This window comes from Carassius carassius, chromosome 20 (genome assembly GCF_963082965.1).
Source record: "Carassius carassius chromosome 20, fCarCar2.1, whole genome shotgun sequence".
In the NCBI taxonomy this organism is placed as follows: Eukaryota; Metazoa; Chordata; class Actinopteri; order Cypriniformes; family Cyprinidae; genus Carassius; species Carassius carassius.
The window spans coordinates 30103611-30175699 of record NC_081774.1 but is presented as its reverse complement, the minus strand read 5'-3'; the positions used below and the strand labels follow the sequence as shown (position 1 = coordinate 30175699).

General features: G+C 37.9%; 6 protein-coding genes across 7 annotated transcripts in view; 1 reads left to right on the top strand and 5 right to left on the bottom strand.

Moving 5' to 3' along the window:
* Positions 1-15626: 15626 nt before the first annotated feature.
* On the bottom strand, positions 15627-26500 carry snap47 (synaptosome associated protein 47). The gene is made up of 6 exons (XM_059502487.1): positions 26259-26500; positions 25472-25989; positions 24302-24804; positions 22023-22138; positions 18321-18489; positions 15627-15952 (listed from the first exon to the last, which is right to left on the bottom strand). Exons 2-5 carry the CDS (start codon positions 25963-25965, stop codon positions 18343-18345), a joined length of 1260 nt encoding a protein of 419 aa, XP_059358470.1. The 5' UTR covers positions 25966-25989; positions 26259-26500; the 3' UTR covers positions 15627-15952; positions 18321-18342.
* Positions 26501-26670: 170 nt separating this feature from the next.
* Positions 26671-29526, top strand: jmjd4 (jumonji domain containing 4). The gene is made up of 6 exons (XM_059502486.1): positions 26671-27295; positions 27659-27824; positions 27965-28090; positions 28479-28746; positions 28856-29002; positions 29161-29526. Exons 1-6 carry the CDS (start codon positions 27043-27045, stop codon positions 29467-29469), a joined length of 1269 nt encoding a protein of 422 aa, XP_059358469.1. The 5' UTR covers positions 26671-27042; the 3' UTR covers positions 29470-29526.
* Positions 29527-30403: 877 nt separating this feature from the next.
* iba57 (iron-sulfur cluster assembly factor IBA57) lies at positions 30404-33325 on the bottom strand. The gene is made up of 3 exons (XM_059502485.1): positions 32863-33325; positions 31385-31737; positions 30404-30943 (listed from the first exon to the last, which is right to left on the bottom strand). The coding sequence occupies exons 1-3, from the start codon at positions 33183-33185 to the stop codon at positions 30555-30557; spliced, it is 1065 nt and encodes a 354-aa protein (XP_059358468.1). The 5' UTR covers positions 33186-33325; the 3' UTR covers positions 30404-30554.
* Positions 33326-38204: 4879 nt separating this feature from the next.
* gjc2 (gap junction protein gamma 2) lies at positions 38205-57677 on the bottom strand. Of its 2 annotated transcripts, none has more exons than XM_059502484.1 (2): positions 57551-57677; positions 38205-40309 (listed from the first exon to the last, which is right to left on the bottom strand). In XM_059502484.1, exon 2 carries the CDS (start codon positions 40278-40280, stop codon positions 39036-39038), a length of 1245 nt encoding a protein of 414 aa, XP_059358467.1. In that variant the 5' UTR covers positions 40281-40309; positions 57551-57677; the 3' UTR covers positions 38205-39035. The 2 variants fall into 2 exon arrangements, with proteins under 2 accessions (XP_059358467.1, XP_059358466.1); XM_059502483.1 differs by lacking the exon at positions 57551-57677 and adding an exon at positions 44140-44642.
* Positions 57678-66251: 8574 nt separating this feature from the next.
* On the bottom strand, positions 66252-68223 carry LOC132096840 (5-beta-cholestane-3-alpha,7-alpha-diol 12-alpha-hydroxylase-like). The gene has a single exon (XM_059502482.1). It carries the CDS (start codon positions 68176-68178, stop codon positions 66643-66645), a length of 1536 nt encoding a protein of 511 aa, XP_059358465.1. The 5' UTR covers positions 68179-68223; the 3' UTR covers positions 66252-66642.
* Positions 68224-71833: 3610 nt separating this feature from the next.
* LOC132096839 (atypical chemokine receptor 2-like) overlaps positions 71834-72089 on the bottom strand; it is a 1439-nt gene continuing 1183 nt past the window's right edge. The window contains exon 1 of the mRNA XM_059502480.1: positions 71834-72089. This exon is cut by the window's right edge and continues 1183 nt beyond it. Coding sequence (XP_059358463.1) covers positions 71952-72089 — 138 coding nt within the window. The 3' untranslated portion in view covers positions 71834-71951.

The window sequence follows — 72089 nt, the reverse complement described above, 5'->3', positions numbered from 1 at the left end:
AGGGTTCAGACACACTCTCTCTGTTTAAATCTAGATTAAAAACGCATCTCTTTCGCCAAGCATTCGAATAATGGATTTTTCTAAAATCCTGTCAAACGTGCACAAACTACTAGCTACTACTAAATATTGTAGAAACATAATTTTCTGTAAAGTTGCTTTGTAACGATTTGTATTGTAAAAAGCGCTATACAAATAAACTTGAATTGAATTGAATTGAATTATTATTATAAATTATTATATTATTAAATGAATAATAAAATGATTACATGTCAAATGATCAATTATTATAAATAAATGAATATAATAGAAAGAAAGTAAAACAAAAAGTATGATTACTCTCTTAGTTGTATGCTGTCATATTACCCTTTTTTATTTTTCAAAAGATCAAAGAACAATTATATCAATTTAATGGTGATATTAGTGCATTTGCAAGTATCCCATAATTAACTATCCAAAGTTTAAAATGAAACTCAGCTAAGAGTCATAACATGGATATGGTTCTAGAGAAATTGCTCTACGCAGGTGTGATACCATATACGCCAACATTACCAATTCATAAGGACATTCTGCTGTATAAACACTGACTGTCCAGCACAAACCCCTTTCCAGATGTAACACATTTTTCATTCAAAGTTAGTTTTTCATTATTATTCAAAGCTTCTACAGTTTTGAACTCTTTAGCGTACTGTTGATCATAAATTGCATTGTGTTTTGGAAGTGATGTGATTTTTAGTAATATTTTTTAACTAAACTGTCTCTTGACAACAGTGAGCATTCCCATTTTGGTAACTTTTCATATTTCTTCCCTTTATAATGTACCCAGAGGGTAATCTTTGAGGACATTTGTTGTCATTCGAACACACTGCTGTAATTGTTTCAACTGTTAGACTCCAAGGTTATGACTTACACTGGAAAAGTCATTGTTCATACCTAACTTACTGAATCCAAGTTATGTCTACAAATCAACTGTTGGGACATATGTTTCAGTGGGTGTGCACTTCAATTCCAGGAAGACATTGTAGTTCTTCTGGCACTAAACGGCAAATTAGTTGTACTATTAAGTCTTACACCTTATTTCCACTGTGGTTCTAAAGCATATTGTAGTGGACTGAATTGCCAAAAATTCTGTCTCCTAATCTGTTTTCCCATGAGCAACTCCAGGAATCTTTTCAGTCTGCTGAGGTGATACCAGCTGGACCGGACAAAAGGCAAATTATTGTGGTACCATTCTAGTTTGAACTGAACAGATGTTTTAGCATTTTGTTTCACCGTTGATTTTGGGGAAAGTTACTTTTAAAGTAATGCATTACAGTATTACATTAAAAAGCAACTAATCGTGTTACCTATTTACATTGTACGAAAAGTAATGCATTACGTTATTTTCGTGTTACTTTTTGTTGCCTGAGCTGGGCGTGTTTATTTATTTGAAATAACAGAAAATCCAAGAGTTATATTTTTGGCAACTGCAAATGCCCTTAATGTCAGTGAATAAATGAGACAACAAAGTAACCTGCATTTGAAAAAGTAACACATATTTTCTTGTAAATTTTAAAGTAAAGTGTTACTTTAATATAGTTACTTGAAAAAAGCAATCAATGCAAATCATGTAATCAGATGACTTTTTTTCAAGTTTTAAAACACGCCTTGGATAAAAACACCACTGGTGTGCATCTTGAGACAAAACAATGAAATTGATATGTTTTAAATCAATCAGTATAAGTTTCTTTTGGTTAAAGCAGCCCAAATGGTTCAATAAAAATAGTGTTCAGTTAAAAATATGTCCTTAGTGTAAGGCGAATCATACATATTTTGGTAAAAAAAATTCTCCAGATAATAAAGTTTAAATATGCATATATAATAAAAAATGTTTTTGAATATCTTGGAAATAATGGCATTCTTGTGTTTTATTATATTTCTCTTACTTTCATGCCACTTGTTTGTAGCAGTCCAACACAACAATCACACATTAAACACAAGTCTCCTCATATGAAGCTCAAAGCACTTTGCGCAATGCCAAGTCTACACTTAAGAGCTCCGTAAGAATACCACCTCCACCCTTGGAGAGGAAGACTTGGCCTGAAACCTTATCTCCACCCTGCCGCTGATAACCATGCAGCCCCCTCCCAGCCACATGCTCCTGAACACTCCTTTATGACTCACCCTGTGGCCCGACAGAGGTGGAGAGCCCTGTGTGCGCTATGGCATCACTGAGGCTGAATAATTTATTGTGGGAGCTAAGTGTTTCCATTCGCAGCCAGGGCCACTAAAAACAAGCAGGATCTGGGTTTCTGGGGGGCCCTCTCATAAAATCACAATCAAAAATGGATGTATAGGTCTATGGAATTTTTTCACTTTTTACCACCCAGCGGGCGAAAATCAATCAGTTTCAAGTTTGATTTAGAATTTTTTTTTTTAAAGTAATAGTCCATGTCTGCTGTGTGGGAGGAGTTACATATCTGCACTGAAAAAGTATTTAAACTAGTGCTGTCAAACGATTAATCACAATTAATCACATCCATTATAAATGTTTTTGTATAGATATTGTATGCTTGTGTACTGTGTATATTTATTATGTATATATAAATACACACACAAATGTATATATATTTAGGGGAAAAAAATTATGTTTATATATTAAATATATTTATATATGATATAATTTATATGAATTTAAATATATACATGTAAATACATGTAAATATTTTCAAAATATATGCTGTATGTGAGTGTCTTTATATATATATACTTAATAAATATACACAACACACACACATATATTATGTAAACAAATACTTCATTTGACAGCATTAATTTAAACAATCATAATTTCTTCATGTGACTTTCACATCATCGAATTAAGTTAAGTAATCATATTAAGTAGCTAGTCTGAAATAGATTTTATACAGATTAATTAATTCAATTTTATATGCACTTTTCATTATAGCACTGAATTGACCCTAAGTAGGGAGTTTGATTGACAGGCAATCTGACCAATTATAACGCTGAATCTGCCATTTTTGTTTGACACAAACCAAAAGAGACAGTAGATTAACATTGATGGACTTGAACTTTTTAAAACGTATTACGGCAGTTGAAATTTGATAGCTTATGATGTTCGTTCCTATTTATTTTGTACTATAACTCGTAAAGAGGAACAGATAATCGGTTCATGTGCTGCTTGAACTGAAGCACTACAGCGATCTGTCACAACACATTAGATAGACACAAAATGGTATTTATTGTTTGAATTTCTTAAAAAATGACCAAATTTGAAGCTTAGACTTTGTTTCATACTGTATCTAAAGTAACCTGCTCTGCTTGTCTATGGGGTCTATGGGAGTAGTCAATTTTCTCTTTGCTCTGCAATGTATTATTCACTGCGTGAGAACATGATGTGTGGTGTGAGAGCAGCTTGTTGGACATAGCAACAGTAATGAAGGGGGGCGGGTCTTGCAAAGGGTCAGTTGTTAAGAGTACTAATTAGTTAACAAACTGTTAGTGAGCAATAGCACATTTTAGCATGATGCTAAATACTAAATCTGCTCCTTAAGTAATGCAGCTTTGGCACATTTTTAATTGCCTTTTGCCTTTTTTATTTTTTATTTTTAAATAACCATATATAAAACGTAATAATCAGTTTAATCTAGCTTGCGCTCACTATTGTACATGGAATCAGTTCCGTGGGAATTAGGTATGAGGACAGCTTTGCGAGTCCATCACTTCTAAGTGGCGAATGCGCAAAGCTGACCTCATACGTGATTCCCCCGAAACTGCTTCTGTAAACACAGCGAAGAGATCAAAACCAAACAATGGCCACTAATTAGAAGTACAAAATGAGGATTTTTAAAGAAGAATGTCTGAGGATTTCGGTGTAAGCCGAGAGGAAACTGGATTTCCTTTGCTAGATTAAGGAAACTTTGCTTCCTTTGCTCCTGTAAACAAACATTGGTTTTCACGACTAACCAGCGCATGTGCAATGCTGACCTCATACATCATGCTCCCTGAGCTGCTTCCATGTACAACTGTTGGTGCAAGCAAGATTAAATCGATCATTAAATTTTGAACATAGATATTTTTCTTCCAAAAATGCATCAATTCGCCACAGGAGGACTTTGTTCACCCCCCGGAGCCGTGTGAGACACTTTTATTGTGGATGGGCACTTTTTATTTCACTTCTTTTGGACTGATGCACTGCAACACCCACTGAGTGCTTTTGAACAGCTTGTAAGATCAAAGACAATTTTTTATATAACTCCGACTGGATTCATCTAAAAGAAGAAAGGCATATACACCTAGGATGCCTTGAGGATGATTAATTTATGGGCTAATTTTTTTTTGGGTGAACTAACCCTTTACATACTCAAAATTCATCCAGTGAAATCAGACATTGCGTTAACATGAAAAATGGTACTTTAAATCCTTTTAGCAGGCTCCTCCTCCTAGTGGGTGGTCTCATCATAATACAAATTTATAATTTATAAACAAAACCTTTTCTAATCTCAACATATCACATTTAGGGAAAGGTCTGAGTCTCAGTGTTCCATATTTGGAGATAAAAGCAATATTGTGACAGTAATTAATAGATTTGTGAAAAATTTCTATTGAGTTTGGGTGTCGCCTGGTGGCTGTTTTTGATATAGCGCCGAAACAAAATCTCACATGAACTTTTGTAATATCAACTTCACATTTGGAACATACCTCATTTTGACATATGACTTAAATTTTATAGAATTTTTTAATTTCTAAATATTAAAAAATAATAATAAATAAATAAATAAAAATTATTGTATATAAACCAATTATAAAAAACAGTATACTTTTCTTTACAGTAAACTTAAACTTCCCTAAATGTTATAAACTTAGACTTTTTAAAAAGCATTTCTGCACTTCAGCAATAATCTGATGATTGTTTTCTTCAAAAAGAGACCAGCATTTAGGTCTGTATTTCAAAGCAGGCTATTTTCACTTTTCACATCTGACAGTACCTGCCTTCACTCTTAGCAAAAGCTCCATTCTTCTCCACAGTTGTAACCCTAAATTCCAAACATTAAACACTTTTAAATCTCCCATTTTTCATCTTTCTCAAACACACACACAAATTAAAAATTACAAATGTACTCTCTGCATTAAGAACCATGCAAAGCATGCTGGAAACCACAGTGTACAGTATACTGTACATTCACTGAAAGCAAAGAAATCAAGTTTAGAAGAGAAACACAATTTTGTTTTAGTGTAGTTTAATACCGAGGGTTAGGGGTTTGTTCATATCACTAACCATGAGCAATAGTAAATATAATTCTTGTCCTTCTAGGTGTTTTGGGGTGATGTTGTTTTGCCTGCCTTTTATTTTTAATACAAATTCATAACATTAAGAATAACACTCAAGTAATTCCACCTAATTATAAGTAACTTTCCGTATGAGCTAAGGTCAAAGAACTCATAAGATTGTGTGTAATATTATGGCTAATAAAAAACTTGGCTACTCTATGGATGGATATTGAGGGAAAAGCATTTTGAGGCAACTGGGACTTTCCTAGATTGATTGCTTCCACTTTCAAAATATATTTCTGGGAAGGTGCTTTAGTGAATGGTCATAGGAGGTGTTCTGGCAGAAATGGATCATAAGTCACGCATGCGAGAATGAGTGAGTATTTCACAAGAGCCATGAATAAGTTGGAAATTAGTTTCCATTGTGAAGACATTCAGTGCGTATTGTATGATAGGTCAATGCTTTGGTATAAAAATAAATGGTCATGACATCTCATGTTGAAGTCTGCTGGACCTACGAAGTATGTATTTGCTCTTAATTTATAGTGAAAGAAAAAATGATTTAAGGTCAGTGTTGCCACCTGCAGAGCAGTGGAGGACTGCTAGAAAGCTACATTATTTTGAATGCATGGTGTGATAATAAAGAGAATTAAACTCCATATTTATCATGTTTTTAATGCATTACCCAGTAAGGAATACATTGCTCCTACACTGTTTTAACTAAACAAATTATGAGCTTCTGTATACTGTATCTGATTTAAAATATTAGTGATGAGCGGCCTTTTCAAGCTTTCTGATGGAGTGAATGCATGGAGGTGAACATGTGTAGATCAGCTAAGATAAAGTGAAGCAAGTATAAAGTATCTCTAAATAAATAAAAAAGCTCTATTCACGACCAAAGGAATAATAACAATAATATTTGCAGGAGGCTGATGATATCAGATTCATCTCTGCATGGATCTTCAGTGTTAAGGCATGTGCTTTACAGTCACATTGAGGACATTCATGCTGAGACAGGGATCTTTGCAAGGTGTTATTTCCCACTGAAGTACTAAAATGGTGTAGTCTGATCAGCTTAAATCAGTCTTTGTTGCCTTTATGTCACATGCCATGGTTTGTGTTTGCATGTTATGAAGTACATGAAAACTATTGCAACATATTGGTGACCGATTGTATTGAAGAAATTCTTTATCAAGTATCTTGATATTGTTTTAACTTAGGTTAACAAACAGAGATCAGAGCAGCTGTTAGGAATGAGGGTGACAAATTCTTGTCTTTTGAATTATACCAATATAAGTAAGTTCATGGTTCATGGTGTGAGATGAGATGCAATGGCCAAAGATATGCCCCATGCATTTTGTACATAAACCAACAATTGTTATTGTTAAATAATTGTTGCTCAATTACATGGAAATAAAACGAATGTCAAAAACCCAGCTGAAGGCCTGCTTGGGCCAATATATGTTTAAATGTAAAATCTCTAATGTAGCTCTGCAAATAAAGGCTTTTTAAAGATTGCACTGACATGGCATTTTGCTTTTTTCATGAGGAAGGATCCACTTATAACTGTGTAAAACAAATGACTAACAATAAATAAATAAATTATTAAAATGACTAAATTTCCATTTTATTAAAGGAATTCAAAGTATAATTATTGTATTTTTTTATCGTTGTTTCTATTATTATTTTTATTATTAACTATAAAGCTTGTGCTGTTATGTATGTGGCCCGTGGGCCGACTGTTGCCCACACACAACACATGAAAATGATTTGAAAAGTGTAAATGGTCCTGAAAATAAAACACTTCAACTGTTCATGGTAAAAAAAAAAAACCACATTGAAAATGCGAGAATAGGAAGCAAATTTCATCTAATAGAAACTTTTGCTACTGCTCGCAAACAAATCCTACTGCAAGCTAATTTTTGAGTTATCAACCTCAAATTTGGAACACAACTTGTTTAGATTTATATAACTTTGCATGGTTTTTTATTTTTTTATTTTATGCAGTTTCAGAGTAAAACATGTTTTGTTAAATATATATTTAATATAACATTTAATTTTTTTTTATTTTTGTTCATTTTTCATAATAATATACAAACTTCTATAACTTCTTAAATAATAGACCAATCTTAAGTCTGTGCACTAAAGCATTCAAGATTTACAAAAATGTAATTACAACCCGAATTCCGGAAAAGTTGGGACGTTTTTTAAATTTTAATAAAATGAAAACTAAAAGACTTTCAAATCACATGAGCCAATATTTTATTCACAATAGAACATAGATAACATAGCAAATGTTTAAACTGAGAAAGTTTACAATTTTATGCACAAAATGAGCTCATTTCAATTTTGATTTCTGCTACAGGTCTCAAAATAGTTGGGACGGGGCATGTTAATCCGTGTATCATTCGTTCTTTCGTTTTTCTAATTGAAACCAAAAATGGAAAAATAAAAAAACGACTTGTTTTTTTTTTTATCCGTTTCCAAAACCAAAATGAAAAAACAGATAAAGCTTCGTTTTCCGATTTTCAAATTTATGCTAATATCAAGATTAAAAAAACGGATATCAAGCGTGTGTGTTTCACGTTGGTGTTTTCGTCTGATGCTAGTTAGTGACGGTCATTCTTGAACGATTCGATCATTTTAAACGAATCTTTAATGTGACTCGGGAAGAACGAGTCGTCTCTGGGAGTGATTCGTTCAGTCGCGCATGCGCAAAAATTCTATAGTTTCTGTACAGGAATAGTCTAGTTCACCTGTTTCAGTCAATGCAGTGGGTGCCGGTGTTAGAGAATTGATTAGTTCATCTCTTGAGTCTTTCGGGGTTTTCGAGTCGCTCCTCACGTGACAGACCCATAAGCTTTGACCATAGACTGGAGTTACCCTGGCAACAAATCTCTGTGTATATTATTATTATTATTTGTCTTTATGATTTTAAGTGTATTGCCTTAATGTTTTAATGTTTGTATTGTTTAATAATAATAATAATAATAATAATAATAATAATAATAATAATAATAAAGACTGTATAAAAGGCTTTATCCTATCATTCGTTCTTTTGTCACGTGACGTGACAGCATTGGATAGATGAATTGACATGCTTCCTTACAAACAGGTGCCTAATCATTATTATTATCATCATCATTATTATAATTATTATTTACTCTTACAGTTACTGCATTTCTGAGCTTTTTACTTCTTACAGTTTATAAATGTACAAATTTCTGTCATAATGGTTATTTTCTATACACTGAATGTTGTAACAAAGGTAATAAAGAGTACTTATTAATGAACACATATGATTATGGTGGGTTTAATTTCCTTGATTTCTCTTCTTTGAACAACACTTTCAAAATTAATTGGATTAGACAGTGTTTGTGTAATCCAAACCCAATATGGATTTTTATCCCCAATGACTACTTTTCCAAATTAGGTGGTCTCCCTTTCCTATTGATCTGTATTTATAATATTGCTAGAATCCCTTACAATTTAACCAAATTTCATAAACAGGCATTACTTGCATGGTCATTCATTTTTAAGCACCTCTCAGCCGTACTTCATTTGGAAATTTGTTTTGGTTGTTTCCTAGTTCTTTAACTTGGAAGGTCTTATTTTAAGTCACAAAAAATTCTTATGTAAATGCAATTTTCCAGTAACTCCCAAAGAATTCTCCATCATCATGGACACTATTCCTAAAGGAGTTGTTACGCTTTCAAGGGACTCATTAGATCATCCAGCACTTTATCTTTATCTTTACACCCATTTGAAATCCCAGTAGGAAAACTATGCTTTTTGTTACATGAAAGTGAAAAAGTGATGTGACATTCAGCCAATATGGTGACCAATACTCAGAATTTGTGCTCTGCATTTAACCCATCCAAAGTGCACACACACAGCAGTGAACACACACACACTGTGAACACACACCCGGAGCAGTGTTCATCATTTATGCTGCGGCACCCGGCGAGCAGTTGGGGTTCAGTGCCTTGCTCAAGGGCACCTCAGTCGCGGTATAGCCAGACCAAGACTCGAACCCACAACCCTAGGGTTAGGAGTCAAACACTCTAACAACTAGGCCAAGACTTTGTCCAGTATCCTTCATCACGTAACTATAAGATTAGATCACTTTTTCAAAAGGAGCGTGTAACGACTCCATATGTGGTGTCTTATTGGAGGAATGTGGTTGATCATATTGATGAGAAAAAAGTATGGACTCTGTCTTTGGAATATATAATAACTAACAAGGTTAGAGAAATCTCATTCAAATTGTTACACAGATTTTACCCAGCTAAAGTGTTTTTGAAAAGGTTTAAATCAGACATAGATACAAGCTGTTGTTTTTGTGGAGACCCTAATGAAACTGATATACATATCGTTTGGGATTGTCCTCACACACAGCTATTTTGGAATGAATTCTCTAATGTTATCTATCGCAGTGTGCTACAGGGTTTCTCTCTGCTTTTTAAGGATACTGATTGGCTTCTTTAATATTCAAAAAGACAAAATTACTGTATATTTCATTATTAACCAATTATGACTTCTTGCAAAATGTCATATTCACCGCAGTAAATTCACTCATCAAAATGCATTATATATTGTTTTTTTTTTTTGTTTTTTGTTTTTTAAAGAGGTTCAACAGTATATCCAAACTAGTTAATCTTCCAAAAATCTTAAGGCTGTCAAAAATGTTTAATCTTTTCAATGCTATTTAATCTTTTTAATTTATTTTGTTAAAGTTTTCGATTAGTATTATTTATTTTTATGTGTACATACGTCTGTTAATGGTGCTTTGCATATAATGCCACTTCTTTGTATGCAATATTGACATTACCTATCTGTACTTTTATCTTTGGTACATTGGCATTAATCAAATAAAAAAAGAACTAATCAATTCTCTTTCCGGCTCCCATTGCATTGACTGAAAAAGGGGAACTAGAACCATATGCGACTGAACAAATCACTCCCAGAGACGACTCGTTCTTCCCGAGTCACATTAAAGATTCGTTTAAAATGACCGAATCGTTCAAGAACGACCGTCACTAACTAGCATCAGACGAAAACACCAAAGTGAAACACACACGCTTGTTATCCGTTTTTTTATTTTTGATATTAGCACAAATTTGAAAATCGGAAAACGAATATTTATCCGTTTTTTCATTTTCGTTTTGGAAACAGATTTTTAAAAAAACAAGTCGTTTTTTTATTTTTCCATTTTTGGTTTCAATTAGAAAAACGAAAGAACGAATGATACACGGATTCATGTTTACCATGGTGTAGCAACTCCTTTTCTTTTCAAAACAGTTTGAAGATGTCTGGGCATTGAGGCTATGAGTTGCTGGAGTTTTGCTGTTGGAATTTGGTCCCATTCTTGCCTTATATAGATTTCCAGCTGCTGAAGAGTTCGTGGTCGTCTTTGACGTATTTTTCGTTTAATGATGCGCCAAATGTTCTCTATAGGTGAAAGATCTGGACTGCAGGCAGGCCAGGTTAGCACCCGGACTCTTCTACGACGAAGCCATGCTGTTGTTATAGCTGCAGTATGTGGTTTTGCATTGTCCTGCTGAAATAAACAAGGCCTTCCCTGAAATAGACGTTGTTTGGAGGGAAGCATATGTTGCTCTAAAACCTTTATATACCTTTCAGCATTCACAGAGCCTTCCAAAACATGCAAGCTGCCCACACCGTATGCACTTATGCACCCCCATACCATCAGAGATGCTGGCTTTTGAACTGAACGCTGATAACATGCTGGAAGGTCTCCCTCCTCTTTAGCCCGGAGGACACGGCGTCCGTGATTTCCAACAAGAATGTCAAATTTGGACTCGTCTGACCATAAAACACTATTCCACTTTGAAATAGTCCATTTTAAATGAGCCTTGGCCCACAGGACACGACGGCGCTTCTGGACCATGTTCACATATGGCTTCCTTTTTGCATGATAGAGCTTTAGTTGGCATCTGCTGATGGCACGGCGGATTGTGTTTACCGACAGTGGTTTCTGAAAGTATTCCTGGGCCCATTTAGTAATGTCATTGACACAATCATGCCGATGAGTGATGCAGTGTCGTCTGAGAGCCCGAAGACCACAGGCATCCAATAAAGGTCTCCGGCCTTGTCCCTTACGCACAGAGATTTCTCCAGTTTCTCTGAATCTTTTGATGATGTTATGCACTGTAGAGGATGAGATTTGCAAAGCCTTTGCAATTTGACGTTGAGGAGCATTGTTTTTAAAGTTTTCCACAATTTTTTTACGCAGTCTTTCACAGATTGGAGAGCCTCTGTCCATCTTTACTTCTGAGAGACTCTGCTTCTCTAAGACAAAGCTTTTATAGCTAATCATGTTACAGACCTGATATCAATTAACTTAATTAATCACTAGATGTTCTCCCAGCTGAATCTTTTCAAAACTGCTTGCTTTTTTAGCCATTTGTTGCCCCCGTGCTAACTTTTTTGAGACCTGTAGCAGGCATTCAATTTTAAATGAGCTAATTAAGTGGATAAAAGTGTAAAATTTCTCAGTTTAAACATTTGCTACTATGTTCTATTGTGAATAAAATATTGGCTCATGTGATTTGAAATTCCTTTAGTTTTCATTTTATTAAAATTTAAAAAACGTCCCAACTTTTCCGGAATTCGGGTTGTAGGAAATATCATTTCCAGATCTATGCTCTATAAAGTGGTTAACAGGTAATAAACTGACTATTGCATAAATATAAATGGGTACCATAAAAACTGGTAAAATTACAAAATATATTTTTACTCAAGGGCAAACCCTCAAACAGCCAAGCTATTTAAACAGCCCTTTAAGGCTATTAGGCCTCAATGGAGTGTAGAAAATTACATTTGTACCAAATGATCTAAACGTCTAAATGACATGTATAGATAAACGTAACAGCTAGCTTCTTAAAGATGTCAAATTGCCAGAAGCAAGATGTAACTAATTAAAGTAGACATTTTAGAAACATGTTTACAGCCAGCTTTATTTCTTTTCCAGAATTCACTGTACGAATGGACCCTTTGGTCTCTTCTTTACTGAGGTCCTACATAAAACAGCAAGGCTGATTTCCTGCAACTCAAACCTCTCACAGCAAATCAGAGTGAAAGGAAGAAAGACCTGCAACAAGCCTGGAGCAGCCAACACATGAGTCAGGTTCCACATTCAGACATATTCTAATTGGGCTGTTTCTCATGTGCAAGCTGTGTATGCATATTTGCATGAGTTAGAGCCACAGACAAAAATACATGTCTCAGACTTTTGAGATCAGTTTTTAGTGGGCCTTAATGGATTTTTACATTTTCTCCAAAAAACAAAACCCACTGCCACAATGCCAGGGTTCCCAAATGTTTTTTTTTTAGCACAGCTCTCCACGATGATCTTCATGAATCGAGTTATCATTCCTGTCTGTTGCATGCTTATGATAATTACAGTCCCATAAATCCTCAACCATATGCCATATAAATGCATATAAATACATGTGTTTTTCTTCAAAGAACAGGATAACAATAATTAAATTAGTTGGCAGTGATATCCAAGATTATTTTGACATGCTTGGTAATAAAAAGCATGTTTGGAGTTCAAAGTAACCTATGTAGAAAAAGCAACCCAACAAGTGCAAATTTATAACCAATAGTACTCAACTTCATAATCATTCTACCCAAACTGTACACTGGGACCGAGCAAAACCACTATACAGAATCAAAGTCCATGCCCTCATCAACCTTTTCCAATAACTGAGTTTGAAACTGATTGATTTACCATCAATAGAGACACCCATCTTCCCAGAGTTGCCCACCCCAAGTCCATCATGTAAACAGACCAGTAAGTCAAGGCCAGTAAAAATCACTAGCGTCTCCACACCATCCGCTGCGAGGCAGAGCCGGATCTCAAGTACAGCGACTGTGGTTGGGCCAGACCGCCGCCACTTCCTCACATTGCATGGCTGCTTCTAACCACACCAGTATGTGTTCATTCTCTCCATGTCTTCAGGCTACCCAATCCATGTAGCTGAAAGGTACGTGTTAAGAGTTTACACAAAAAATCCCAAAAGAGCTTGCTGTTTATCACGCAATGGAGAGCGAGTATCCTTGGGTTTAATGCTTAGGATGGGTCAATGTGCCTAGATTTTCCACAACAGAAGTGAAACACGCAAACAAGCACTGAAATCCTAGCTTATACTGGATATACACTGCAAAATTTTCACTTGCTGACAGGAGATCATTGACAAAAGCCCGAAATCTTAAGCAAATTGGTGCTTGTTCATGTGAATGACGATCACATGAAGCGAATCAAAGATGCGATCTGAGGGGCCATTTAAATGACATTTTCAGCCCAAAACTGGAAACTTTTTATGCGTTTTGCATGTTCGTTTACACAACAACTGTCATGTAAACATAATTTATCGTGTAAACATAATGTCAACATCATTTTTAAAACTGATTTCAAAGTGCAAGTTTTTGAAAACGCCACCATTATCGTTTCCATGCAAACACCCAAAATGGGAATACTGGAAACGGAGATGTCATGCGCGTGCATACTACGTGTCAGGTATGTAGACATGTGCAGTGTCGATTTTAAAGGCAAGCGAGAACAAACTTACACAACAATGGCAGAGTATATGGTACTGTTGTTGCTGCTCAAGAGTTGCTAACGCTTCTTCAGAAAAGTGTGGATTTACTTCACCAACATTACAACCAACAGCAGAGACGCATCATATGCACACGGCAACAGGTACTGTTTACTAACAAGGTGACAGCACCAACTACTGGCCTGGCATATATAATAGAGCGTTTTTGGCCATTTTCGTGGATATGTGTAAACGCAAATCATTTTGTAAACCTTGTGTATATATGAAACTTTTTAAAAACGCAAGGGAAAAACTTTTCCATTTTTGACTACATCGTTGTCATGTAAACGTAGGATGAGAGAAGCTCTAATGCATCACAAATTCCAAAGGAATATTTAAAAGGCTAAACATCTGGTTGCTATTGAAATCGAATACTTCCCTATTATATAGTATGTTGAAAACAGTGTGCTAAAAAAGCAGTATATTTAAATTAATAGTTTTGCAAAAACAGTAAGCAAAAAGTAATTGGATGACCTACTTCTTCAGCTGGGAGTATGAAATACTCATTTGATGGACAGTTTACTTTCTCATGAGGCCACAGAAGTTTAATGAACGGCAGTGAAGCATTATAAAGACTGGTAGGTGATGTGACATTAAAAGCATGGCGGATGCAATAAATCCGAAATTAATTCATAGTATATATCATTCATAGACTTTTTTTTTATAATGTAGTATCTACTCAATACACAATTTTTTGTCATGCAAAAGTATGAAATGTGTTTTAACTAGAAATTACACTGGTGCTGACCTACAGCCAATGAGAGAGCACGATACATGGTACGGCAAATCTCAGACAGAGGAGACATATTATTATGTTATGTATCATTTCTTGTGCATGCAATTTGTACATGAGGCAGAGTTGTCTGAGATTATTCCTAGAGAAATATGTAACATGTGACCCCCAGTCACCGGTCCATTGTGTAATGTGCAATCCACAGAAGCTTCATGATACCAGAAAACTGTGTTGTGTGAAAGCAGATGCTTAACTTCTTGTGCCAACCAAATGCTGTAATAACAAGGTTGTTCCACAAGTGTGTCAGTCTAAGGGGGCACATGACACCATTTTCAACCATTTGGCCATCCATTTATACATTGGCATTTTGGGGGCCTGAAAGCACAGACTTCTGAAAATGTTTTATTAATGGCAAGTTTTGAAATAATATCATCATTGTCTATGATTTGGTAATACAGAAACGTGAATTTGTAAAAACATGCATATAATGTTTTCAGTCTATAGGTATGTGTGCAGTATTTTTCTTTATAAAGTGACATCTTCAACTGCTGGCCTGGCAGGCATGATACAGAGTTTTTAGTTGTTTTCAAGAATCAGTGTGAACAGGGATCGTTTTGACAAGGTTGTTGTCTGTATGTGAAACTTTTCAAAAGTGCAAAAAAAGAAATGTAATTTTTCTGTACATTGTGGTCATGTAAAATGAATCAACGTTGAACCAAATTGAGATAAATAATGGCACTATTGTTGGCAGATATGCTTTATAGCTAAATTGATTTTGTTTCATATTTGATGAACTCTGCAACATTAACACAGTTCACCTCCATCAAACTAATTTATTGTATAATGGCATAATTGTCTTCTGGAGAATTACAGAAGCAACTTTAACACTGCTATGTTTCTGTTTATTACTTTGAATTTGCTTTAAAATAATTTTTGTATTGTTTTACTGTAAATTGAATATCGACAAATCAAAACCCTCACAGAAGAGAGACAACAAATAGTGACAATAAAGAGGTCTGAGTTTATTTTACACTTGATCACAAAAAAACACAGTAAATAAATATAGCATTATCAATTTATGCTTATCAACAAAGTAATAAAAAAAAAAAAAATCACCACACATGAAACAATGACAAAGCAGGATTCTAGTGCATTACTGTTATAGGGGTGATAATGTACAAAAGCTTGTGAAATTTTGAAATTTACACAACAACCGTAAATTGATTACAGCGTTTAAATTCTGCCGTAGTTCACTCATTTGTTTCTTTCCAGTGGGGTGAAGTTGCTAAGCCATGCAAAATGACACTGGTTGCAGATCTATGTGGACCTGAAAAAAAAAGAAAACACATTTTCTATGATCCTCAATAGAGCTCAATCACATTATAATGAATCAAAACTCTACAGCAAAAAAAAAAATAACAAAAACATTAGTATTTTCCTGTAGATAAGGTTTTAACTTGATCCAATGATCAGACGCTGTCAGACATCATGGAAAACAGCAGCAAGTGAAAGTTAACTAGGCAATTATTACATTGTATTATTGCATTTTTAATAATACAAACAATATCACTTTTATTTTGCTTCTCAACTACATGTTTATGCAATGTTTGGGGGGGTTCTGTGGTATCTTTTTTTTTTTTTTTTTACCTAACTACAACATTAGTTTGCATATGAAATATTACATTTTAAAAAACTTTAACAATGATCTAAATTTACACTGTTACACTGTGGGCATCCCGAGTTCGAATCCCAGATTGTGGACTTTTCCCGATCATGCCCCCCCCCCCACCCCCACCACCACTTTGCTTCCTGTCGCTTACTACACTGGCCTATCTAACACAAAAAAAAAAAAAAAAAAAAAAAAGGTTATTAGGAGTTATTTTGGGATATTGAAAATATTAAGGGCAGAATAATGTCATCTGCTGGTTAGAGAAAAACTTACAGTTTTAGAAAATAAGTGTCATTGTAGCGCTTAGGGACTTAGACGTGACAAAGAGAGGATCTAAGTGCAGATGAATTTTAATAAATATTAAAAACTATGATAAACAAAACATAAGAATGGAGTAGAAGAAGTGGAGACGGCAAAAAGGGGCCTGGAGACAAAAGCAGAGCAGGGAACCAGCATGGAGCCAGAGACCGAGATGGAGTCAGTGGAGATGGACAGCACCAGGGTGGTGCCAGAATAGATGACCATCAGGGTGGAGCCGAGTATCCCACGAGATCATGGAACTATCAGGACAGAGCTGGAGACCATGACAGAGACGGAGAAGGTGAAGACCCTAATGGGGCTGGGAGAGCAGGAAGCCAAGGCAAGGCTAGCAGACTCAACACATTCTCACTCCCAAATTGTCACATATTGACGCTTGGTCAGAAACCTCTAGCGTCATTTTGGGAAGACAAAGATTGGGAAGCCATGGCAGAGCAAGGGAACATTACGGCTGAGACAAGGACTTTCATAGCAAAGCCGGTTCAACAGGGCACCATAGCAGAGCCAGAAGACCATTGGGGATCTAGGAGCCATGGTGGAAATTAAACAAGGATCATAGGGATTGTAAGATTGGCTTCCATGGCTGTAGCAGAGCTGTCAGAGAGCACAGAGAGTTCAAGGACAGTCTCTACGGACATGGCCGTGAGCACAGAGTGCGAGGGTAGCCCTGAGAGTTTACAGAGCCAACAGGGGGCACTAAGAGTTCAGAGACAGACTCTGTGCCTGTAACCAAGCAAAGACAGCTTAGGGGATGCTGTAGTCATTACAGGAAGTACAGCTGACAGTGGAGGGACTACCAGACTTGAGGCCTCCGGGATCATCGGACTTGCGAATATAGAGACCACCAGACTTGGAAGCACAAACATTGCAGAGACTTCCACACTTTGGAGAGCTTTGGGACCAGAGGAAGTGTAAGGTGAGAAGCTGAGTCTTAAGGCCAAGTTGAAATGTAGTAAGGACATCAGTAAAACAGTCGAAGTGACATCACTGGTTCAACTGGAATTTTACGAAGCAGCTAAAATGCATATAAGTTTAATAAAGAATAATAACGAAGATAAAAAACAAAAAACAGACCAAGGAACAGAACCAAGTAACCTTAAACATGGAAGGATAAGACCATACAATGAACACCAAAAACATGAGGGTATAAATACACATAGACCCAACAGGATAACAAGACAAAGGAGTGAACAATGAGGGACTAATGAGAGAAACTTATTTTATTGGCTTTTCTATTAATTGCTAATGTGGGGTCCATTTGCACTCTCAATACTGTAGTTCTTGCTAATAGTGTCGATTAATTAATGACCACCAATAAAAGGCATCTATTAGGCATCTTTTAGACTTATGATAAAGCCTAATGTAAAGATCTGATGGCCTTTATGTCCAAGAAGCTTATTTGACTATGAACATGCAGTTGCATAACCAATGGTGTTATTCACAAATACATGTGCTATTCAAAAATTCCCAAATACAAATGTGAGCATTCAAAACTACCTGGCTCCTATCTGACACTTAACTTTTATGAGAATGCTATTGCTATTGTATGTTAACATGATCAGACATCCGTCCTCAACCAAATTTGTGCATTCAGCTCTACAGCTTTCTAAATAGCCAAACCTTACTCATAAAGATCAAATGAATTTTTCAAGTATAAAGAGTGCTCTATTGAGAAACACACCCCTGTATATACCTGTGCATATCTTACCATTAATCTGGTGACATTAAGTTCAAAGTAGTTTCCTCATGCGGCGAGTGTGTCTGTTAATGTTCATGGTTGAGCGGTCAGCAGAACAGCTCAATTCATCCAGAGCCTCGTCTTGACGCTCCAGCTCTGTCTCAGCCTCCAGGGCTAGATTCTTCAGCTGCTGGAGCATCTACACAAACACAGCACAAGATAATCATGTGCATAATGAATTTTTGAAATTGGAGTCCAAAATATAGATATAAGGATATTGGGGGTTGACTTTAAATTTTTTTACTAATTGCTTTGGTACAGTGATTGACTGACAGATCAGTCTGCAGTCTAGATGCTGGTGTTCAGCAGACATCAAGGCGATATAATGGCGATGCATTCACATATATTTCCAACTACCTCAGTGGTTTGAATGATGAGATCATCCAGACGTCTACACTTGCATTTATTGCTGTCCATTTTCTGATCAGATCACCCAATATGGATTTTAATGTGTACATGTGATAAGTGACAATAAACCGATTCTATTTTGCTATTCGCTATTCTTAGACAAAATATATAATTTTAAATGTAACTTATTTTGTCTTCTGAGAAACATGAAACTATCTTCTGTAGCCTCTGAAGGGCAGTACTAAATGAAAAAAAGAAAAGAAAAGAAAGAAGGCAAAATATGAAAAATATAAAATATATGAACCTTCTGTTATAGTAGCATAAGAGTCCCTCAGTTGTCCTCAGTGTGAAACGATGGATCTCAAAATCATACAGTCTCTTTTGGAAAAGGTAAAAATATGCAGAAGATGCCTATAGAATATTAACAGTTTTTATAACAATAAAAAGTTAAAATGTCTTCAGTATGGGCATCATGAGACTGACAATGTTTTCCTTCCTATTGTGGAGAGTGACAGGTTACAGTACTTTTTTATTTACCATTATTATAAACAGTCTGTGCTGAGTCTATGCATTACAGTTTTCTATAAGACAAGCTGCCCTGCCTTACTCCTTTAAAACTTATTTTCCATCTCCTCATGACATTTTAACATGTTTGTTTTTAGTGTTTCTCAACCCCAAAACCATCCTGAAAAGTGATATCTGTGATGGTTGACCAACCATCAATTATCTCTGGTCATAGCAATAATATTGTGTTTTGAAATGGTTCAACACGAAGAGCACCATTCCGCACATCCCCATTATAATGCACTCAATGAAAAACGCTTGACTGTTTTTGCGTCAGTGTTTATGTCTGGTTGCTGCCTACCATGCAGCACCTCGGCTGAGCACTGAAAGGGTTTTACAGCTAGCACTGTGGCCGTCTGACGATGATGGCACTGAGACCTTATATCTTTGTGCGGTGGGGGAATGCCTAGAGTCAGCAGCCCACTCCTGACGCACAAAAAACACAAGCCACAGACACGTCACAATGTAGTTTAAGTATGTTTGCTCTGTTTTTGTGTATTTTTATTTATTTTTTAATTCTGATTTGAACAAGCCCTAAGCCTGTTAAATGTAACTTGTCCCAACCCATTACAACTACGGACATAAATTATACCTAAAATTGTGCAGGTTGTTGAAGAGAGGTGTACTGTTACTTTTCTAATCAATCGAAAATGCCTGAAAATCTAAACCAATCCCATAGACACAAAGGAGGAAACTGAGGCATTGAGGGACCAGAATATCATAGAATAGACTCTTATGGGCCTTTTTGCAACCACTTAGTAATGCTCTAACCTCCAGCCCACCTTATGAACAGCAGAGTAAATCTCTGGCAGCTGCCTAGCAATACTGAAAAAGTTAAAGTTTGGTGGAGAGGTTTGCAAGGCCAAGCGACACTGAATAATAATACACTTTAAACAATCAATTTCTATTCTAATTTACATTCAACATGACTTCCAGTTCAAAAGTTTACGAACAAGTTAAATCTTAAGTGTTTGATTCCAGTTGTCCATTCCTGGATGACCGATGACTGTCTTTAGGTTCTGTGATAGTTGTCCTAAGCAGTTAAACTGCCCACTGTTCCTCAGAAAAAATGTCCATGCCATTCACATTCTTTGCTTTTACCAGGATATATGACTGGGTATATGATTATGAGTTCCTTCATTTAAGACAATTGAGGAATGCTCAACAAGGAAACACACAACACAGAGCCAGGAGTGTAAACTTTTGAACAAGATGACCTTAACTGAATATTGAGACCTAAAGGTGTGGATGCAGCCAAACACAAGTTGCAGTTATCAAGACTGTTAAAAAAAGGGGGGGGGGGGGGGGGGGGTCATCAGAAGCAAATTTCACTTTTAGATGTTGTATGAGCATAAATGTGTGTTGGCAGTGTGTGTACACAACCACCCTGTAATGATAAAAATCCACCCAGTGCTTTTTTTTCTTAATCCCCAATAATAATGATAACTTTTTCAGATCAGACGGTTCTGCACAAGCCCTTCCCACGACTGTTGACTGACACTTCTGTTTTACCTTAGACTCGCCCTGAGTGAGCAGTCATCAGTCTGTCATTATTTTCACGCCAAAGCGGTTGTAGACTCTTCTCAGAGATTGAGGTGTTGTTTTATTGGCTGTAATAATGAACATAGTCATTTACTCCCAACATCTGAGCCGCTGAAGACGCAGTGGATCACATTTATTTTTGAAAGGAATGCGTCCTCTGATCTACCTAAATGCGTTTATGTTCGCGTAAATCATTCGTGATCTAGCCTCACCTATAGAAGAAGTGAGTATAAAGAGTTTTATGTTAGCAAGTTCTGTGGCTACAGTTAACAGATTACAGTTACAAGGCGTTTCTCAATGTTAAGGATACTTCCTTGGCAGGACTGGTCCTTCCAAGTCACTTCCTTCAGAGGCAGAGACTCCTCTTTAGCATTCGGAGAACACGTAAATGGAACAGGCTAGCAAATGCACGTAATTGCGTCATTACTTCAGTGAAAAGGTCAGTATGGTATGGTAGTAATTTGTACTGGCATTTAAACATTAAACTTTACTTATATTTACTACAGTTATAACAAATGTTTGGTAGCGTAAATAAAAACCGCTAACGCTCCGACTCCGATAACGTTCGACATTTTTGAATTTTTGAACAAGATAGCAAAGCTGCGCGCATAGGTTTGTGGGTGATTTGAGAGCGCGAAGAGCACGAAGGCTATACATATGCATCCTTTCCTGTGTATGGGATATTTTTCGAACGAAGGATTCAGTCCTTGGTTGAAATTCCGAGGATCCTCGACATTGGAACAGTTAGCATCCTCGAAATTCTGGCTTCCGAGGATCCTTCCTTGACATTGAGAAACGCCTACAGTCTCAGAGAACAGCTCCTCACACAATGGAAAAAAGGGGCGGGGTGAGCAGAGCCAATTAGCATTTAAAGAAACATGCACCAAAATGGGTTGCTGTGAACAGAGCTGTTCTTGGCAAGGTGAAAAGAGTGTTGTTTTACACTACCACTGAAAACCAAAGTATGTTTTAGACATTTAATTAAGACCCTAAAGAATTATATCAACTTATGGAAAATGAGCATCCGATGACCACTTTAATTTGGGAGTCATTTGTTAAATGGCCAAAAGCGTCCAACAATAAAGGGTTACCAAGATCAGTATTTAACTGATCACGTGAATGCAACATTTCTGCCCCCTTGAGGCCGTATCCTTCTAAAATATTTATCTATTGTTAAAAATTAAGTATGTGTAAAATTAAAACCAACTGATTTCAAACCTGTCTTAGCTCCTGTGCCTCTGCTTCAGTTACAGTGGGCTGAAGCACTTGAAGTTGCAGCTGTGCGAGTTCACCAGCAGACACCTCCACTGGCACCTCCACATCCTGCCCATGACCTGAAGACACACAGAACCAAGTCATATTTCCTTCAGATGTTGATAAGATTAGAATTAAATGTTTGTAAACATTAACTTCTAAGTGTACAGTGGGATCTCTCTCTTTTAATGACCTGAAGTAGATGTTGGAGCGTGACTGCCACCATGTGGTAGAAATACTTCATGGCCAATCCATTGTCAAAATAAAACACAACTTTAAAATGTCAAGGATTAAACTTTGTTTGGTTTATGAACCGGTCATTTCAAATTATATTTATCATGTGTAGTGCTGTCAAATGATTATATTCATTATGTATATATAAATACACACATACATATGTATTTACATTTTTTTATGAAATATACATGAAGAAAGACAAACATAAATAGTGATGAAAGTCAAAGTGTTAAATACTGAATTGTTTACAGAGAAATTTGTTTTGTAGATGGGGGTTAAAATAAAAAAATGTCACCTGAAATTTTGAGCCAAATTACATGGGGTAAAAAATTAAAGATGGCAGCATAACTGTATTTTATTTAATTTTTTGCTAAAGTTTGCATGCCTGTAACTCAACTATATACCTGTAACACGATATCTGCAGTTTTATTTTATTTCATAGATTTCAAAATCCATGTCCAAGATGTTTTGTTTTTTTTGGTTTTTTATTTGTAAATGTCACTATGGTCACATACTGTACACTATGTATGTACACATACTGGGCACTAAAAGGTGAATCAATAACTGAATTTAGCTGCTGTGTGTATAAAGTCTCTGTGGGTCACTTTGCAAACAGCTGATATTTAGTATATTTAAGGGGAATGTCTGATGAACAAGAATAAATATAATGCAGAAAACAACTGATAAAAGCTGGCTTGCTGAATATTAGATCCCTTTCTACAAAAGCACTTTTGGTACACAAAATAATCACAGATCATAAGCTTGATGTGCTCTGTTTGACAGAAACCTGGCTAAAACCAGACAATTACATTACCTGAAGGGCACAAGGAGAGGTGATGCTACTATTTACAGTATTTTTTCAGTATATATATATATATATATATATATATATATATATATATAGGGATTGGCAATTACATGCATTTATTGGGGGTCAAACACTTAATTTATGAAACTTTCTGATTTGTCTGCTTTATCTCCTCGGCGTAAGATATAACTTAGAAGGTGCTGCAATAGAAACTACAGACTCTCTCTTTTCTAGCACATTAGACCAAGTTGTCCTTTGTGCTTTAAGAAGAATAGTCTCAAGCACTGGTATAAAGAGTGTATACATGCACCCCAGAAATTGGAGCACTGCTGGAAGAAAGCAAAAATAGAGCTATTTTTATTGCATGGAAGGATAGTTTTTATACCTACAAGAAAATCCATAAACACTTCAAAAAGGGCATAAAAAGGCTAGAGCTGTTTACTTTATACCTCCCTTAGAATAAAACCCCATTTAAAAACCCAATCAATCCAAGATGATTGGCAGCTGCTCTTGTGTGGATTTATGAATGCTATGTGAAAAGTGTGAAAAGTTTCTATTTACAACGTTTTTCAGACTTTAAACAGTGTAGCCAATCACAGTCACAAACGTTTGTCGACTGCGAGAACACAATGGTCAGTCAGAGGTGTTCAAGTTAGTCAGAATATTCTCAATGTGCCACAGCTTTCTCAGCTTGAGCTCTGCACACAGACTTTTTTTTTAATGGGAGTTTTAACTCAAAATTTCCACTTGTGCTGCGGCTGAACGGTGATGTTGGCTTAATTTATTATGAAGGAAATGCTTGGAAATGTTGTTCTTTTTTGATCCATAATCCATTCATAATTTTGCAAGTCCTATTTTTCATGCTGCTAAGGATATCATGCAAACTTTTGGGAGTGCATTTGGATGGGTTGAGATGGAATGACCCACTTGCATTTCTTGCAAATGGCAAAAAAAAAAAACAAGTGCAAAGAATCAAAGATTTTCTGGTAATCTGCAAATGAAAGATCATTATTTGAAAGCTTGAAGAATGCAACATTAGAATTAAAAAATGTCATATTTTTTTATATATATATTTGATCAGTTTAATCAATGCATCCTTGACTAATAAAAGTATACATTTTGGTGTACTTGAGGACTTTGCAGAGAGTGATTATTTTAAGTCATATGTCCCAAGGTATGTCTGTCTAAATAAGTGTACCTGCACTCCAAGTGTTTCCTCCACCTTCTGGGCTTCCTGGTGTATTGGCCAAAGTTGCCTGAAATGCTGCATAGTCACGTGTGATCTCAACTTTCTTCTTATACTGCATCTCCAGTAAAGATAAAGCTTCAATCATCCTGGCAGAGAGAATTCGGAAACAGATGTCAGGTTTCCCGATGAAGCGTTGCCGAACACTGATCTCGTAGGGGCTGTGCACATATACATCATCAACCTCTTCCTTCTCAAAGCAATGAAGGAGCTGTCCATTTGCATCTCGAAGCTCCAGATAGGAGACCAACACTACAAGGCTACCTGGTATCATGGTTCCAGAGCTTCCAACATGGGAGACAATAGCTGGAATGCTGGTTATGACTTTTTGGCCCTTGGCCGGACCTTTAGCGCAGGCTGCTTTGGCTGCTGCCTCAGACTTGGCCTGCTGGTGGCTCTTCCATGGCAGCTTGCCAAAAGGCCACCAAGAAGGACACTCAAGCTCAGAGAGAAGTCTGTACGAAAGAGAAAAAAAAAAATCATCATTTAATAAAGTCATCATTAATATTATAAAACAACATGTGACTGTAGTGTTTGGTGACAGTGGATGTTCTTGAGCTCCCATTTAACATTAACCAAATGTCTTACACATGAGGAATGCAACAAACTATGAAACTACTAAATTATCACTGTAAAGAAAGACTGCAGTATCAAGAAACTAAAATACATAAATGTAATGAACCAATAACAAACCGTTCCCGATTATTTCCATATGTAAAAATATCTTCACAGCTTCCAGCTAGATGGACTTTTTTAGTTTATTAACAGATTAGAGCATTGATCTCAAACTCAGTTCCTAGAGAGCCACAGCTCTGCACAGTTTAGCTCCAACCCTGATCAAACACACCTGATCCAGATAATCAAGCTCTTCAGGATTACTAGAAACTCCCAAGCAGGTGTGATTTGGAGATGGTCGGAGCTAAACTCTGCAGAGCCGTGGCCTTCTAGAAATTGAGTTTGAGACCACTGCATTAGAGCGATAAAGAAACATTGATGAATGAGAAAATAAAAAAGTGGGATGCTTAACATTAAAATGAGTTATTAGAAGCACAATAAGCCGTGAAAGACCTTAATGTATCATTCATGTCTCTAGTACAAGTTATGCATCTGAGCAAAACCTACTTATCTGCTATGCTCAGGTCTGACTCGATCTTGTCTAGGCCCTGCATCATGTTGTCAAACTGCTCTCCCTGGTGGTTCAGGACTTTCCCAGTGTCCTCCAGTCTCCGCTGGGCTCCAGATATCAGGCTGATCAGCTCCTGGCCCTTACTGAGAGGAGCCTCAGCTCCACGGGGCTCTGTGGGTGACAGCAGCCGCTCCCTCCAGAAGTGCTCTAGCACGTGGTAAACCACAGTACGGCAAGGCTTGAGAGAGCCAAACCAGTGCTTGATGTTTCCCTGCTCCAACACAGTAAGAGCACTGAAAATGAAGCTGGACGACTCCATCTTGATCTCCATGATGCGGGAGAGCCTCAGGCTGATCAGATTCTCCTGATTCGGCTCGGAGTTGAAGCGAAGGGTGGTGCGAGATAAGAAGAGGGTGCCGCTGGCCCAGCGTTTCTCGCTGTTGATGTAATAAGAGCCGGGCCAGCTATGGATGGATGCCTCCTGGCTCATCTTTTTATGATTTAGGAAGCCCACCTGCCAAGTGAGTGGTGTATATAGAAAATTAGTAAGCAGTCATCATCTGTCACTTTTACTGACATGCTTATTTTCAACATGCTTATTTTCTCAACAACACCTGGGCATGGTTTCCCAAAAGCATTGTAAATCTAAGGTGATCCTACAACTGAAGCTCACGATGCTTTTTTTTCTCATGGTTATGTATGCACAGGAGCAGTAGATACAGGTGTGGTTGGCATTACGTGATCTACACAAAACAAACACCATGGAGATCATTTATGTCTTACCTTTTAGGATTATGTTGACTTTAAAGTGACAGCTAAAGCAGCGTGTGACGGATTTCACGCATTAAAGCGATAACATCTATACGCATCGTTGTCAGTTGCGAGACATTTACTGTTCCGCATCAGTGTTTGCCGTTAACGTTTAATACAACGCCCTAAATAAAGAAACGTGAAAACGAGATATCAAACTCTGTTTCCCTGTCGCGTCGTAGCGATGTAAACACAGCTGAACGCAGCGGTGATTGTTTTAGCGCGCTCATGTTTACAGTCCGACGTGCACAAAAACGTAATTAAACGTTCCGCTCAACGTCACACATTTGTATGATGTGGTGGTGATGGCTAATCAGGGGCGTCGACTAAGATTCATTCACAGGTATTTTGTATGGTATTCAAGTAACTTGCTTTTTTGTATTATATAGATAATTTTATACGCACGAAGAAAAGCAAATCATTGGGCTGGTGTTCACACGTTTCTTTTCCGGTGGGAAACTGGGCAGACACGATCCAAGCCATACGCAGAAAAAAACAATTATTTACGATTTAGAAGCATACAGAAAAAGATAATCGCATATCATCGATAAATTAATTACACGTACGCGTGACGTTAAACCGTCGATACATTAGTTGCGCTTCTACAGCCTAAAAATAACCACGCAACGTTGTCATCAGAGAAGCATGAGGTTGAGAAAATGTGTTCTGCAGTGCTATTAAGTCAGCAGTATTGAGTTTTATTTTGAATATCATTACATCAAGCATGAAATAACCTGCGGAAACTTCGTGTTATGTCATGGATAGGGAAACCTTTCATAACTGCAGCAGTTTGGTCAAAATGCCCAGGCAGATCCATCAACAGCACTGCTCCTCTCATTTTATTCAGTACATAGAGAGAGAAATAGCCTACTCCAAATTCTTCAAGAACTACTTGATCCCGAACCAGCCCTGCATGTTTTCCAAAAAATTCACTGAAGACTGGAACTGCAGAAAAAAGTGGGTCACGGCTGATGGCAAACCTAACTTCCAAAGACTTCTGCAGGAATTTGGTGAGCAAAGAATGGCTCTTTTTTTAAAAAAAATATATATATAATTCTTGCATCATTGTGTCATGCAATATATCTTTAGTAATAGTTTTAAACACGTCCTGCTTCATCAATAAAATTTCGATTGAGGAAATATGTGAAAACAGCATATTACAGAACATTTCCTTTCAGCTTATCTAAGGGTGATTTGAAACATGTATCTCACATTGCTAGATTAAAATCTAATTGAATAAATTTTAAGTTTGTAAGATCATTTTGCTGTGTATTGTTGAATACCAATTTTTGGAAAATTGACCAGTTGCTGATAAATGTATAAATGTGTACTCAATGTGTTACATCCACAAATGGCCTCATTTTATTATGCAGATGAGACTCCTGTTCCTGTTGCAAACTGTAGTGCAAAAGAATACAACTCCAACCCAAAGCAGATCATGCCTTGTAGGGAGTTTATCCAGTATTGGAGAGAGTACATTCAGAATGGGCATTCTTCACCCAAAGGATGTCTTTACTTAAAGGACTGGCATATGCAAAGGTACAGCTCTTCAGAAGATTGAAGGATGGGTTATTGTTCAATAGCTTTGAATGTGATGCACAATACTAGTTTGGAAACACTGCATAAAATAAAGAAAGAATAAGTGTGTAAAATGATTTTACTGTTTATGTTCATTTTAGGAACTTTCCTGAACATAATACTTACAAGACGCCAATTTACTTCTCCTCTGATTGGCTGAATGAATATTGGGACACAATTGAAGTGGATGATTATCGGTTTGTCTACATGGGACCTAAGGGGTCATGGTACTGTGTCACTTATTAATCATATACAGTTTTAATGGTGTAAAAGTGTGTTTCCATATTTTGAAGTGTGGCTACATTGGTTCTACACATAATTTTGGGTGAGATTTTGGGTTTTGAAGAAACATAAAAAAGCAATGGAACATTATGATGTCAAATTAAGAAATGATTATTATTCTGCATTATGTAATTTGCACAGAAGGTCAAATTCATTGGAAATCCAATCCGTCGAACATTCTTAAATAGTGCTGTAACTAAAGCAAAAAGAAGACCTACCAAATGCTAAGAGATTTTGGTATACATGTTTTACATTAAACCAGAACTTGAACATATGATCTTCTTGTCACACCTTTGAATGTCATGCATTAGGTGATTTTCTTCTTGCCTCTAGGACCCCTTTCCATGCAGACGTGTTTCGCTCTTACAGTTGGTCTGCCAACATCTGTGGACGTAAAAAATGGCTCCTGTACCCTCCAGGCCAGGAGGAGTTCCTTCGGGACTGTCACGGCAACTTAGCCTATGATGTAACAGCACCCGTGCTTCAAGACAAGGGTCTGTATCCACAGTTTGAAGAGGCCTGTCAGCCTTTAGAGATCATTCAAGAAGCTGGGGAGATCATCTTTGTACCTAGTGGATGGCATCATCAAGTTTACAATTTGGTTAGTAATAGTTGTTTAATGGTGTCCATATATGCTTGATGTCCAGTCCTCTCATCATCTTCCATGACCAACTTGCTAACTGTTTTAATAATGCATCTTTTAATAATAGGAGGATACCATTTCCATCAATCATAACTGGCTGAATGGGTGTAATTTGGATATCATGTGGCAGTTTCTGCAAGAAGAGCTTTCTTCTGTCCAGAGAGAAATCGAGGAATGGCGTGATACTATGGATAGCTGGCATCAGCATTGTCAGGTAACTCTTCATTTTTGACATCAGTCATCACCTTTTCAGGTCCTAAAGGTCCAACCTATGTGGCTAATAAAGACTCACTATGTGCTGCAGTACTACTGAAAAATCATACATCATTTTAACATTCATGTGTATTAATTGATTTATCTTCTTTTTTTCAGGTGATCATGAAATCGTGTACAGGAATCGATTATGGGGAGTTTGCCTCATTCCTTAAGACTATAGCAAATAATCGAATGTCCTTTTTAAATTCATGTCCCAGAAATGCAGATAACAGCCAAGACGGCCTTGCTGAAAGTCTGTTCGCTTTAGGCCCTCAGCATGCGGCCTTTGACCTTCAGAGAGTATTGCATATATTTGAGAGCATGCTTAGTAATGAAGACTTTAAGAGACTTGATCCTTCAGCTCTGAGCTTCAAACCTGAGGAACTGCTTCAGGAGATCAGAGAGGCTGTTCAAACCATTGTATAAAAGCTATACTATATGTGTATGATCAGCTAATAAACAACATGTTATTTAATTGCTGTTTATGCTGTCATTATATTTTTATGGCAAATGGTGTTGGAGAGTTACTTTTAAAAGCAATGCATTACAATATTATGTTATGCCACAAAAATTACTTACTAAAAAACGGTTTTATTTTTGGCAACTGTAAAGGTCCTTTCACACCAAAAGTGAAATGAATAAGCCTCAGGCTGAAGGAAGTGCCTTTGAAGTTCACTCCTAATTGCTCTCAACATGGCAACTTGCTGCTGTAAAGTAATGCTGATATTTTGTTGTAAATTTAAAATTAATGTATTACTTTACTAGTTCCTTGGAAAAAGAAATCTGATTATGTGACTCACGTGACTTGTAATGCATTACCCTCAACACTGATGACAAATTATGAGCACACAAACCTTTCATTAAAGATGTTGACATGCTTCTTCCAGTACATCAAAGATGATAAAACAATGTTTTAGATGTCTTATTTGTTTAAAATGTCAGTAATGTGTTTGCTTTATGCAAATTAAATGTGGACCACAAAACCAGCCATAAGGGTCAATTAAAAAAAAATACTGAGATGTATACATCATCTGAAATCTGAATAAATAATCTTTCCATTTATGTATGGTTATTTAAAATAGGACAATATTTGGTGAGATTTAGCGAATCTGAGTGCAAAAAAATCTAAATATTGAGAAAATCACCTTAAAAGTTATCTAAAAGTGCTTAGCAATGCATAGTGCTAAACAAAAATTAAGTTTTGATATATTTACGGTTGGAAATTTACTAAATATCTTAATGGAACATGATCTTTACTTAATATCCTAAAGATTTTTGGCATAAAAGAAAAACTGATAATTTTGACTGGATACCACATAGGGGAAATGTGGCATCCATTTATTTTTAAACAAAATTACATTTTTTTAAACATTTTATTTCAAGGTGTCAACTAAAACATCATCATCAGATTTCTGTGTGAAAGTTATGGTTTTCATTTTTTTAATTAGCTAAATAAATACGATCACAATTCACTCAAGTGGGCCTTTGATCTTTCTAGTGTTGCGGATTCATTAATCTTTACTGTTTTTTGGCCACCAGTCAGGTACAGTAGCCTTTAAAGTCACCGTCACGCCATCAGAGGATTTCAGTTTTAGTGGCTCTTTGGCATGAGCCAAGCGTACGAGGCTCAGTCCCAGCGTGTCCAGTCCTGCCCTGTGTTTCCCAGCTGGCTTGCCCCTCTCAGTCTCAAGAGCAGCACCTTGGTCCAGGGTCTCGGCCGGAGCAGACATGGTAACAGGTATCAGGCGCTTCCTTATCACACCAGTGTGGTGAGTTCTGGCAGTCAGCTCCTGTCCGATGTAGCATCCCTTTCTGAAGCTAATTCCCTGCATGTAGACAAGGTTAGACTCCAGCGGAAGAGCCTCGCCTGGAGGAAGGTCTTTCACTCCTTCAGGCAGTCCTGTAGAAATGAGTTCAAGATCACAACAAACCATCAGATCATGAAGGATGTGCTGAGTCTGCAATACTACCTTATTTAAATATACAAAATGCTACTATTACCAAACAATATCCATATGCACTTCGATGATGACTATTGCTTATGATGAACGTACTGTATATATGGGTCAATGACGTTAAGACATCCGCATCAAAAGAAATTTACAAAAGTGATTTTAATTGTGCCCATAGAAAGCACATTAAATGTAAGTGAAGTGTCCAGGTAAGTTTTAGGAGAATAAAATGTGTTAAAATTCAGTGTCACACAATATTTATGTAAGTATTCAAACAACATGCTTATTCTGACTTGTACATATTAAAATATATAAAAGAATGAGCGAGCATATTCAATTTTATGGTGTTTTAAATAAGTTAACATTTCTGACTTTTAGTCGTTTAATACCAATTTCATAGCGATGTCTGTGGTATTCTTTAGTGTTGCCCTCTCGACAAGCAGAGACGAGCTCCTGTGGGTTATTCTGACCGCTAGTGATCATCCTCCAACCCATGAGTTCAGTTCTTGGGTCTGGCTCCAGTACTAACACTTTATCTGCTGCAGTAATGTAAGGCTTTGACTGCCCCAGTCCTGCAGCTTTATTTGGAGGTAACAGAGCCCACAGCGAGAGACTGGGACACAAGCTGAAGTTTACTTTGCGACGTATCTTGTAAACCTTCAGAAGCTGCATAACGGAGTCCTGTACAGTTTGGTCACACTCCAGAAGCACACCATTAAATCCATCTGGGTTCCCTTTTAAACTGAATAACACAAAAAAAGCTCCATTAATACATACCTGGAAAAACATGCAGAACTTGTTTGTTTAGCACAGAATCTCTAAAAATGTTTTTCTACTTCAAAATGTAATGTTACTATTTATTTGTGAGGTTTACTAGCAATTCATATTTTCCCTTCGGTTCCTTCGCACAGACGTTAGTGCCATTTGCTGCGACTAAATACATCTCAGTAATGAAATGTAATGATCTCTCCACCGTTTGCGATTGTTGCTGCTGAAAGATGTACTTGTGCAACTTCTGTGTCACAAAGACATCGTTGTTGTTGTTTTAACAGAAAAAGAACAATAAAATGATTTGGTTTGTTCATATTAGAAGGTTAAACTTTTGAGAGAAGCGTTGGTTTTACATATGCAGTTTATGATAGCTAAACATAATAAATCAACCATGCATTAAACCATGCATTTAAGCTGACATTGTCTTGATTTGCACTTGTGTGAAAGTGCAATAATTCTTATTGAAATTCATCAAATGACAATAATCATGATTAATTGTTGTAATTATCAATTTAACAGTTACCAGGCACCCCTAAAGTAAAATGAACATATGTTCAAATTTGACTTTTTCCACTTGAGGACCTTTATTTCAGCCAGATTGGTGTGGTTTTTATCAGCTGTTTGGACTAATTCTGACGGCACCCATTCACTGCAGAGGAACCATTAGTCAACACGGCTCAACAATGCTACATTTCTCCAACTCTGTTCCCAAGAAGAAACAAGCTCATCCACATCTTGGATTGCCTGAAAACAAGTACATTTTCAGCAAGTTTTCATTTTTGGGTGAATGCATTTGATGACATGTAACAATATGATTCTCATTTGTAAGCGCTTTACATATCAACTCATGATGTTCATGGCCTGCTAAACCATGCTGGCTTTACTGACACGTAGAAGAACAGAGCAGAAGAACAACTTCTCAATCATATATCAGTAAGTTAACCGCCCAGGGCGGGACAGAGAGATAAAGCTGAGGTCACGCCCACATCTTACGAACCTTATTTACAAAACTCCTAAAAATCACATTAATATGACATTCCGTATCTACTTTACAATTCAAACAAGCTAGAAATATTCAAACAATGCAGTATATTACCTGTAAAGGATGATGTCGTACAGTGTCCTGCCTTGAACATTGAGGATGTGAGCATACATCGCGCGCACTGCGTCCTCTTCCAGGAGAAACATGTCATTGGTTATTATTCCTTGAAGAAATGAGCTCGTGTCTTGTCCGGACACATTGATTAGAGTCCTGTGCGGTAAGCTGTAACAGCTAAAGTGTACTCGACTATCGCTGGGTTGATCTTGAGAGTGTTTTCTAAGCTGAGTCCAGCACGCATTCTCATGTCTCGAGCAGCGAAAACAGCGCACGTGAAGTCCGCCTCTGAACGCACTGCTAAACAAAATCACCCTCTGCATTGTGTTGGTTTCCTCAGCGAAACTATTAAAGCTCACAATTCCTCAGGACGACACAAGTTTGTGTTGTGTTGTCTCCCACCTTCCATTTTAATTCCCATGCTGCACTGCGTGTGCGTTTGAAACGATACGAATCCTACTATGGTGAAGGTTTACCTCATGAATATTGATTTCTAATCGCGTACGTCCTTCCTGGCCCGTCCAATCAGATACGTATTTTATTAATATGCATGACACATTGCTCGTTCGCGGAAAGGGTTAATATTTGAGTGTTTTCTATCGCCCCATTAAACTTTGAAACACCGCTTTCTAAACTTTATGCTATTCTAAAATAACATAGCACTGTTTGGTTCCTGAAATTTGGTGGCACTGATCATAATATTTCCCTTTTGTGGGCGTGTCCTTAAAACAACGTGCAACGAACGGAATCTCCGCATCTCAAATCGCAACTGATTTTATTGGATTATTTCGAAAATCTAATACATTTTCATACAAATTTTTCGCCGTTTTAGCTCCCTGTTTTGTAAGCCTTTCCCTGGTCCTTATTCTAGTAAACCTAAAACTAAACTTCCCAATGGTGTGTGGGGGGAAAAAAGTGAAAATACTCAAGTATGATTACGCATACGTTTTTTTCCCCTGATGACTTTATCCGTAGTTTTTCTCCTCTCTGTGTCTGTGTGGGAATGTATAGCCTGCCCTATACTACTTTTTGGGAGTGATTGGAGTATACCTCCTATCCCAGCAAACCCTGATGGAAACTATTCAAGAACAACATACTATTAAGAGTTTTTCATAGTGTGCTATCAAAACCTTTACTTATTTCAATCTGAATACATACCTAGTTCATCAAGAAAATGGACTGCCTGAAAATAATAACTAGAAGTAGTTGCTGACATGCATGGTTTAATTTTTTTTCCATGACCATAGTCATGGGAGATGAGTCTGTAGTGCTTTCCTTCAGGTTGTGTTATGATTTATCTGATATCCATTTGCTTATCCACATTCATGTTATCAATTTACAATTAACATGTATGCATTTAGCAGATGCTTTTATCCAAATCTTGATAAATAAACCCTACAGTTATTATTTGTACAACCCGAATTCCGGAAAAGTTGGGACGTTTTTTAAACTTTAATAAAATGAAAACTAAAGGAATTTCAAATCACATGAGCCAATATTTTATTCACAATAGAACATAGACAACGTAGCAAATGTTTAAACTGAGAAATTTTACACTTTTATCCACTTAATTAGCTCATTTAAAATTTAATGCCTGCTACAGGTCTCAAAAAAGTTGGCACGGGGGCAACAAATGGCTAAAAGGCAAGCAGTTTTGAAAAGATTCAGCTGGGAGAACATCTAGTGATTAATTAAGTTAATTGATATCAGGTCTGTAACATGATTAGCTATAAAAGCTTTGTCTTAGAGAAGCAGAGTCTCTCAGAAGTAAAGATGGACAGAGGCTCTCCAATCTGTGAAAGACTGCGTAAAAAAATTGTGGAAAACTTTAAAAACAATGTTCCTCAACGTCAAATTGCAAAGGCTTTGCAAATCTCATCATCTACAGTGCATAACATCATCAAAAGATTCAGAGAAACTGGAGAAATCTCTGTGCGTAAGGGACAAGGCCGGAGACCTTTATTGGATGCCCGTGGTCTTTGGGCTCTCAGACGACACTGCATCACTCATCGGCATGATTGTGTCAATGACATTACTAAATGGGCCCAGGAATACTTTCAGAAACCACTGTCGGTAAACACAATACGCCGTGCCATCAGCAGATGCCAACTAAAGCTCTATTATCCAAAAAGGAAGCCATATGTGAACATGGTCCAGAAGCGCCATCGTGTCCTGTGGGCCAAGGCTCATTTAAAATGGACTATTTCAAAGTGGAATAGTGTTTTATGGTCAGACGAGTCCAAATTTGACATTCTTGTTGGAAATCACAGACACCGTGTCCTCCGGGCTAAAGAGGAGGGAGACCTTCAAGCATGTTATCAGCGTTCAGTTCAAAAGCCAGCATCTCTGATGGTATGGGGGTGCATAAGTGCATACGGTATGGGCAGCTTGCATGTTTTGGAAGGCTCTGTGAATGCTGAAAGGTATATAAAGGTTTTAGAGCAACATATGCTTCCCTCCAAACAACGTCTATTTCAGGGAAGGCCTTGTTTATTTCAGCAGGACAATGCAAAACCACATACTGCAGCTAAAACAACAGCATGGCTTCGTCGTAGAAGAGTCCGGGTGCTAACCTGGCCTGCCTGCAGTCCAGATCTTTCACCTATAGAGAACATTTGGCGCATCATTAAACGAAAAATACGTCAAAGATGACCACAAACTCTTCAGCAGCTGGAAATCTATATAAGGCAAGAATGGGACCAAATTCCAACAGCAAAACTCCAGGAACTCATAGCCTCAATGCCCAGACGTCTTCAGACTGTTTTGAAAAGAAAAGGAGATGCTACACCATGGTAAACATGCCCCGTCCCAACTATTTTGAGACCTGTAGCAGAAATCAAAATTGAAATGAGCTCATTTTGTGCATAAAATTGTAAACTTTCTCAGTTTAAACATTTGCTATGTTATCTATGTTCTATTGTGAATAAAATATTGGCTCATGTGATTTGAAAGTCTTTTAGTTTTCATTTTATTAAAATTTAAAAAACGTCCCAACTTTTCCGGAATTCGGGTTGTAATTGGCAAAGGCACATTTTGGAATAGTGATTCTAAAGAAAACAGCTTTGAAATCTTGCTTCACAAAAGTCTTATCCAAGAATGCTTACAAAATAATACTCACTTTTTTGTTGTTTGTTTTCGTAAGAATCAAATCATAAAAATTCAACTTAATTTGCCACCAACACACCAAAACCTAGTTATATTTATTCATAGTTGGTACACCACACAGAGGTAAATTGCACGCAAAATTTTCTTGGAAACCATGGAAAATAAGTTCAATCAGAATCAAAGAAATGCTGTTTTAAGTCACCTTTGTTTTGACAGCCGTGATGGAGTTCACAGAATTTACTGAGCCTCATTCCTGATGAATGTGTTCAGTGATTGAGATGCTCTGACCTGACCATCTTTATGAGGATAGTCAGGCTTTTCTGTATTTTTATTTGATGCATAATTTAATCAGTACCACCCTCTTTGACAAGGAACAAGAACATGGCAAATCATTTAAACTCTTTGTTAATTTTATATGTAATAAAAAAGATTTTAAGTGAATAATGATCTAAATTCACAGAACTGTTGTATTGCTTTAGAAGACTTGGACTATAACACACAAGTCATATGGATCAATTTTTGAGTCCTATTGAAGCTTGAAAGCCTTAGTCCTCATTTACTATAAATAAATTTCCTTCTTACGTTTTTTAAAATATGCCTTCATAAGACAATGGTACAACTTATACCATTGCAGGCTCAATCCATCATTTTAGTGCCATATAACATAAATGCAAAAATAATCTATAAATGCACATTAATATATGCACATCCATGTTTTTTTTTATAAAGAAGGAACCAAGAAAATCTGCATAATCTTTTTTTTAGACTAATTAAAGGCATCCCCCACCCAAAAATGCTCTCATCATTTACTTCCCCTTGTGTCGTCCTAGATGCAAAGATTTCTTTCAACTGTGGAACACAAACAGAGATTTTTAGAGAAATAATTTATCTCTGTAAGTCCATATAATGCAAGTAGATAGCTCTCTCAAAGTTGACACGTTGTAAAAACCTATATGACCCAAATAGATGAACCAATGTCTTCTGAAAGAAAACAATGAACTATAAACCATAGATTCTGGCCAACTCTCAAATGCAGGTTTATAAGTTAACACTTGATGTGAAACTTGCACAAGAAGTGACACAGAAGCACAGAGGACGCCACTTCTCATGCAATTTTCATAACAAAATAAAATTTCCCTTATCTTTTGATGTCTAAGAGGTGCTTGTACTATAAAAACATACTGCAAGTTTTGTCAGTCCAAAAAAAACTGTTTTTATTGAAACTACGCTGCCAAAACAACTTGCTGAAAAATTACAGATTTTTATTACATAATAGAGATGAATACATCAACACAAGGCTGCTTGCACAGACTCTCAAATTCAGTCCTGGAGGGTCGTCACTTCTCACGCAATTATCACAACAGGCTTACATCATGCTTCACAACATGCTGATGTTCACAGTAGGGTGACCGTTAGAAAGCAATGGTTTTATAGTCTATTAGTATTTTTTTATCATTCTACTTCTGAAGACATTGATTCATCAATTTGGGAAGTGTGGATCAACATTGTTATGTTTTGCATGGTTAAAAGTGCATTAAAAGTCTCTGCTTGCATAAGGACTCACCAAGAAGGAAATTTTCTCTAAAATCTCTGTCCGTGTTCCGCAGAAGAAAGAAAGTCATCTAGGATGGCATGAAAGTGATTAAATGATGAGAGGTATCCCTGTACCTCAAGCTGCCTCACTTTCTACTGTCTTTTAAGCATCATAAGATACATAGGTACTAAGCAACAATATTAAATGTCACTGATCAGCACAAATAACTCACAATTGACACTGACAATTGATTCCAATTGCATTTGGCAAGATGTGATGTTATGAAAAATACATAAGCACATTCACTTGTGTCTTGTGAAAGTGCATTTTTAATAAGATATTTTGATTAATACATTTTTTATAATATATACAGCAAGTATATTTATAGAAGGGTTTCTCTTCATCTGCCATTTGTGATCACATTTTCGTCACAATGCATTCTGGGATTGCTTTATCCATAAGATATACTGTACAGTGATAGTGACTTTGGTTTGGAACAGAGCCATAGGTTAAGGGGCCGTTTACACAACAATGTTTTTAGCCAAAAACTTTTCATGTGTTTTGCCTGTTCGTTTACACGACAATGACATTTTGGGGACTGAAAACGCATATTTTTGAAAATGGGTTTCAAAGTGCAAGTAAAAAAAAAAGCCACTGTTATCGTTTCCGTATAAACACCCAATATGGAAATCTTTGAAAACTGTGACGTCATACATGTGTGTAATACATGTAAGGTATTTAGACATGTGCAGTACGTGCCGATTTTAAAGGCAAGCGCGAACAAACATACACAACAATGGCGGAGTATATGGGACTGTTGTTGCTGCTCAAGAGTTTGTTAACGCTTCTTTAGAAAAGCGTGGATTTACTACACCAACATTACAACCAACAGCAGAGACACAACAAATACAACATATAATCGGCATTTCCTTACAGGTACTGTTTATTAACAAGGTGACAGCGCCAACTACTGGACTGGCATTCGTAATACAACAATTTTGGCCGCTTTCGCATATATGTTTGACACGAATCATTTTTAAAACGTTGTTGTGTATACGTGAAACTTTTTAACAACGCAAGAGAAAAAATGGTCCGTTTTTGACTACATCATTGTCGTGTAAATGTAACCTAAGAATAGTAAGAGAACATAAAGAGGAGAACTTATAGGTCTCACAGTAGATACATGGGGTTGTTCTTATATAGTCAAATTAAATCAATGATCCATTAAAGACTAAATTGTTTGACAGACTTCCAATATGGTCAATACACTTGCATGCATTGGAATTTAGAGAAAAGTCACACTTAATATATGTAACATATCTATAGAAGCACATAAGTAATTATTCAGAGGAAGGGAGAACACAGTAAAGCAATGTAAAGAGTTTCATAAATGAATACTACCCTTCTACAATATATTTATTGTTCAGTTTTGTTTAATGTTCAACAGAACTTGGGTACATAATGTTCAGTCATGCCCTCACTAACTAAACAATATGTTTTGGAGGATAATGCATCATGACTAGTCAGATAAGAGTTAAATCCACACAGAAGTCTTTCCGTTTTTTGCTATTGTCCCTGCCCTCTCAGTGCTGGCTTTAGGTCGTGCACCCTGTTTCTCCTGAGCTGTATTGACCCGGTTCTGCTCTGTCATTGTGCCACCAAACACAGGGCTGCTAGCTCTGGAGATATGAGCGTTTTTTGTATTATATGTCTGAAACGCCATGTCAAGTTGTTCCTGAGCTATTTGTAAATGATGGTGCAGTGTAGCCAGGTCAGAGGGAATATTCTCATCAGGACTTGTGCAATGCTGTTCAGGAATCACTCTGGGCATGTTCTGGTCCTGTAGGATGATGCTGTTGGGAATGCGTCCCGGTTTGTCAGATTTAACCACCAGGTTGTATCCAGGCGGAGAACTAGAAATGTTCCTGGAGTAAGGGTAGCCGTATGGAGGTTGTTGACCATTTCTTCGACGTTTACGAAGAGTGTCACGGAAGGCACCAATCCCCAAGTGGAACATCTCACAAACATTGAGCAGCAGACAAAGACAGCTCACCACATACATGATGAGTAAAAAGATGGTCTTCTCAGTGGGTCGAGAGACGAAGCAGTCTACTCTGTGCGGGCATGGGATCTTGTTGCAGACATACGAAGGGTTAACACGGAAGCCGTAAAGGAGATATTGACCCATGAGGAACCCCACCTCAAAGATGGCACGGGATAAAAGCTGAAGCACATACATCCTCATCAAGCCTTCTTGCATGATCCTACGGCGGCCATCATGCTTCGCTGGATCTTGGCATTTGCCCTTGTCTGTCTCTGGTGTGACCTCCTGCTCATCCAACATGTCTTCTTCATAGATCATTGGCTCGGCATCGTCTTCCTCCAAGACCTCCTCTAGGTGGTGTCCATTTCTCCACCGACTGTGGCAGTTCCTCTTTTGATAAATCTTGTTCTTGCACCGTTCCTCCTCTGAGTCACGGGCGATCTTATGGATGGCGTAACCCAGATACATGACGGAGGGGGTGGATATCATGATGATCTGGAACACCCAGAACCGGACGTGTGACAGCGGGGCGAAGGAATCGTAGCATACGTTGTCACAGCCGGGCTGCTTAGTGTTGCAGGTGAACTTTGTCTGCTCATCGGAGTAGATTGACTCACCTCCCACTGCGGTCAGAACGATCCGGAAAATAATTAACACAGTCAGCCAAACTTTCCCCACAAACGTGGAGTGGTTGTGGATTTCCTCCAACAGTCGAGTGAGAAAGCTCCAACTCATGTTGGTGACAGTAGCTCTTTACTTATGTTCTGCAGATAAAGGAAAATGAGAAATGTAAGCCAAAAAAATTAAAAATTTGACATGCATTCATATATAAAAGATACAAAAAATAAATTAAACAAAAGACTTGTTTGCCATGACCGGTATTATGCAGCTTCATTAACAAAGCAAGAAAGCAAGGAAGAAAGTGGAGGGTAATTAAATGATGACAGAATTTTACATAAAGGCCTACTCTCTTTAGACTAGCATACACATAACACATAATCACATTTGCTTAAGTCAAACTTTAGCATTTTGCTTAGCTTATCTTGTTGCGTAATTAAATATCCTTGCCTCAACTTCACTCTTTTCTGGACCAACCCATGACTGGTGTAACTGTAAGTACACCTCTACTTTCCTTTAAAAGCTGATTGATGTCTGGTGTGTTTGAGGTACTGGAGAATAAACATAATGGGCTGTGCTTTTACATGCAAAATCCTTAAAATAGTCTATCGTAAGTTAAATATATGTAAGAGGTAGAATATTCTTTGTAATAATCAAATTTACTCTGCAAAGGACGACTGTGAATAATGCACATTACAAACACCTTATACTCATAATCAATGCCCTTCTCAGAGATCTTTTTATTCCGGAGAACACTTCTTGGATTTTTTGCCAATAGTTTCCTATGGATGAACTTCCTATTGAGTGATTTTTCTGCAGGTAAGGTAACAGGATGCGCAGTTCTTTGATATCGTCTGTCACACAATGAAGCATTATTCGCTCTCACTACACACAAATCAAGTCATTTCCGGACTCCGGTTTATTTCAGGTCACAGATGAATTGTTCCTAAACAAGACCCTAAGGACGAAACTCAGCCACAAAATTGCAGTCAGAGCTCAGCCCATGGGTCTGTCTGACAAAGATTATTCAGAACATGATCCGACACATGATCCGAGTCTTTAGCTCTTTTAAAAACAAAGCGATATCATAGTAAACATTACACAATCATATTAAATAAACAAAAAACAAATATATAAAGACTTTTTATAATAGACATTCTACTATTTCAAAAATTATTTACAGCACGTGTATTAAACATTTATTTAATTAAAAAAACTATTTTTGACAGAAAACATTCAGTTATTTGTTAAATCAAAAGCATATTCTGAACATTAAATGCACAAAAAGGCACTAAAACACTGGGAGGTGCTGCATTATTTATTTATTTACTTATTTTGGAAGGTAAGATAAGTTTATGATATTTTATACTATTACATATACTATTAAATTCTATATTTGAAGAGTTCATATACAAAATCCTCTATACTATCTGAAAATGCTAACTTCAGAAGAAAATTTCAGATGGTACTTTTTTCATCGGAACTCTTCATTTGTAATGTTTATATTTTTATATTTTAAAGGAATTATTAAATATTTTATTTGAATTTAATTAATATATTTTCCTAACCAATCCTTAACCCTAAACATTACCAGAATTCCTCTTGAAATTTTTAACCTGATTTGTTTCGTGTTCCAGTTATTCCCTATATTCTGGTTTCACATTGAGTTTTCTTGTTCCTAGTTTTTCAACGCTAAAGTAAGCTATTTTCTGTTTTCTGCTAGACTTCTTTTTTTAATATGTCTGGTGTGCAACCATCTTAATAAAGTGCAGCAAGCAGTAAAATTGTTTGCACTACAAATTAGTGTGTTTATAATTATGATAATAAATTCAGACAATGATAACAAATTACAGTTTGCAACATCAACCAGCATAATGAACTGCTTTTGTACTGCCAAAATAACTGGAAGATGCTGACAGCAAAAGTCCTAAATACTTGATCATTTGGAATCTATGGATCTGATTTATTATTTACTCTCTTTTTTTCCTGTTGCTTGGGCGAATGGAGAAAATATTGCACAAACAAATTAAAAAGCAATGCAATCATTTATGACTGTGTAACAAACAGCTTAAGGTAGCAACAAGTATTATGCAGCTTCATTTCAAAATAACTTGTTTATCATTGTGTTGCATGGGGGTAACTTCACACAATCTGCACCGTGACGTCACAATCATATTGCATTGTGGTATATAGAGATGTCTGACATGTGTAGACTCACTCCCGCGATCAAAATCAAGGGATCGATAAGGATCCAGTTCATTAAAATCTCAAATTCATTCCTAACAGAGCGAGCAAGATCAACCCCAAGGGAAGGAGCTTAGAAAACAGTCAATTAGAACATAGATTTACGTGTTTTGGAAAGGTTTGCAAAAGAAAAATCTGTTTCTCCCTGGAGTATACGAACTGGCCCCTGTTCGTGTTTTCAACATGCCATTCCCTAATGTGGGATTTGCCTTCTCCCATACCATCTGAACCGGCAGGAATGGCTGCCACAGGCTCACATTGTGTATCTTAGAGGAAAGCAAGGATAACTGGACACAGATGGTACTCACTATTTGTGGAACCTCATAGCCTGAGACACCTCAGGGAAAATAGGTGTTTGGTTGAGTGGATCCTTTCAAAGGAACATGTAAAAAAAAGTGTGTAATCTTTAAATGCAGCTGCTAAAACCTCAGCAGTGATTTGAGTCTGAAATGAAATATTTCGAATTTCCCATTGTAATTGGCAATATGTTCTCAGTTATCAGGTTGTGTACATGGGGTAAAGAGTAAAGAGGTTGTCATTTATCCAGGTCAGTTAAGGTAAGGTCATGTCGAGTTCAGTTATGGTTATGCATTTCTCTTAGTCACTTTTTTGCCACTCAAATCATTATCAGTCAATGAGAAATAAGTCCCATTGTTACCACTGCATATTATTTTCCATTCAACATTGTTTATGACCTTATTACTTCAGTCTCATTCCTGGAATCAAATTCTCTTTTCCAGAAGTTAACAACACAGATGAGATTTGAAAAAGAGATTAGATGATTCAGTTGTAAATGTTTGAATATTTCTTAGCACATGGGGCTAAATCTTCAGTTACAGTACTGTGTGCATCTGTTATTTGTTCTGTCCATAAAACTGCGAAACACAGACAAAACTGAAGAAAATCTGCAACGGAAACTTACACAATGTGCAATTAAACACGAATACTGTCACGGCCAATTCAGTGAGGTAAAACACGTGCTAACTGTGTTTGATTTACCATAGAGTTAAGGAAGGCAAAATGTCTTAAAACATGCCCAATGAACAAAATCTGTTGGCATAGTCTTGTTGATTTGAGCCGTTTTCAAGAAATCAACTTGTATTTTTTATACAGTACAGAGAATGTGTATAAAAACGAATTTAAAGGGGTAAGCATCTTGTGATAAAAGCAACATTTATTTTACAAAATGTTGGTAATCTACATTTGTATGTTAATGGTCTGTAGTTATGATACTATTCACACATTGTTCATATACATTCGAATATGATTGAAATTAAGTCACTTACAACACATACATATTCTGCATGGACATCCAAATGTATCAAAGTCTGAAAGCATGTCGTTTCTTTTACTGTAAACCATATATATATATATATATATATATATATATATATATATATATATATATATATATATATATATATATATATATATATATATATATGATTTTGTATCTGTATTTTGTACCTTTTATTGCATTGACCTGTGGTTTAGAGTTAAAGGAGGTGTCCTTAATATTAATAGTTAAATTACCAGTAGCCTATATAACGTTTTATTTATTTATGTTTTGTTTTTGTTTTATTTATTTATTTTTGACATAAAGAAATTCTAAATACTAAGAGCTACTGTATTATAAAATAAATACGTTTAACAGACGAATAATGTTCGTGGGATTTTTAGATCGCTGATATCTTTCGTCTGTCACGCGTGTTATTATGATGAAACTACAGACCTTGGGAAGTTGCGCCGAGGAAACACCTCCAGAAGACGCGCGCTCCATCCGGTCAGAACTTCCCGCCAAACTGCGGCGAGCCCTCAGCGTTCCATCTCAGGTGCGCGCAGTGAAGCAGTCAAAGAAATCGTGATCCATCATCATCATCATCATCATCATCTAACAGCCGCAGAGATCGCTCCGCATCCCGTGAGCCCATTGTAGACCGCCAGTCAGTCTCATTGACGCCTCACACTCATCACTGACTCTCGCTTGCTCCGTCGGGAGAGGAAGTATAAAGAGAACGAAAAAAACCGCGAGAGGAAGAATTCCTCGGGCTAATGGCCCTGAATCAAGAGTTTAAACTCCTAGACTGACCGCTGGTGTGTTCCACTTCCAGAACACTTGCCATGGCGCCCTCGCGTGCTGTAATCATAACAGAACCACTTAAATATGCTACAAGAGAAAAGATCAAATGTGTTTATAAAAGCGTGACTGGCTCAGTGTTCTACATGGAGGTTCATTTACAGAGGAACAAAACCTAAACATACTGAGCACGAGCAGCTTAATCGCCTACTTTCAGCAAGATTGACTAAATATAAAGCATCTGTGTGCCTGGCATTTGATGCTTTCGTGTCATAATATTTAGATGTTATGCCCATGCGAGGAGTAGGAGATAGGATGGAAAGACAAGATCTTCAATGCACCACACTGTGTCTTATCCAACATGTTGCTTGGATGTTCTCCAAGGAACACTCAACCAACTCTGTGTCCAAGTGTATTCTGGCTTTCAAAAATACAATTTAAACAGTTTCCACCAATAATATCTATAAAATATGTTAAGTACTGTGTCATGAGAGTTTTTAAGAGGTCATCTTGTTCAAATATTAGAAGATCATTGCAATCTGGAGTACCGCCAACAAGACAAACATTGACTCTTTATTGGGCTTGATGGCTTCTTTTTTGACCAGTTTGATTTCACTTTCTTTTACTGTCCAGGCACCAAGAAGTAGCTTTTCTCCAGACAATATTCTTTCTATTCTAGGGAGGTTATTGTGTGTCCACCATCATTCATGCATCTCAGATTGTTGAACTTTTTCATTAAGATGCAATACTTGCATAATCTAATTGATTTCCATGCATGGGCATTTATACATATTTTAATTTATTTAAGGTAATTAATTACCTTATTAAATGCATTTGTGTTGTATTTTAGGTCAAATGTTTATTTGATTATTTATTCAATCAGTCAGAATACTGTAGGCTGTTACCAATACAATTGGTACACTGCAAAGGTGGTAATGAAAGTAATGAAATCATTACTGTCAGTTATTTCCTCAGATATTGTAATAATGATTTTTAATGTTGATTAATAGAACACATTAAAATTTGCCACATCTGTGAGGAAACTGCATGTCATATTCCTGTTGACTGGATAGACAAAATAAACTGAGAACTGTTTATGATGTAGTTTATTGCTTTTATGTATTAAAATAGCAAGACTTCACGTATCCTGTAATCTTAGTAGTATGAAGAACAAAACAATTATTCTAACTGGGAATAATATTAGCAATGAACATTTCCATTCCCTGAAGCAGTCAATGACTTTAATCATGACTTGTGTGGGCATATTTTGGTGCCATTATTTCCCCATTCCCTGCTTATTTCCAACCCTGCAGAGAACTAAAATTGTATATATTCTGTGTATATCTGACTATACTTGAAAAATATATATATATGATAATGTGAATATATAATAGTTGTACTTTAGAGCACAACAGAAATTATGCAGTATTAATGATCTGAATAAACATGTAACTTAAAAAATATTATTCAGAACTTGAATGCAGAAAGATGGAGATGAACCTTAATATATTTGTGTTATATAATGGTTTTAATTTGTTCCGCTCATCACAGCTCTGCAGAAGAAAGGCTGTTGTCTAGAGGGAGTGCCTTATTCGTGATTTTATTCGCTGTATACGTGCCATGATAGAGCACTGTATGTTCAGTGAGCAGAAAACTATCAGTGGACTTCCATGGACGTGTGTGTTTTGAAGCCTGATGTGCAGGACTCATTCAGATGGGCTCTTGGACTCCGTCCTCCAGAGGCAATGCCTGTGGTTCCCTGCCAAGGGAACTTTGAACTGCGTCCTCTGATGGGACACTATGGGGAACACCTCGTCGTGACCCGTGTCTGAAGCATACTTTGAAAAACGCCAACGCCCATTCTGACACTGAAGTTAGTGCTCTGCTGGGTTTTACCCAGAAAGAGCAGGAGATGTCTGAGAGTGGCAAAGAAGCTGAGGCTGAGGCTGAGCCTTCTCAATCCTTCTTCCCTGCGTATGGGGAGCTGTTAGAGGTTATGGATCGCGTCACGGCAAAATTAGACTTGCCATGGAAGCGTGCCAGAAAAGTAACGTCGCGAGGTCGCCTCGATGAGCGTTATTTGACTGACCATAGCCCTCCAGCCCAGGTGATCCTTCCATTCTTGCCTGACTTACATGCAGAAGTCGAAAAGGAATGGAAGAGGCCATTTTCCTCTCGCATCCATCGGTTTCAGCATACGAGTTATGCTAATATCGAAGGCATGCACGAAAACGGCTATGAGAGGATGCCCCCTGTAGGAGAGATGCTGTCTAGCTATCTCTCTGTGGGGGAAAACATCCTCTCTTAAATCTCCCTCTTTGCCATCTAAGCCCCTCCAGGATACATCCCGCTTAAATGGCAAATCATACGCGGCAGCAGGTCAGGCTGTGGCTTCGTTGCACACGATGGCAGTGCTTCAGGCTTACCAGGCTGACCTGCTGAAGGACCTGGATACAGGCGAGGGCCTTTCAGCTGACCAGGTAGCCGAGCTGCGTCACACCACAGACCTCTCTCTCCGGGCTACCAAGCAGGCCACCTCCGCCATGGGTAGGTCTATGGCAGCCATGGTGGTAACGGAGAGACATCTGTGGGTGAACCTGGCAGAAATAGGGAGGGAAGAAAGGGGGTTTCTTCTCGATGCTCCGGTCTCGCCTTCTGAGCTTTTCGGCTAGTGTCGCGGCTCGCGCTCCTCCTCCGCCTAAGGGCAGGGGCAAGAGGAATCGCGGGTCACGGAGAGGTAAGCAGGGTCTGAGGGAAGTGATTCAGACGAGGCAGCGTCCTCGTCCGGATCGGAGCGATACCTAGTAGCTCTGGATGTTTTAACCTCTGTTTTAACTTCTGTTTTTATCCTCCCCTGCCTAATTCCCCTGTAGTCACCAGCTCTCCACTTGATCGAGGTTAGGTGGAAAGTTTCTCACATAACAGTCTCCTGTCCTGGACCTATGATTTTTTGGTTGGTTCTATGTTCATAGTAACCACCTTACTGACGGTCCGGACCAGAAGGGGGCGCCCCGTAAGCAGGACTCAGGAGGGTGGCTGAGTACGTAACCCTTTCTTTATCTGCTTATGGGTGTTATGTTGCTGGTGGTTATATGTCTACTAACAAACTCTGTGAGTTTCCTTTACAGTGCTCTGTTATTAGGTGGCCAAGATCACAGGCTTTCGGCAGGCGGCCGCACCGCGTGGGTTCCGCCCCCCGCGGGTGGGAGGCAAGCGCTCTGCAGTTGTCCATTCCACACCCCCTCCCGAGGAGCCTGGCTGATCATCAGAACTGGCACAGCACTGTGGGGAATTTCAAGGATGTCCGGCCAGGTCACCCTGAGGGGCCACCTGGCCGCTTGGCGCATCCGGGGAGGTGGTAGTTATGGAATTCTTCTGTGTGTACTGCCTCAGGTGATGCTCCCCTCGCTTGAGGGTTGGAGCTCGCCTCTCCCGTGCGATCCAGCGCCTCTGCGATGCTTAGAAACCTTTTTGTACACACGCTAAGCCTGTGTACTTTCTCAAAACCACATGGTGGTCAGTGTGCACGTGAACACTTTGCGCACTGTCTGAAAACCACGTAAGTGGTAAGTTTGCACGCAAGACTCTGCACACTTTCTGAAATACAGGTAAGTGGTAAGTGTGCACGCAAGATTTTGCGCACTTTCTGAAATCCTGTACGGTAGGGGTTACGCACTCCGCTTTCTTAAGATGATTAGCCCCGGGGTCCCTGGGCTTCATTCAACCGGTGTGTATTTGTTATACACCTCAAGCGTCGCCCCTCAACATGGGGGGCTGTGTGGGCAATTCTCGTGGTAGTTTAGCAGCGCTCCCCTTTTCAAAAAGGGTCGCCTATGAGCATGCTGCTCGGAGCTAGGAGTCCTCCTCTCATGGGAGACTGATTCTCGGTTCTTTCAGAGCGCTCCAGTACTACATACTGTTTTGAGACGCACTGTGAGAGCAGACATCCTGCTGAGGCAGGGGCTGAGGCTCAGGGAATGGCACCTTCGCACCAAGGTGTTGAAGCAGAGTTGGAGAAGTTGGCCAGACTTGGGTGGATCGGTTTTGCGGCTCGAGAGAGCATCGCACTATCCCCTCTGGCTTCCTCTGACTCATCCATCTCCATTGGGGGCATGATGCCATGGTACAGGCGTGGCCGAGGCTTCATCTGTACGTTCCGTCCTCCAATTGCTCTGCTCCCGGGCTATTCCATCTACGAGCTGCTCTATCAGAGTGCCACAAGTGCCCCTCCTTAGAACAGTATTTGTAAATCCATGTTATGGTAAGTGTGCACGTGAAGTCTTTGCACACTTTCTGAAATCCACACTGTGGTAAGTTTGCACGCTAGTACTCTGTGTTCTTTCTAAAATACTATATGGTAAGGGCTTCGCGCGGCCGCTTCGTGCCCTTTCTTGAGTCGGTTAAAGCCCCGTTCATCTTGGGCACCACTCCACCCAGGTATCCTCTGATACCTATCTAGAACAGGGCGCCGCTACTAGAGTACTGTTGGGACAGCTCTTTCGGCAAGTTTTTGCGAAAGCTAGCAGTAGCCCCTGTGTGACAGGCAAGACTTGGTAGAAGAAAGTGCTAAGTTCTTAGCTGTATCCCTTTAAAGGAATCTTTTGTGATTCCAAGGCTTTAGCTCTACCCCGGGCCAGAGACCTACAGGTAAGTTGGGTATGTAGCTTAGGCCTTTGGCCATAAGGGATAATGTCATAGACAGCTGTCGAACCGTCCCAGGGGCGACTCCCGGTGAAATGGTAGAGTTGGTACTTAGTGTTTGCCATGATTCTGGTCTGCACTCCCCTCAGCATGGCGGTGTGGGTATACTGTTCCCCATAGTGTCCCCTCAGAGGACGCAGTTCGAAGTTCCCTTGACAGGGAACGTCTCAGGTTACGAATGTAACCATGGTTCCCTGAGAGGGAACGAGACACTGCGTCCTCTAGCTCCCTGCCATGCTTTGGACGCAAGCTTCACGAAGAAGATAAGTGACGGGTCCTACGGGCGCGTATTTATAGTCGTGCTGGTAGTGACGTCAGAGGCTGTTGCCGGCCAACACGTTGGCGTTTTTCAAAGTATGCTTCAGACACGGGTCACGACAAGGTGTTCCCCATAGTGTCCCCTCAGAGGACGCAGTGTCTCGTTCCCTCTCAGGGAACCATGGTTACATTCGTAACCTGAGACGTTTATCATGATCAGAGGAGACATGTGCTAGATATCCTGGTCAATCTGTAACTATAAAAAACTAAATGAACTCTTATTCCTAAATAAATAGAAATCTGGGAAAACTCTCTAAATTACAAACTCTCTAAACCTGATTGACTTTCTCTCTCTAGACTTTCTTTTTGAAGTTGATCTCACTTGCTCTGTTCCATGTAATGAAATGGAGACTGGAGCTGTCAAGCTTCAAAATGACTAAGCAAGCACCATTAAAACAGCATAAAAGTGGTCCATCAATGACACAGTGTGCACTGATTCACCATTTTCATCTGGAATCTATAATGAACTACATTACATTACTTGACACATTAACTGTCAAGTATACATCCATGACATGATCTTTATGTATTGTAAAAGTGGTGCTCAACAGCTCTTAATAGACACAGTCTCCGATAAATGGTGGTGAATGTAATGATTCATTAAATTTGAAATATATGTAATGAAACATTAATTTAAAGTGATCTACTGTCTTACAACATTATGGTTAGTATTACTGTATTTGTCAGGGACATCATTTCATGCATGAAAACCAAATTTAAATGGTCACTTTAACTAGTTTCAATAGTGGGTTGGCAACATCGTCTGTCCTCAAAGCTTTGGTTGCTTTCTTCAATCTGAATGATGCAGATGGACTGACAGGTGAAGTGAGCAACCAGTATTTCCTCTTTCTAACGTCAACTTTAGTTTCTCAAAAAATCTTAAATTCATGGGGATGGTCCCAGGTCAAAGATGTCAGGGTTTATATAATAAATCAACTTCAACTGAGAAGTGGCCTCAGAGAAACACTGACAGAAACCCCCATCTAAACAACAACATGTTTCTCCAAAGCCTGTCCAAAGAACCGCTATCATATACTGACTCTCCCTCTGTCACAGACACACACACACACACACACACACACTGGGAGGACCCATCAGCTAGTGTGGCAGGCTAACCTATAGGCAGTTTCTGTTGTGGCAGTCTCATTTGGTTACATCTCATCATTGAGCCATGCTTAGGGCTGCCTTTGGGTCAATGCCACTTACAGAGAGTTTGATGAAAACATGAATCTACTGAGGGGACTTAGAACAACTGCCCAAAGGTTCATGCCAACATTGCCAAAGAAACTTCCCTCAGAAGTCTGAAGTCTCTCTTGCGGCTAGCCCTATAATCAAGTGCAGAAGGACTTTGCTGGAACATCACACAAATGACAAGATCATGTATATCTACTGCTGCATGCTGTGAAGAGGCTGAACAGAGTTACAAACACATGCTCATATCCAAGATCAGTGGGCTCACACTTAAACCGGTCAGTTGTTTGAAGACAAAACTGTAAAAATTACAGATCAAGCTTAAATACACTAACGTTTGTTTCCTGTACTTAAGAACTTTGATAAATCTGTAATCTGCAAAATCAGTAATTCTCCTTTAAAGCGTAGCTGCTGAAAGAATTAACTTTTCTGTCTGTTCAGTGATTCATGAAGTGCTTCACTGTTCTTGCAGAGAAGAGTATAAATTGTCATCTTTTCTGGATTGAAATGGTGTTTTCCTGGATCAGAATCTTTTTTCCATTTCCTTCAGTCCAGCTGAAGTTGAAAACAATATTTCACAAACAGCAGTTTGACAGACAGACTGTTCTGTTTTCCATTGCTAGGTCACAGATAAATACATGCATTGAATAATAAAAACAAAAATAAATATTAGCTTTAATAGATAAAAACTTTTACATATTCTGAAGAAAAACCTCTCAGGAAAAACTCACTGGCACAGGTTTACCGTGTTATAAGCCATTTATATTCAGTTTCTTATTTTTTTCTGAGTGTTTTTAGCATGTCTGTATTTAATATTTTGGTCTCTAGTAATTGGCTTTGGTTTTTCATTCATTATAAGTCCATGGATTTGAAATCGGACCCAGACACCAAAACATGTGGAGCTTACAGCTGTTGCATGCATGCCAACACAATCATAGACACTGCGCTCGTCGTATGGAATAGTTTTTAACACTCCACTTCAGCAAGCCTGGGGTTTATTTCTCATTCACATGATCTTGTCAAAATTTTCCATGTCATGCAGGGTGTGAGGCGAAGTCTAAGGACTCTTCTTCACTCCCGGGGTCGCCAGGGTTGTAATAGCAACGGAGAGCCAGATCTCTTCCTCAGAGGCCCAGCAGAGCTGCAGTTTTCTGGGCGAACTCAGCCAACTCACACACCCCAGGCCTCCTCACTTCAGCTCTGACAGCAATAATTACTCTCACGAGTGATATCTCAGGCGATCATATATGTCATTACTGACATGAGAAGAAGATATGCCCATAATATATGCAGTGATACTGCATCATGCTGATAGTGGCTGTTATCCTGTAATCAGATGTTTTGTGCTCTGGAAAGTAGCCTACATGTATCTGTTTTGGAATGGAATTAAGAGGATGACATCATGTCACAGGTAACATTCCCCTGATTCCATTAAAGTATTCTATTATCAATTAAAAGGGTTAGTTCACCCCAAAATGAAAATTCTGTCATTAATTACTCAACCTCATGTTGTTTCAAACCCGTAAGTTCATCTTCGGAGCACAAATTAAGATATTTTTAGGTTAGAGCTAGATGTATGGAAGCATATGAGTAGCAATATTCAATTTGGAATGTAATATGCAAAAGGACAATGCAATATGAAAAATGGCAATGCATTTCTGTATTTACATTTACATTTTCCAATACATTTGTGCAACATTTGGTGCAAAATGAAAATGAAAATTAAATACATACAATATACATAATTTTCATTTGCCATTTCATACACTAGTTTTAATATGTAAAATGAATACTAATTTTAATGCTTTATAAGTTGCAAAATTAAAATGAAAATGTATTACAGAAATGATTAGATATGTATAACATGTTCAAGCAAACTGTGGCAAAATGATCATTTAAATGCTATCTTTCTTAACTGCATTAACACTCACAGTCAAGACACTTCGATTGCATTTTCATTCAATGTCCCGCAATGAATGTAGCAAAATTCAATGTGCACATTGAAAATGCATTCCGAGCCGATCACGTCTCTGCCCCCTCCCGCCATGTCAATCACTGCTTGAACAAGGCGGGGCTTGCAGAAGGTCAAGAGACTCAAGACTCAAGAAGAGGATTCAAGTGAGAGAACATGGACAAGACAGTTGGCCCGTGTACGTTTTGATCATTTCGGTTTATGGCTTCAATATTTCATTCGCACTTGTGGGCAGAGCTGAAACGCTGCTTTGATCTGATTGGTCGAATCGCTCCAGCTTCAGCTTGGTCTTTTCATTCTTTCAGGCAGAATAAGAGTCAGTGCGAGTGCGGCACTGTAATGTATGAACCTACACTCACTGTTAATTAGCATAATATTTGAATCAGATGTAGCTGGGCACATAATTCGTGCTGCTGCGACCTGCAAATTATTTCTAGGTTGAAGTATTGTATGAATATTGTCCCACTGATAAATACAGTGCAAATAGTTCTGTCTCTTTGGATAACAGTGAAGTGGAAATAAATATAGTTAAATTTATAAAATAAAATTAAATAGGAGTTTTTGGGAAGGTAAGTCTGGCCAGTTATACAGCAACGCGAGTCAGATTAGTCTGAGGATCTGAGCTGAATTTGGTGAAACATTAAAGTTCTAGTCTGTGTCAATTACTCTCATAATAAATAATAATAATAATGTTACCCATATTTTTCGGACTATAAGTCGCACATAAGTCGCATAAGTATAAGTTGCATCAGTCCAAAAATACGTCTTGACGAGGAAAAAACATATATAAGTCGCACTGGACTATAAATCGCATTTATTCAGAACCAAGAGAAAACATCTACCGTCTCCAGCCGCGAGAGGGCGCTCTGGGGTAGGCTACAGGAGCACTGAGCAGCCTAGAGCGCCCTCTCGTGGCTGTAGACGGTAATTTTTTATCTTGATTAATTTCTCTTGGTTCATGTCAAATTAATTTTGATAAATAAGTCGCACCTGACTATAAGTCGCAGGACCAGCCAAACAATGAAAAGAAGTGACTTATAGTCCGGAAAATACGATAAATATATGTTGTCTTTCTCAAGCCCAACAAAGAAGACTAAAAAGAGAAAAATCATTCAATTTAGTATGTAATAAAACTAATTGTACTAATTTATTTCAGAAATGTAACTATATTAATTTTCACAATTATTTATTAATGTCACACACACACATACCTAGTGCCTTATTACTTAAAAGATGAGAGTGGTAAATGTTACCGACATGGAACTGTTCAGTCTATTATTGATTTTTATTTCCACTTCACTTTTATCCAAAGAGACAGAACTATTTGCACTGTATTTATCAGTGGGACAATATTCATACAATACTACAATAATTTGCAGGTCTCGGCAGCACGAATTATGTGCCCAGCCACATCTGTTTCAAATATTATGCTAATTAACAGTGAGCAGTGGTTTCAGACATTACAGTGCTTCACTCGCACTGACTCTTATTATTCTGTCTGAAAGAATGAAAAGACCGAGCTGAAGGTGGAGCGATTCGACCAATCAGATCAAAGCAGCGTTTCAGCACCGCCCACAAGTGCGAATGAAATATTGAAGCCATAAAACGAAATGATCAAAACATACACGGGCCAACTGTCTTGTCGATGTTCTCTCACTTGAATCCTCTTCTTGAGATTTGATCTTCTGCAAGCCCCGCCTTGTTCACGCAGTGATTTACATATTGCATTGTCATTTTGCATATTACATTCCAAATTGAATATTTCTACCCATATGCTTCCATAGATTTGTTGTCTTTCATCACATACTTCAATAGTATCAGAATTTGCTGCTGTGGTATTTTTTGAGACCACTAGATGGCAGGACTGTGAAATGTAGTGTACCCCTGCCGACACCATTAGCTTAGAATGACTTTGCTTTTTATCCATTTAAATAAGTGTTCATGTAGAAAGATCCATAACCCCCCAAAAATAAAAAAGTATTCAGTTGTAATGATTTAGTTAAATGAAGACAAAATGTGTGTGCGAAGAACAGTGTGACCTGTGCAGTAGAATGTCTCATCAACAAATTATATATAATTAAATATATTAATTTTGCACTCATAAGAAAATTCAAATTTTGGACCCTCAAGAAGTGTTATGGCATTATGTCAGTGGTATCAAAAGATCATTGGCTTTTGATTGCTTCATCACTAGTTGCAGCCCGATTATGGATTGTGACCATAAGACTCATGTCCTAAATATTTTTTTAATTATAAAATCTAGACTAATGAAATATCTAAATTACAAATGCATTTACAATTATGATTTATTTAAACAGAGTCTCAGCCTTTTGAGATCTAATTTGAATTATAGTCTAATTAAATTTATAATTGGGTTCAAATGTATTTGATTAGATTTTAATTATTTTAAAATGCCGCTTCCAAAAGCACAATATTTACGTGCAGGAAACCTTCACCCAATCTGTAGGTGGTGGTTGTATGTAAACAAGAAATGCTGATATAAACCTTCTCTTGCAGATGTAGGAGCTAACCCAAATAAAGTTTAGCATTTTAACTTGTTTCCTTTAAAACGGTCAGAAGCCTAATTTCCTAGTTTATATTGTTAAATGTTATATCTATGTAAATAAAGCTTATAGAATATACAGTAAATTCCTCATGTGTACAGTGTCCCTAAATATTAGGGTTTAGGCTACACTCAATGATCTATGAATGTTATTGCATGAGATACAAAATATAGTATTGGTTTTAAAACAGGCACATTTTCAAGCAAACATATCTGATAATTAATAGTTTTCGGTTTACATATGATTGCCTGTCAGGAAATGTGAGGCTTTAAATAACTGATGGTCAATAACTGATGCAATGCCATGAAACCAGCAGCGGCTCCCGACCGTAAATTTAGATGGGGCAGATTCTGGGTCGTAGCGATAATATGAAAAACATTTTGTAAGCTTTATCTCTGAACACATGGGGACAATATTTCAACAGAGATGTCCTTGCTTTATCAAATATATATGCTGTGGTGAAAATAAATGCATGGGATTGGAACATATATACTGCTTACTTTACGACTTAAAATAGTCTAGAATAGTAAAAAAAAAAGTGTGTGTGTGTATATATATATACTGAATCCCCAGGACAGTGATCCTGATTAAGCTTGCATTCAACATTACACTTAAAAGCATAGAGCCATCTAATAGAGGGGGCTCTTGCATGCAAAATGGTTTTGGCAAGCAAATAAGCAGGACTTTGGCCATAAATGAGCCAGAATGCCTATCCCCAGAGTCAAAAACAACTGGGTGAGAACAACGAATGAGAGACATAAAGATATAAATAGTTAGCATTCCCAACCCCAATAAAACAACAGTAAAAGCTCTGTTGTGTTGCCAATGATATTAAGTGCTCATTAGACATCCAAACAGTGAGAATGATTATGCTCTGTTGGAATGTTTGGTTGAATATCTGTTTTGCAATTTGGTCACAGTGAAGTCCATGACCCTCATGTTTGTGCCTGGCACTGTATAGATCCAGACCACACAGGAAGCAGAAGAGAACCGCTGCTGTTACAGTATGGTCTCCGTTTTGGGGTACATTTGCACAATGTACTAAAAATAGTACATTGAAGTGTTTCCTTTGCATTTTTAAAGTGTTGCGTACAGAGAACAGCACTGTCAAAACCATTCCCGTTCACAAGGAAATGCAAAACGACTACAAATGCTTTATTGTGCATGCCAGGCCAGTAGTTGGCGATGTCCCTTTTTTAACGAAACACTACACGCATACACACATGCTGAACCTATATACTGAACATGTAATAAGAAATGCATATGACATCATTTTCAAAAAATACATGAGACACATTTTCAAAAGTTTGCATTTTCAGGTCCCCAAAATGCTGTTGCTGTGTAAATAAATGGCCAAAACGCATAAAAAGTTTTAAATAAAAAATGCTGCTGTGTAAACACACCCTTAGTTACTTGTAGAATCCCAGTAAGACAATGCTGACTAAACTGTGCTTTTGATATTCTTTTTAGAATAGGCAAAAAGGCACAGAATAACACTGGATAGTTACCTTTGTGCCCCACATGAGTAAATGACTCTTTGGTCAGTCAGTTCACAGAACGAAATCACCGATGTAGGTCAAAGATTTGGCTGCAACAGTAAAGAGCCCTTAAAAAGCACTTGCTGCACACAGTAGAGATTTACACTCAAGTGAACTTCCACAATCGGGGTTACTTTAGGTAAAAATGTGGCATTAACCACAGGCATTTAAATGAACTGAATTACATGACATGCACTTATTTTTATAAGGCTGTCAACAATGTGAAATTGTATTGTGCAGTATTACTGTAAATGGTTGAAATGTTGTCTTGCCATAGGTTTTGCCATATTTTATTTCATTTTTTTTTTTTGTCTGTTAACATTATTTTGTTTTGAGTAATGAATTTTTTTTTACAGTTTGATTTTCAGCAAATTATAATAGCAACATGCACTTTTTTTCCAACTTCTGCACAGTTAAAAGACTTTTGCAATGGCCTCTGCTTACACCATTTTGATAACATAATTTAGATTGCAGATTTTACATAAATTGCAGATTGCAGTGACTTGTAACACTGCTTATACAACTTTTTGTTTGGAAGACAGATTGTGATCTGAGAAACATCCATTGCAATGTAGCAACAAATATGAGATTTTTGCATAAAAGGAAAGAAATTGTGCTGATTATTTGACACTGTTTACAGGTAAATCGTGTTCACTTAAAATTATTCAGCAATGTTACAAATAAAAACAATAATACACTTCCAAGAGCATTTTCCCATAGTGCGTGCAGATAAAACCACCCAAACACTAACAAACGACAAACACACTGAAGAGATCACCTACCACTCCATAGCAGATCTCTTCACCAAGTCTTTGAAGAATTAGCTGGAACTGATCACGAACCCACAACCTTTGACACTATCACACCAGTGAGAAGTAAAGAGACACAATGGGTCATTTTCCCTCAAAGCCATTCACCACCAAGTACAGGCAGTGACACTCAGGAGCAACACTACACGCCAATAGAGCCATTGTTCTCCCTTCTGTTTGTATGTCTCTTTTATTGTGGTTTCCGACGTGATTCAGTCAGAGAGATCTCATAGTCAACTCTTTCTAAGTCTAACCCATTTTTATTTTTTCTAGATTTTAAAATATAAAACTGCTGCCCAGGCAATGGAGATATACAGTACAAGATATCAAATCTAAATATGATAGTGTTTCAGTGGCATTAGAAAGTCTCCTATCACAGCTGTTCATAAGCATAAGGTGAGTTTTTCCACACTGGAACCTTGTTTTGTTTATGCAATAAGCATGTTAAAGGAAAACACCACCGTTTTTTCCATATTCCACTATGTTCTTCCCTCAACTTAGACAAGTTGATACATTCCTCTCCCATCTCAGGGAGAGGGGGAGAGGGAGGGGAGTTTTCAGAAGTGATGATATTACTGAGCCGAGGTCGAAGTGATGCAACATGCTCTTCCTCCATACATTATAGTTATAATTTTTTATCCGCTTAGGAAATCGCCACTGTTTATTTTGCATCACCATACTTACTCGTGTTATTACTCATGTAACAGTCTTTAAATAGGGAAAACATGAAAGTGTTTGGTGGCTTCTAAATGAATCCCTGTTTGGATCCTAAGGAAGGAATGGTGCTAAGCTAAATACTAGCATAGTGCCGTGCGCTACAGCGATTGAGTGCATGCACTGAGACGGGAGAGGTAAATATCAACTCGTCTAATTTAAGGGAAGAACATAGTGGAATATGGAAAAATGGTGTCGATTTCCTTTAAGTGCCCCAAAAGACCCGAAACCTTGTGGAAAAAAAGACTAAGTTCAATTCAATTTTTTTTTCAATTCAAGTTTATTTGTATAGCGCTTTTTACAATACAAATCGTTACAAAGCAACTTTACAGAAAATTATGTTTCTACAATATTTAGTAGTAGCTAGTAGTTTGTGCACGTTTGACAGGATTTTAGAAAAAATAAAAAATAATAATAATAATACAAGACGTAGTCAGCTAGACGATGAACTATCAATATTATTAATTAATAGTAATTATATGATGCAGTCACACATGTAGCAATAATTGTTAGTTCTGTTTGTTGATTCAAGGTTAGGATCATCTGAGGTCCTCTGAGGATCAGCATCATCTCTTCTCAGGTGTTCTGGATCCAGACTGGAGCTTGTGTAAATCCTAGTTACCATGGGATGTAAATCCCGTGGCAAAATATAGAAACAAAATAGAGACATCATTAGCATAGCTGCTGATCCAACAAAGTAAAATTAGTTTAACCCAAGCTAAAGAATAAAAATGCAGATGCAACTACACTCACAATTTAAGAGATACATTATTCGTATGCTTGGCGAAAGAGATGCGTTTTTAATCTGGATTTAAACAGAGAGAGTGTGTCTGAACCCCGAACATTATCAGGAAGGCTATTCCAGAGTTTGGGAGCCAAATGTGAGAAAGCTCTACCTCCTTTAGTGGACTTTGCAATCCTAGGAACTACCAAAAGTCCAGCGTTTTGTGACCTTAGGGTGCGTGATGGGTTGTAGCGTGGTAGAAGGCTAGTTAGGTACGCAGGAGCTAAACCATTTAGGGCCTTATAGGTAAGTAATGATAATTTGTAACTGATACGGAACTTAATAGGTAGCCAGTGCAGAGACTGTAAAATTGGGGTAATATGATCATATTTTCTTGACCTCGTAAGGACTCTAGCTGCTGCATTTTGGACTACCTGTAGCTTGTTTATTGACGAAGCAGGACAACCACCTAGAAGTGCATTACAATAGTCCAGTCTAGAGGTCATGAAAGCATGAACTAGCTTTTCTGCATCAGAAACAGATAACATGTTTCGTAGCTTGGCAATGTTTCTAAGATGGAAGAATGCAGTTTTTGTAACATTGGAAATATGATTTTCAAAAGACAAATTGCTGTCCAATATAACACCCAGATTTCTGACTGTAGAGGAAGTAACAGTACATCCGTGTAGCTGCAGATTGTAATCTACAAGATTCTGTGTGGTGTTTTTTGGTCCAATAATTAATATCTCTGTCTTATCCGAATTTAATTGGAGAAAATTATTTGTCATCCAATCTTTTACATTTTTAACACACTCTGTTAGCTTAGATAATTGGGAAGTTTCATCTGGTCTCGTTGAGATATATAGCTGAGTATCATCAGCATAACAGTGGAAGCTAATTCCGTATTTTCTAATAATATTACCAAGGGGCAACATGTATATTGAAAATAGAAGAGGACCTAGGACGGATCCTTGTGGCACTCCATATTTTACTGATGATAAATGAGATGACACCCCATTTAAGTAAACAAAATGGTAGCGATCGGACAGGTAGGATCTAAACCATCTTAGAGCCTGCCCTTGAATACCTGTATAGTTTTGTAATCAATCTATGAGTATGTCATGATCTATGGTGTCGAACGCAGCACTAAGATCAAGTAAGACTAGAAATGAGATGCAGCCTTGATCTGACGCAAGGAGCAGGTCATTTGTAATTTTAACAAGTGCAGTTTCTGTGCTATGGTGGGGCCTAAAACCTGACTGAAATTCTTCATACAGATCATTTTTATGCAGGAAGGTGCTCAATTGAGCAGACACAACTTTTTCTAAAATTTTAGACATAAATGGAAGATTTGAAATAGGCCTATAATTTGCCAGTACACTAGGATCTAGTTTTGGTTTCTTAATAAGAGGCTTGATAACCGCCAGCTTGAATGGTTTTGGGACGTGACCTAAAGATAACGACGAGTTAATCATATTGAGAAGCGGTTCTTCGGCTACAGGTAACAGCTCTTTTAGTAATTAAGTGGGTACAGGATCTAATAAACATGTTGTTGGTTTAGATACAGTGATAAGTTTATTTAGCTCTTCCTGTCCTATATTTGTAAAGCACTGCAGTTTATCTTTGGGTGCGATGGATGAAACAAAAAGTGTTAGACGCTGTAGAATCTACATTCGCTATTGTATTTCTAATGTTATCTATTTTATCAGTGAAGAAATTCATAGTCATTACTATTTAACGTTGGTGGAATATTTGAATCAGGTGGCGTCTGGTAATTTGTTAATTTAGCTACTGTGCTAAATAAAAACCTTGGATTGTTTTGGTTATTTTCAATGAGTTTGTGGATATGCTCTGCCCTAGCAGTTTTTAGAGCCTGTCTATAGCTGGACATACTGTTTTTCCATGCAATTCTAAAAACTTCCAAGTTAGTTTTTCTCCATTTGCGTTCAAGACTACGAGTTACTTTCTTGAGAGAGTGAGTATTACTGTTATACCATGGCACAGTACGTTTTTCTCTAACCTTTTTCAATTTGATGGGGGCAACAGCTTCTAATGTATTAGAGAAAATAGTGCCCATGTTGTCAGTAATTTCGTCTAATTCATGTGTATTTTTGGGTACAAATAGCAGTTGAGATATATCAGGCAAGATTTTTGTGAATCTGTCTTTGGTGGCTGGAACAATAGTTCTGCCCAGACGGTAACGCTGAGACATATAGTTAATATCAGTTATACGCAGCATGCACGATACAAGGAAATGGTCTGTAATATCATCACTTTGGGGTACAATATCTATAGCAGTAAGATCGATTCCATGCAATATAATTAGATCTAGTGTATGATTAAAACAATGAGTGGGCCCGGTGACATTTTGCTTGACTCCAAAGGAGTTTATTAGGTCAGTAAACGCAAGTCCTAATGTATCATTTGCATTATCAACGTGAATATTAAAATCTCCCATGATTAGCGCCTTATCAACTGTAACTAGAAGGTCTGAGAGGAAATCTGCTAATTCTTTTAGGAATTCTGTATACGGCCCTGGTGGTCTATACACAGTAGCCAGAGCAAGAGATACATTAGATTTCTTTTGCATGTCTGACAGTGTAACATTTAGCAGAAGTATTTCAAAAGAGTTAAACCTGTATCCTGTTTTCTGGGTAACATTGAGAATATCACTATATATTGTTGCAACACCTCCTCCACGACCAGTCTGACGGGGCTTATGCTTATAACAGTAGTTTGGTGGAGTCGACTCATTTAGACCAAAATAATCATTTGGTTTTAGCCAGGTTTCAGTCAAGCAGAGTACATCAAAACTATTTTCTGTGATCATTTCATTTACAATAACTGCTTTGGGTGTGAGTGATCTAATATTTATGAGCCCAAACTTTAAAAATTGTTTTTGTTCATTTACTTTACATTTTTCTGGTTTAATTACGATAAGATTTTTTCTAGATCCTACATTATATTTTGACCTCACTATTCGAAGAACAGACACAGTCTTAATAGTTTTTACAGCGCAAGTACTTTTATCATTTGGGGCTCTCGTCGGCCTTCAGGATCGCGGGTATCTGCGCAGAAACATCGAGAACACGAGCACCAGGCAAACAATGAGTGTGCACTTTACCTTCGGCTAACGTAGCACTTATGTGTCGGACGATGGAGTCTCCGATGATCACAGCGTCGCGTCCTGTCTCGCGGAGGGGAGCGAAGCGGTTCCGGATGGAGATGTCAAAGGCAGGAGGGGAGAAGTTGTCGCCCGGGACCCGGCTCGCGTCCTCCGCTGTGCACCCAGGGTCCGTGGTGTCCCGGCGTCGCAGTGAAGGACATCTGGGAAGATCGCGTCCTGGGTGCACCGGGCCTGTGCAGAGAAACACACGGAGTAGACGTGGTGGGACTGTTAGCAGCACGCTGAATACTTACCCCGGACTTGTGAGCGTCAGCCCGGGATGATTCCAGCGCGGCTCTCCGCTCTCTCAGCTGGGCCTGCCTCACCTCCAGGTCGCGAATCTGCTTTCCCACGGCCTCGAGCTCGAGCTGCACAGAGTGGAGACATTCATCCGCCATTAAAGCAAGTAACAGTGAGTACAGCAGTGGTAATGTGTGTGAATAGAGTATTAGCAATGTAAGCGCAGTTAGCTGCAACCACGCTTGCTGATGCTAATGGGCTAAAAGCTAATAGCGGACCCGGGAGATCAAAATAAAACTAGTGATAGCGAGGCACTCTGATTGTTTTTGTTGTAGAATACAATAGAGGATATATTCACTCGTTATATAAACGGAAACGATGATGTATAAAATTGATTTTTGAGTTAAAAATAGTAAATGAAAAGAATATAGTGACGGAGCTCAAATGCAGTACAGCCGCCAACAACAAACAGGGAGTACAACTTTAAAAGTATTTGCGATGAGTAGGGTGAGGCGGTGCCGTGGGAGCAGAACGAGGCTGGTGGAGTGAAATTGAAAATGAGTGACACATGCACCACTCACTGGTCTCGAGTCTCACAAAGGAGCTCCGGAAGGAAAACGACAAGACGGTGAAAGACAAGAGAGGACCAAGCTTGGATTTTACTTTGTGTTTTGGTTCTGTTTCTGCGCGAAAGTTGTCTGCGAGGGGCTGTCGCACTGTTTTGTGGTTATTTTATTATATTTTATTATATTTATTATATTTTATTATATTAAAGTTTTTTTTATGTTTGGTGGTTCCTGCCTCCTTCTTCCCATACTTCGAACTGTGTAACATTGGTGTCGAAACCCAGAAGGAAGGAGGGACATGCTGCCGAAGATCCCTCACCACTGTGATGAATCCACGGTGCCATCGAGCATGGCGGAGCAGTCTGCTGCCGTGGACGTTCGAGGCGGTGGGCTGAAGTGAGATGCTGGGGGGACGGAAGAACTTGCTGCCGGCGTCCTGGGATGTGGAGGGACGACTGCTGTCCATGAGGGAGCGGAGGAGTCACCACCATTTGCCTGAGGCTGGAGCCTGCTGCCATCTATAATGATGAACAAATCCGAAGGAGCCATCACAGTCCAATGGGCGAACTGAACAGAACTAGGCCAGTGCAGTGAAATCCACTCACCGGTCTTGAGTCCCACGGAGGAGCCCTGGAAGGATAAAAAGAGGAGCGACGAGAGTGAAAAACGAGAGAGTACCAGGCCTGGATTTTATTTTGTGCTTTGGTTCTGTTGGTGCACAACAGTCATTCGTGAGGGGCTGTTGCACTATTTTGTGGTTGTCCTATTATTAAAGTTTTATTTAATGTTGTTGTATGTTTGCCAGTTCCTGTCACGGTTGGTAAACCGTGATCTCTGGGTGTTTGCACTTTGTGGTGAAGTCTGTGTGTTTCGCGTCTGCACTGATTAGTTTGTGGGCATCTCCGTTAATTGTCATCAGCAGCAGCTGTCACTCATTACTCATCCCCTATATATTGGCTTGTCTCACGTCTTGTGTTTGTGAGATCGTTGTTTAATGTCGTTTACCCTGTTTGTCGGCTTCAGTGTTGTCTGCGTTGGATGTCCGTGTTTTCCCAGAACCTCATCCACTCTATGCACTTCCACTCAGCTACAAACACTTACCTTCGGCTCTATTCCCCGCAGTTCCTGTGCCATCCTCTCCTGCTGCCTTCTCACCGCCATCATCCGGATTCCTCACCTCCTCACCACCATCTTGGATTGTCATCTTCCCAGCATCATTGTCCCTTCGTGTTTGTTTGTTTGTTTATTTTCATTAAAGACTGTAACTCGCATTTGTTTCCAGCCTTTCCTTCACCCCACCGTCACCGTTCCCGCCTCATTCTTCCCGTGATATTAACACTGTTACAGTATTTACTTACTAGAAGCTTTTATCCAAAGCGACAAATGAGGAAAACAACTATAGCTCTGTTCAGAGCTTGTTCTTGTGAGTGTCAATAAAGTTTATTCTTCTGTATTTATGACTGAGTCTCTTTGCCATTGTTGGGTAACAGACCTGTGTGTCCTTTTTAGGGATGATATTCCCTGTTGTATTCTGGGATGGCATAGTGAGCCGATTTGCAATTGGTGCAGTCTAGAAAGTCTTTGTTAGATGGGTTAAATTTCTATTTCTCTTCTCTTAGAGTACAGAGTTAGAGTTTGCTGATCCCTGCATTGCTACATTAGAGAAACAAAAGAGCCCATTTTTCATTGGTCTTTCAACAGAGAGAGTACAGTATGCTGGTAAACCAGGTTCTAACAAGAAATTATTGTGTGTTATAAAAAACTTTTTCCTGGGAACTTCCTGCCTACATAACATGACCTGACACCCATGGTTCCTTCCTGTTTAACAGAAGCTTCATGCATATAAAACTGATGAGCAATATCCCTAACTTGTAAACAAGTACTGTACTTCGGAATGCAGATTTTGTCAATCTAATAATCTTTCAAAAATTTGAAACAGAAGACAGAAAGCAAAGAAAATTTTACACGTTAGAAGGCTAGCTTTCATCCTTTTTACTCCATAGATTTCTTGGGATAGGTAAAGTAAGTTATATTTCGCATAGACACACACCTCGTGGCCTAGTGGTTAGAGAGTATGACTCCTAACCCTAGGAATGTGGGTTTGAGTCTTGAGCTGGCAATGACATGACTGAGGTGCCCATGAGCAAGGCACTGAACCCCCAACTGCTCCCCGGGCACTGCAGCATAAATGGCTGCCCACTGCTCCAGGTGTGTGTTTGTGTGTGTGTTCACAGTGTTTGTGTGTGTGCACTTTGGATGGGTTAAAATGCAGAGCACGAATTCTGAGTATGGGTCACCATACTTGGCTGAATGTCACTTTCACCTTAAATTCTTGGTTACTTATCTTTTGTCACTTTATCAATGTAATTTGTCTTGGAATTATTCATTTAGTTTTTAGTTTGTGGGGCAATTCACAGAAATATTTTAATTGACACTTGACCCAAATATTATCATGTACTCACCCCTTATGTCATTACAAAATTTTCTGGCATATATTTTTTTACTGTTTTAATTATTCAAGCTTGAAATATTATGCAACAAAACTCATTGGGGTATAAAAAAATTAGAACTCCACTAATATTTTATTTCAAGTCATACATGTTTAGTAAAACATGAGGTTGTATAAATTATGTTAGAATTTTCATTGAACTGTGGAATTTTCATTTGAACTTTTCCTAAAATGTTTACTCTGAAAAGCATAGCAAAAGTTTTCTCTCTTGCAGGGTCATAAATGACCTTTAGAAGCAACAGTTTGATGCATAGCCATCATGTTGTCAATGACAGTAGATTTTTTAATGATCGTTTTATATGTATTTTCAATTGCTGAGGTTTGCTTGAGATTTTCATTTTATTTGATTTTAAGGAGATTTAAGCACATTTCAATCACAACACACAAATCACCACTTTGCAATGTGCACTTTGCAGACTGGAACATTGCATTAAAAATAATAAATCTGTTCATCTTCTAACTTCTAGCACATCAGATTATTTATTTGCACCAGGAGTGTTCTATTTTTATTTATTTATTTATTCATATATATATATATATATATATATTTAAAAGCAAACACAATGAAATTAAATTCACATTTTAACAAATTCCTGGAATGTTAGATGAAAAAAAAAAAAATAGGAGAAAAAATGTTACTTTTAGACTGAACTTTTGTTATACAGTAGAATTCCTTGGTGTAAAGGTCAAGACAATAAAGTCAACCCTATATGAGTCTTTTTTCCCTGAATCACAATAAGGAACAACAAAAAGGCAATGAGTAATATATTTATTTTATTTTATATATAATATATACCTCATATATCTTGTTTTTCTCTTAAATACCAAAAAAAGCAATCTGCACAAAATGTTGACATTTTTAAAAAGGTAGATTTATTATGCACAAAATTACATGTTTTTATAAATATATTGTTCCTATGTATGCAGTATAACCTCTGTTCTTTGCACTGACACAGTCTTTGGGCAACACAGAGTAAATGCAAAGCTCATTGAACTGTTGAAACGTTCAGGTTGCGAGATATTTTGGGATAATTTAGGACCCAGTAAATGTGAGCATGCATGTCAGTTTTAAAGCCCGCTTTCATTAAGGAATATTGTTGAAGCTTCAGTGTATGAGATTGCAGTGTAATATTAAGATGAAACCTTTTAAAATCTGAGTCTGTATCGAAACTGGACGTCTTTAGTTGGCTGCATGGAGCCAAAGCCCCATCGTCTGATATCAATACCTGGAATCTCTTCATTTGGGTTTTTCAGCTCAAAGTCAAAGTAGGACAGCATGAGAAAGACAAACTGCTTCAGCTCATTTGTGGCAAAGAATCTTCCGGGACACATAGTGGTTCCTGCACCCCAAGGCATGTTGTAGTACTTGAGTTTCTTTCCACCTTTGTAGAAATCAGTCTTTTTGCTTCCATCTGGCGTGAGAAAACGGTCGTACTTGAAGGTGTAGGGATCTGGGTGAACTTCTGGGTCCACCTGAACGGCTATGTAGGGGAAAATGGCCACTCTGTCGCCCTTTCGGATCTTGTACTCCAGTCCGCTGGCCATCTTGATGGTCATATCCTGCAAAACAGCTCTTGTAAGGACCGGGGCAGCTGTCAGGCGGAGGGTCTCCTCGACTGCACTGTCTAGGATGGGAGTTTTAAGGAGCATATCCCTAGTCAGGTCAATCAGCGGCCCGCCTCGTTTCACCTCCTGCCCCGTTTCTCTCAGAATCTCCTCAACTTCTTTCTTCACGGCGTTCATTGCATCAGGGTGCTTCATCAGGTAAAATAGCAGCCAGAACGCAGCAGGACCAGTGTTTCCCTGAGAGGCCCACAGAAGCAGAAACATGTATCGATCCTGCATGAACTCCTGCATGCCCTGTTCATCTCTCATCTGTTGCTGCTCACTGACCCAGCCACTGATGTTGTCTCTGGATCTCATCTTTTCTATTGAAAGCGTGCTCCAGAACAGCCTTTTCAAACGCTCGGCTTCCATCTTCTCGCTGGGTCCCAGGACACCATAAGTCAGATTCGGGAATAACTGGTCATATTTTCTGAATTCCTTGAAAAGTTCGTCAGAATTCTGTCGGTCAATTGCCTTTGCTTTGTCTAAAGTTCCTGTACTTTTGACCGACTCGTTCCCAAACAGAGCCAGATAGCCAGCACGAAACACGATATTGTAGCTGTATGTAAAGAGTCCAGTTTCTTGCCATTGCTTGTCCTGATCTCCTGATCCAACACTATGGAGCATCAGATTCTGAAGATTGGACATCATTGCCTGAGTCATGACGACCAGACCATCTCCCATGAGATGTTTGGTACTTGAAGCCTGGAGAACCTTGTGTTCATTTTCCATGGAATGATAGCCAAATACTCTCGCAACTAGCTGTTCTGCAAATTTAGTAAAGTCCAGCTTTGTTCTGGCCTCTTTGACCACAGAGCCAAAAGAGAGTGGATCTGTGATGAAATGGAAATAAAAGCCTCCCAGCTGGATGGTAAAAATATCTCCATGTTTTTGTTTCATTCTCTGCAGGAATTTGGCTGTGTCCTTCCTGAATTCCAGCACATGGCCAAACCAGGGAATAGGGCCCTTATCAAGAGGCGGCTCTCCAGCTCGTCTGCGGCGAAAAGACCCCAGAAGGTAGAGGGCACCTATGACAGAGATGAATAGAGCAAGCAGGATTTGGAGAAGGCTGCCCATGTTCCTCTTTGGCGTTCTCCTGGCTGCGCTCTGCTGTTTTTAATTCCTCTTTCTGGGCAACAGTGTTTATGTCCCGCCTCCTGCTCTCATCATGTGACCTCATGCAGTGGAAGAAATGACTCTCAGTGACTCTAAAGTTTCTTTACAATATGTTTTTTGTCTCTTGAGATACCATTTTTGTAATGATATAATGCTTTCTGCCATATTTTGCAACATCAAACACTATCAGTTTTTAATAAACATTAAATCATTTAATTTTTAAAACTAATGCTATATTTACTAACAAATGGTCTGAGAAAAGAACAAATGGGGTTAACCTTAGTTTAGAGGCCATTTGTCAGAATTACCTAGCTATTTATTATCATGCCTGCATGATCATATTTTAGATCCCTTAATTATATCCCATTCCTAAATGTAACAACTACCTTACTAAATTTTAATAAGCAGCAGATTAGAAGTATATAGAGGCAAAAGTTGTACTTAATATTTATTTTTCAAATCTGTCCTCAAAAGTTTGACCAAAATAGGATTTAAATCACAAACTGTAAGAATAAAAGATTAATAAAACTATGAACTAAATTAAAAATATTATTCTAATTATTCACATACTATGGGTAGCTGAAATAGCTTATGTTGAATTTAGCATATAATGTCTAGCTCCTACATAAGATTCTGCAGAAAATGTAGTGATGTAGAAGGGAAAGGATCAAGGTTATTCTTATCACTGAGATAAGAGAGATCTGGTTGCAGTTGTTAGATATGACCTTGATGGTGCAATAAAGGTTACCTTCAATCACTGTCTGTTGCTTAATGCCTTCCAATAGCTACATTTACTTTACACACAGCTGAGCAATAATGAATTAGATAATGCAATGAAAGTGGTGTCTTTTATCAAGGCCAATCGAGACAGGCAAAGTGCAAACTGAAATGGTGGAGTTTTCAAGCTGGAACATCAGGTAAAACTATTTATCATCTGTGTTTATAGAGAAGTTGTGTGTCTTAATGATGGAGTCCAGTTAGGTGGAGTATATTTCAAAACACTTAAACCAGTCATAACGTAATGCCTTATTTAGTAAGACTTGATGCATGATAGATCATGATGAGTGGAAAACTCTAGAGTGTATGGCACCTAAAGGGTGCTTCATCCTACAGTACTTTGCTAATAAAATGTAAAACGAGTGAACAATATACAGTAGCCGGAACAAACCACTCAAGGTTCCAAGAAACAGCGTAACTCTAGTTTGGCATCTGAATGTGAATGCACAATGACCTACCTTAAAAATATTTAAAGGGGTCATTCACCTAAAAATGACAATTCTGGCATGGATTTTTCACCCATATGTTGTTCCAAACCCATAAAACTTTATTTCCTCTTCAGAACACAAATTAAGATATTTGCAATAAAAAAAAAAAATCCGAGAGGTTCCTGTCCCAAGTGTTGGGAGTAATTTATTACAGGTAATCAGATTACTTTTTTAAGTAACTAGTAAAGTAAAAAAAAAAACTCTTGTTACTCTTTCAAATGACTTTACAGTTTTTACAGCCAAAAATATAACTAATCAGGTTTTGATATATATATATATATAAAAAAAAACAAATATGCAAGCTCCATAAGTAATGCAAAAGTAACGCAATGCATTACTTTCCATAAAAAGTTACTAAGTAAAGCAATTAGTTACTTTTTTTGTAAAGTAACACTCCTTTTAAAAGTAACTTTCCCCAACACCGCCTGTTCCTCCACTGACAGCCTACACAACTATCACTTTCAAGGCCCAGGAAGGTAGTAAAGAAGAGGCGATGGAAATGCTTTTTGAGCACAGAAAAACAAAAATAACTTGTTTCAACAATTTCTTCACTTCCTCATCAATCTCTAACACTAATGAACACTAATGTTCATGAAAGCACTGTGACGTCTCTGAAGTGTTGCACTGAAGAGGAATTGTGTATGCAATTCTGCATTGATGCTACTTAAGGTCTTAGTTTATTATTATAATTATTTTTTTACTCTTGCCTGCTATTGATCTCATCTTTTGATCTCATGTGCACTGATTGCTAGCTTTGATCTCTTCCCGACTGAACACTATTTTGTTCCTGAACACTATTTTGTTCCGTTTGTAATGGCTTTATTTAACTTTTAATAAAGCTTTACCAATAGCTAGCACCAGTGCAAATCCTCTTTTGGTGATAAAAATGTACTGTCAGGATTTAAAGACATGCAGTGAAACATTAGCAATGAAAAGGTGTAGACATTTAATTTCACAGATGACCATATGAGTTTCTTTTTCAGATGCTAAATTTATGGGAGGGTCATTTTTATATTTTAAAGATTTAATAAGGTTTGCTGGAATCAGTTTACAGGTCAGTCATGCAGTTACAAACTGCAGACTAAGGCAGTATACAATGGAAACAAACCAGCGAATACAGGATACACATGTAGTACTCTGACTTTAACATCCGTCCATTCTCCAAAACAGCTCATTCTCTGAGCACAGGCATGCTGAGGCCACAATGCACACACACACACACACACACACACACACGCGCGCGCGATTGAATGTCTCCAGTTCACTTATGCAGCATTTCTTTGAATTGTAGGGGAATCCCACAAAGACACAAGGAGAACATAGAAACTTAACACAGAAAGTCATCTTGGCTAGATTTTGAACTGTACCTTCAGAAATACTTGATAATTTCTTAGAACCCTTTTCTCTAAAGTTTTTAAAAACTAAAACATTTGCTAAACAGTCGCAATCTCAATTTTACCTCCTCAAAAATACACCATTGACTATTCATCTAGGCTTTCAGACTTCTCTTTTCAGCTGATACAAGTCCTGATACAACACAGCTGATAAAAAATGGGTAACACATGTTCATAGGTGGACAGCTGTCATAAACTGTAACCTCACTTTTTTGAGCTGGAGAGCGATCATTTAAATGGGCCTTGAACTTTGCATCAATGATACAGGTTTTTTGTTAGTTTGTGTTTTACTATGAGAGACAAGACCTTTAAACAACAAATAAAGATTGAATTTGACCTTCCATTATGACTTTCTGGGAAAGGATTAAAAAAGTTCAAATATAAAATACCAAATGGTATGGCCTGGTTCTTTCATTTGGAATTTAATGTTTACATTTTAAATTATAATTTTTCAAATAAATCCTGGCAAAGACATAAAGATTATTTGGATTAAAAAGTTTCAAAAGTTATTGTTTCTTTTTAATATCTATTGTAATTAATATAAAAAACTTGTTTGTGGTTGTTGTTGTATCCAACAGTGAAGATATACCTTGTTGTATTTAAATGTGAATGTGTGCATATTGTGTGCTGGACTACCCAGAAAAATTCCTTGGCACATACTTTCTGCTTCTGAATTGAATTATGATTCTGATATCAAAACATCACATCTATCCAAATTTCTCTGAAGTTTCTTGAAGATAAAATAAAAAAGACGAAATATCCATTGAGTGTTGTTTAATTGTTCTAACAGATAGCAAGAGGGAAGGGCCAAGGCTACCGTTATCTTTATGATAAGAATGTTGGGGAAAGACCACTGGGTGAACTGATAACTCAGAATTACTGAACTGTTGAAAGCAGTGTCAATTCATAAGCATTTTAGTTTGACAGCAAAATGGTGATATAATAGCATTTTGCTTGTGGAAAGAACTTCAATAGATTTTACTGAAAGCATTATGTATTGGCATATAAACCCAAGCTAACAGAAACAGCATTGTAGGCATAACTATTAAAAGCTGCGATAAATGAAACAAAGCTTTTACATTAGCTCAGGTAAGAAGTTATTAGGTCGTTCAGCACTAACGCTCAGGTCATGAGCTTGATATTGCTGAACCGCTTTCAACTCAATAGCTCCATGCTGACTTAACATGACAGATGAACTGTTGGATTTCTCCAG

Coding starts and splice junctions, on each gene's coding strand:
- snap47 (XM_059502487.1), bottom strand. CDS start 25,965: ATGAGCCAGGAGGCATCCATCCATAGCTGGCCCGGCTCTTATTACATC. Junction 24,805..25,471: donor GACCTGAGCATAGCAGATAA/GTAGGTTTTGCT, acceptor TCTTTCGTACAG/ACTTCTCTCTGAGCTTGAGT. Junction 18,490..22,022: donor AGGCACAGGAGCTAAGACAG/GTTTGAAATCAG, acceptor GTGTTTGTGTAG/ATGCTCCAGCAGCTGAAGAA.
- jmjd4 (XM_059502486.1), top strand. CDS start 27,043: ATGGATAGGGAAACCTTTCATAACTGCAGCAGTTTGGTCAAAATGCCC. Junction 27,296..27,658: donor AAGACTTCTGCAGGAATTTG/GTGAGCAAAGAA, acceptor TTTATTATGCAG/ATGAGACTCCTGTTCCTGTT. Junction 27,825..27,964: donor AAGGACTGGCATATGCAAAG/GTACAGCTCTTC, acceptor TGTTCATTTTAG/GAACTTTCCTGAACATAATA.
- iba57 (XM_059502485.1), bottom strand. CDS start 33,185: ATGCAGAGGGTGATTTTGTTTAGCAGTGCGTTCAGAGGCGGACTTCAC. Junction 31,738..32,862: donor TACGACATCATCCTTTACAG/GTAATATACTGC, acceptor TGTGTTATTCAG/TTTAAAAGGGAACCCAGATG. Junction 30,944..31,384: donor CAGACATCGCTATGAAATTG/GTATTAAACGAC, acceptor TCATTTCTACAG/GACTGCCTGAAGGAGTGAAA.
- gjc2 (XM_059502484.1), bottom strand. CDS start 40,280: ATGAGTTGGAGCTTTCTCACTCGACTGTTGGAGGAAATCCACAACCAC.
- LOC132096840 (XM_059502482.1), bottom strand. CDS start 68,178: ATGGGCAGCCTTCTCCAAATCCTGCTTGCTCTATTCATCTCTGTCATA.